The sequence below is a fragment of the Odontesthes bonariensis genome, chromosome 8 (assembly GCF_027942865.1).
Source record: "Odontesthes bonariensis isolate fOdoBon6 chromosome 8, fOdoBon6.hap1, whole genome shotgun sequence".
NCBI lineage: Eukaryota > Metazoa > Chordata > Actinopteri > Atheriniformes > Atherinopsidae > Odontesthes > Odontesthes bonariensis.
In genome coordinates this window covers 25229137-25300465 of record NC_134513.1, presented here as the reverse complement: position 1 = coordinate 25300465, position 71329 = coordinate 25229137, and the positions used below count along the sequence as shown (strand labels likewise).

Below are 71329 nucleotides of genomic sequence, written 5' to 3'. Positions count from 1 at the left end.
CATCCCCAAAAAGAAGTAGGAAGTCCAATCCCATAATGGATTACCTGATACAGGAGAGCCTGAAGGAGCAGAAGCGCCACGAGCAGAAAACGGAGCGCTTTTTAGCTCGGTTTGAGCGCATGATAGACAAACTTTACGGTGAGTTGATGCGCCATGCACCTATTGTACACACAGCCACCACTACTGCATTCTGAAACACCTTTTTAAATTTTTTACAATGGATGAAAGTGCATGCTATAATGTCATGTCGTGTCTTGTTCCCCCAGAACATCACTGAGCCCATGCAGCACCTCCGATGTGCCCTCCGCTGTTCCTGCTCCGGTCATCTCGTTCTCGATGATTGCACTGTTGCCCGTTTATGTTCATATTGTTTATATTCATACTGTTTATTGTCCATATTTTCACCACACACTTTAAGCTGTTATTTCTGAAAATGAGCTGCCTTACCAGTCTGTAATGTGAGCCTAATAAAAGAAATTAAGGACAAAAGGTTTGCAAAGGTTTGAGCATGATTATCACATCAACATCATATGAACGACTGGAACGGATATTGGTATGAAGAGATTTATTATACAAGGGATAACAAAAAAATTGGGGTACACGTTGTGGTCCAATAATTTGTAGGATGGCTCGTCTGCTAGAAAGAAAAACATGGAAAGATCAGGCTTTCATCCTCCCAAACCAACACATTGATAGCACACACAATGCAGTGCATTTATTTATGTCATCAAATCTGAACCTGGTACAAAGAAAACCGCTTCAAAAACGCATGAGCTGCATGTTTATTCCAAACGAAACGAGGCGAGTAACAAAGGCTAAACGTTAGCTTATGCTTTCAGCTAGGTTAGCCAGGTTAGGATACTACTCCAATCAGCAAATCCAACTAGACAAGCAAATTGTTTCTATATTACACGATATCACAAATGTACAGTTAGAAGCATTTTCAAACACAAACACACGTTATCATATTCACACGCCGGCTCTGGAAGCTACCAGCTGCTCACTCACAAGCGTTATTTGCATGAATTTCTTATTCTACATACCGTAACAAGATCCAGCAATGCTCCCAGATGTCGAAGACGCCTTCGCCTGATGGCACTCCGTCGATTCGACGCAGATATTTCTAAAGATATCCGAATAGCCCAGGACAGCGCGAACACCACAGCACCGGTCATGCTTGTTTACTTCTGGCTAAAGCTGTCGCTTTTGGTTACGTAACAACTGACGGCGCGGACTTATTACGTTCGTGAGTGTGAAGTGCTGTCCCAATTCGAAGGGGTGACATTCCTACCCCTTCGCCTACCCCTCCGTTTGAAGGGGCGAGGGGTAGGGGCGAGGGGTAGGCGAAGGGGTAGAAAATAGAATTGGGATTAGGCCTAAAGCTGCTGTCGGCAGCTTTTCAAAATTGCGAGTCTAAAGTCGGAAAATTCGAACTGATACAACTTTCAGGTCCGAGTCGCCCCCCAAACCCCTCCCCCTCTGCCTATTTAATATTCTACTTCCAGAATCCCATGACAGTTCAAGCTAATATGACTAAAAAAAAGTTGCCGACCGCAGCTTTAAGACAGTTCTTCAGGGTTGATATTTCTAAAGTTGATTGTGGAATCTCCCAGACACTCGTACAGTTTGGTGGTCCCAACCCAACTGCTCCAGTGACTACTGGCACGTCTGAGGCCTTGACTTTTACACAACTTCTCTATTTCCTCTTTGAGCCCTTTCTTTTTGGAATGTTGCAATTAAAAGTGTCCTGGTCTCACAATGCTTAAATGTCTCCTTAAACCATGAATAATTCAGAGTTGTATATTTTTGTAAACAGACCTCATAAACCATCAATGGCTCCGTAAACCACCATTCTGTTCTGAGCTCATAAACCTGTGAAATGTATGTATGTTCTGAATGTAAATTGGTATTTTTGAAGTGAGATTTGTCTTTTATAGGTAATATGAAAATTGTATAAAGGGAAAGGTGTGACCTCATAAACACCCCAAAAGTCAGATGATTTCATAAACAATAAATGACAGTGTGTGTGTGTGTGTGTGTGTTGAATTCAAGATATAGTTTGACGGTTGGAGTGGAGGAATGTTAACATGTCAACATGATCCGGCGTCAGACTTGCCCTTTTTTTGGTTACAATATGTCCAGCATCTGAAAAGAGACGTTCTGATGGAGTGGAGGTTGCAGGCACAGACAAGTAGGATTTGGCTAGAACTGCCAGGTTGGGGAACCTTCCTGCATTTTCCTTCCTCCATTGAAGTGGGCTAGTATCCCTTGGAATGCAATTCTCCCCAAAATACAAAAGAACCTCATTTCTCACAGATTCACCCTCACCACTGTCCTCCTGGCCAATATCCTCAGTGCTGCCCTCCCCCTCAGAGTCCGAGCCAAGCAGAATGTCCAGCAAAGAGGTGTTCTGTTGCTGGGGACTGGCCAAGTGCTCCTGCTCAATCGTTTCCAGTTGTTGCTTGGCTCTTTTGATATAAATTATCAGAGCCTGAATTTGTACTTGTACCTTCAAAGCATCCTCGGGTGACAGGAACTTCATCCTACGAAAGCGGGGGTCAAGGGCAGCAGCAATGATGGCCACATTTTGTCCATTCTCTTTGAAAGCAGACTCAGACTCCCACCTTGCCTTCATCTCTTGGTCTGCAGCAATCTGAAAAGAGTTCACAGAAGCAGACCCGTATGTGGTTTTCTTTGTAGACTTATGGAGACCCTTCAGCAGTGGAGGTAAAACAGATATTGTGACATAGGACTCTCCACTGAGAAAAACAGTGGCCTGTTCGAAAGGCTTGAGGACCTGCTCCAGTTCCTCTAGTAAGATCCACTGATCATTTCTCAAATCCATGTATTGCTTCCCACGCTATGTAACGTCTGGGTCAGAAAGTGTTTTGCGACCACCGGCCACCGTTGTTTCAAAAGGCGACTTACCATGTAGTATGAGCTGTTCCATCTTACAGACACATCCTGGAGCAGGGTATGCTCAGCTGTACCCCAGTGTTTTTGTTTCTGTTTCAGCTTGCTGCTAGCCGGCTCACTTTTCTTGAAATGCTTCACAGAGACCATGCAGCCCCGAGTGTCCTGTCGATCATGGGGTTGTTCTTCAAGGCATGATTTACCTAGCCTGACTACGTCATACTCACGATTCTAGTCAGAATGTGAGTCTGATACCGCTCAATAGAGATTTGGGTATGGGGCGTGTTTCAACCGAACCAGGAGAAAAAATGCCTCTTCGCTCAATTGGACAGACCTACAACCAATCAGAGCAACGTAGTATGTGACGTAGATTAAGCAACACACACTTGTTGTAGGAAGGACGGCAAAAACATCTTTTCTATCGATAAAAACCTTTATCACGTTCCTCTGTTCGTCTTTCAAAATGAATGCAATGTGGAGATCCTGTAGAACAGACTCGATGGCAGAATCTACACACCCTAGCTCTCCAGCGGCAGCCGTGTTCAGCTCTTTAGTGACGTAGTCGATAATGTCCCTGTTGATCATCTGTCCATCATCGTATAAAGCCCGCCCTGGCAATCTGATTGGTCCGACCAATTCTTGGTCGGGCATAATGATTTCCCAACTGAGCAGAGCCAGACCGAACTTCCCGACCAAAACTTTTATGGGCGGGGCTAAATTCGGCTGGCACCCAGGCTATGATTTACCACCAACTGAAGCGTATGGCCGGCACAACGATGTGATGCTACCGCATGTTTCTCCTCTAGGATGCGAAGAGCTGCAACAACATTTGCTGCGTTATCATGAACAATTGCCAGTACATCATCTCGAAGGGAGAAATCAAATTTATCTGCCACCATCTCAACCCAAGAGGCAATATTTTCAGCAGTGTGGCGCTCCTCAAGCGGCATTGTAGTTAAGCTAAACGAGGTCAGCTCCCAATTTTCATGAATGAAATGACAGGTGACACCTAAATGTGCCTCAGTGGCCAGACTGGTCCAAGCATCAGTTGTTAGGAATAGTTTGGAAATGCTTTTTTTTTTGTTCACTTTTCACTTTGTCCATGGTAACCATATACTTCTTCTCCATTAAGTCAGTGAAGTGGCGCCTGGATGGAAGGGTGTGTCCTGAGTGGAAAGTGTTTATCATTTCACCTTCAACAATCGCAAGGGGCCTCATGTCCTTCACAATCATAGAGACGATGCTGTTTGTGTACACACTAGCCCCCTGGGGTGTGCAAGGTGCCTGGTTCTTTTTATGAAAAAAGTCCGCCACACTGCTTTGCTTACTCCTGTAAAGGCAAAAAACATAAAGCACATGAATATTCACAGCAGCAAATCAAAAATATAGCATCGTCCACATCATTGTTGTTATTATGATACATTTTGCTAACAGTAGGCTATACTACAGCCATCTCAGAGGCTCAACTTAAAAAATGATTTTTGTAATTTAAATTGTCAACTTGTAATGCGTGTTTACTACTTGGATCTGGTTGCTACTAGATCGTGGAATTTCGACAGTCAACAGGTAGACTAGAACTACATAATGGCAGAGTATAAAATCCACCGTCCAGTGTTAGCAAATAGATAACACAGAAGAAACATGTCGGGACTGGTAGCGCTAACAGCTTTAAACTGGCAAACACGGGACCTGTTCTAGTCGTAATTAAAAGACGTAACTTTTACGCCGGGAATATAACTAGAAAACAACTCAACAGTCTAACGTAGCGTTTATTCAGAGAGGATCTTGAAATCAACAGAACTTACGGTGTTTTGCTGCCATCCTGACGAGCTCCAGGGTGCTTTCGTTTTAAGTGTTCGTGCATCGCTGATGTACTGCTGTGGTACGCCAAATTAAATTTGCATAGTCTGCAAACAACCACATTGTTAGGAGCATTAAGGGTGAAAAATTCCCAGACTTTGGAAGACCGTGTGCGTGTTTTTTTAAGCTATATGCTCTTCAGTGCTCCAACTACTGCTTGCCGCCGCCATCGTTATGAATTCTTCTTCTTCCGTTTTAAACTAAGGCATCTACACCGATTGGCGACTCTGGTGCATATTTACTGCCACCGCTGGACTGGAGTGAGAGTTCATCTAGTAGGTCGTTTGGAACGGGGACTTCAACCAAAAAAAAAAGATTTGCGATGCATAAAACGTGAATTAATCATGTCGACGAATTTATGACGTCGAATAAGTCGACTATTTGACCGAGTTCTAGTGCCAAAGCATGCTGAGCTGTTTGATGAGAGATATTACAATTCTATTGTAACTGGTAATCTTGCTGTATAGCACCTCCTACTTTTCGGTTCAAGTTTGACATAGTCAGCAGTCAGCAGTTCACTCAAGTCTCATCACGCAAAAATACAGAACGCTTGCATCTACCGCTATGAGGGGGCAGTCCAGCTCGAAGCCACGCCCACTGCATAAAAAAGCCAAGCAGAGTCTCTGTGGCGCAATCGGTTAGCGCATTCGGCTGTTAACCGAAAGGTTGGTGGTTCAAGCCCACCCAGGGACAGTCTGACTTATGCGTATTATGGGAGTTAAAGTAAACATTCTGCCGCCAAAACGGTCTCCTTACGCATTATACACGCTCCTTGGCAAAATATTTCTCCAAGGGTGACCTGTTAAATGCAGTGTAATGCATGACTCAACCTGGAGGCTCATCTATCTTTTGTCAAAATTGCACAAGCAAAGTGAAAAAACAACCTTTTTGTCATATTGCTATGAAAGTCATACACAAACAAGGAAAAATTCAAAAAGGCTGAGAGACCGAATGAGGGCACTTGAGAAAAAATTTGACATTAAATCTCTTTCTTTAACAAGTCAGACCAGGAAGTTATTGACTACTTGTAGTGTGCTACTTTACTTGTTACCTACACAGCAGATATCAACCTTATGACAAACATAAATAAATCGAACACACACTCTAATGAAGGGGTGATAGGTGGTAATGATCGAGGCCAATCCCACAGACAACTACAGCAAGTCTCTGTGGCGCAATTGGCCAGCGCGTTCGGCTGTTAACCGAAAGGTTGGTGGTTCGAGCCCACCCAGGGACGAGACTGTGTACCAACAAATCTACCAGTCAGCAACCAGTTGTAGGTTTGGTAGCAAATCGATAGCTGTACTGGGTAACTTGTCCCACTGAACCCACAAGTTATCCATTGAGTTAACAAGAGTTAAGGTGCCAAAGCATGCTGAGCTATTTGATGAGAGATATTACAGTTGTATTGTAACTGGTAATCTTGCTGTATAGCACCTCCTACTTTTCGGTTCAAGTTTGACATAGATCAGCAGCAATTCACTCAAGTCTCATCATGCAAAAATACAGAACGCTTGCATCTACCGCCATGAGGGGGCAGTCAAGCTCGAAGCCATGCCCACTGCCAAAAAACAGTCAGGCAGAGTCTCTGTGGCGCAATCGGTTAGCGCATTCGGCTGTTAACTGAAAGGTTGGTGGTTCAAGCCCACCTAGGGACTTTCTGACTTATGCGTATTACGTGAGTTAAAGCAAACATTCTGCCACCAAAACGCTCTCCTTACGCATTATACACGCTCCTTGGCAAAATATTTCTCCAAGGGTGACCTGTTAAGTGCAGTGTAATGCATGACTCAACCTGGAGGCTCCTCTGTCTTTTGTCAAAATTGCACAAGCAAAGTGAAAAAACAACCTTTTTGTCATATTGCTATGAAAGTCACACAAAAACAAGAAAAAATTCAAAAAGGCTGAGAGACCAAATGAGGGCACTTGAGACAAAATTTGACATTAAATCTCTTTCTTTAACAAGTCAGACCAGGAAGTTATTGACTACTTGTTTTGTGCTACTTTACTTGTTACCTACACAGCAGATATCAACCTTATGACAAACATAAAGAAATCGAACACACACTCTAATGAAGGGGTGAGAGGTGGTAATGATCGTGGCCACGCCCGCAGACAACTACAGCAAGTCTCTGTGGCGCAATTGGCCAGCGCGTTTGGCTGTTAACCGAAAGGTTGGTGGTTCGAGCCCACCCAGGGACGAGTGTGTGTACCAACAAATCTACCGGTAAGCAACCAGTTGTAGGTTTGGTAGCAAATCGATAGCTGTATTGGGTAACTTGTCACACTGAACCCACAAGTTGTCATTTGGTTGACAAGAGTTAAGGTGCCAAAGAATGCTGAGCTATTTGATGAGAGATATTACAATTGTATTGTAACTGGTAATCTTGCTGTATAGCACCTCCTACTTTTCGGTTCAAGTTTGACATAGATCAGCAGCATTTCACTCAAGTCTCATCACGCAAAAATTCAGAACGCTTGCATCTACAGCCATGAGGGGGCAGTCAAGCTCGAAGCCACGCCCACTGCCAAAAAAAGCCAGGCAGAGTCTCTGTGGCGCAATCGGTTAGCGCGTTCGGCTGTTAACCGAAAGGTTGGTGGTTCAAGCCCACCCAGGGACGGTCTGACTTATGCGTATTATGGGAGTTAACGCAAACATTCTGCCGCCAAAACGCTCTCCTTATGCATTATACACGCTCCTTGGCAAAATATTTCTCCAAGGGTGACCTGTTAAGTGCAGTGTAATGCATGACTCAACCTGGAGGCTCCTCTATCTTTTGTCAAAATTGCACAAGCAAAGTGAAAAAACAACCATTTTGTCATATTGCTATGAAAGTCATACACAAACAAGGAAAAATTCAAAAAGGCTGAGAGACCAAATGAGGGCACTTGAGAAAAAATTTGACATTAAATCTCTTTCTTTAACAAGTCAGACCAGGAAGTTATTGACTACTTGTAGTGTGCTACTTTACTTGTTACCTACACAGCAGATATCAACCTTATGACAAACATAAATAAATCGAACACACACTCTAATGAAGGGGTGATAGGTGGTAATGATCGAGGCCAATCCCACAGACAACTACAGCAAGTCTCTGTGGCGCAATTGGCCAACGCGTTCGGCTGTTAACCGAAAGGTTGGTGGTTCGAGCCCACCCAGGGACGAGACTGTGTACCAACAAATCTACCAGTCAGCAACCAGTCGTAGGTTTGGTAGCAAATCGGTAGCTGTACTGGGTAACTTGTCCCACTGAACCAACAAGTTATCCTTTAAGTCATTTAGTTAACAAGAGTTAAGGTGCCAAAGCATGCTGAGCTATTTGATGATAGATATTACAATTGTATTGTAACTGGTAATCTTGCTGTATAGCACCTCCTACTTTTCGGTTCAAGTTTGACATAGATCAGCAGCATTTCACTCAAGTCTCATCACGCAAAAATACAGAACGCTTGCATCTACCGCCATGAGGGGGCAGTCAAGCTCAAAGCCACGCCCACTGCCAAAAAACAGCCAGGCAGAGTCTCTGTGGCGCAATCGGTTAGCGCATTCGGCTGTTAACCGAAAGGTTGGTGGTTCAAGCCCACCCAGGGACTTTCTGACTTATGCGTATTACGTGAGTTAAAGCAAACATTCTGCCACCAAAACGCTCTCCTTACGCATTATACACGCTCCTTGGCAAAATATTTCTCCAAGGGTGACCTGTTAAGTGCAGTGTAATGCATGACTCAACCTGGAGGCTCCTCTGTCTTTTGTCAAAATTGCACAAGCAAAGTGAAAAAACAACCTTTTTGTCATATTGCTATGAAAGTCACACACAAACAAGGAAAAATTCAAAAAGGCTGAGAGACCAAATGACGGCACTTGGGAAAAATTTTGACATTAAATCTCTTTCTTTAACAAGTCAGACCAGGAAGTTATTGACTACTTGTAGTGTGCTACTTTACTTGTTACCTACACAGCAGATATCAACCTTATGACAAACATAAATAAATCGAACACACACTCTAATGAAGGGGTGAGAGGTGGTAATGATCGAGGCCAATCCCACAGACAACTACAGCAAGTCTCTGTGGCGCAATTGGCCAGCGCGTTCGGCTGTTAACTGAAAGGTTGGTGGTTCGAGCCCATCCAGGGATGAGTGTGTGTACCAACAAATCTACCGGTAAGCAACCAGTTGTAGGTTTGGTAGCAAATCGATAGCTGTACTGGGTAACTTGTCCCACTGAACCCACAAGTTGTCATTTAGTTAACAAGAGTTAAGGTGCCAAAGCATGCTGAGCTATTTGATGAGAGATATTACAATTGTATTGTAACTGGTAATCTTGCTGTATAGCACCTCCTACTTTTCGGTTCAAGTTTGACATAGATCAGCAGCATTTCACTCAAGTCTCATCACGCAAAATACAGAACGCTTGCATCTACCGCCATGAGGGGGCAGTCAAGCTCGAAACCAGACCCACTGCCAAAAAAACGCCAGGCAGAGTCTCTGTGGCGCAATCGGTTAGCACGTTCGGCTGTTAACCGAAAGGTTGGTGGTTCAAGCCCACCCAGGGACGTTCTGACTTATGCGTATTATGGGAGTTAACGCAAACATTCTGCCGCCAAAACGCTCTCCTTATGCATTATACACGCTCCTTGGCAAAATATTTCTCCAAGGGTGACCTGTTAAGTACAGTGTAATGCATGACTCAACCTGGAGGCTCCTCTGTCTTTTGTCAAAATTGCACAAGCAAAGTAAAAAAACAACCTTTTTGTCATATTACTATGAAAGTCACACACAAACAAGAAAAAATTCAAAAAGGCTGAGAGACCAAATGAGGGCACTTGGGAAAAAATTTGACATTAAATCTCTTTCTTTAACAAGTCAGACCAGGAAGTTATTGACCACTTGTTGTGTGCTACTTTACTTGTTACCTACACAGCAGATATCAACCTTATGACAAACATAAAGAAATCGAACACACACTGTAATTGAAGGGATGAGAGGTGGTAATAATCGAGGCCACGCCCACAGACAGCTACAGCAAGTCTCTGTGGCGCAATTGGCCAGCGCGTTCGGCTGTTAACCGAAAGGTTGGTGGTTCGAGCCCACCCAGGGATGAGTGTGTGTACCAACAAATCTAACTGTCAGCAACCAGGGGGGTATTCCTCGAAAGTAGCTAAAGAAAGCCAGGCTATAGCCGGAAAGTGTCGCTTGAACTAGCACCATCTCCCAATTAAGCCTCAAGTTGTTCCACGAAGACATTTTAGCTGCATCTCGTGAGGCTAATCCAAGCGAGGCTTACACAGCCTAGCTAAGTGCGAGTGCACGAGGAACGTAAGAAGCCCTGATGAGTGGATGGTGGAAAAAGGGAGATGGCAGAAAAGGAGAGCAAGACAAGAGCTGTTATTTTTTCGGCAGCAAAAGAAATAATGCTGATGGAGCTGTATGAGGATTTTAAAAGTGTCATCACCAGAAATGGTAATACAGCTGCGATCAATAAAGCGAAGAAACGCCATGGCTAACAAGTGCTGACAGACTAAATGTGTAAGTTATGAAAGTCCTCATGTATTTATGCTCTCCTCTTTGTGTTATAATTTGTTTACATAAAGCATGCTGAATTGTCTCTGTTTGAGATGTACAGCACACATATACTGGCCCTGCTCAGTTTATTAATAACCCAATAATCGACACGCATCATCATACTTTGTGACTATATTATCGTGAGTGTGTGACCCACATTTTTCACTGTTACATCTCAACAGGAGCAATCTTAACAGCCAAAAGCGTACATGGCAGCAGGTGAAGGTAAAGTACAGGAAAATATTTCTCTCTCTATTTAATTTTTTTTTTATTGGCGGTTGGCAAACAACTTAAAGCAGCATTACCGCCACCAACTGGTAAGGAGTGTGGATCTCATGACAATTATATATACCTATATTTATATATACCAATATATATATATATACACCCATACACTCATATATACACCCATATCCACATATACACCCTTATATCTACATATTCCTACACTTTTACATAGTCCCTACTCATATACACTTATTTATATACTTTATATATACTAAATTCTATTATATAACCTACACTGTTTTAAATAATAAAAAATGACCTGATATCCTCTGTTTCCTGATTCTTTTTGCAATAAATCTACTATATCCAATTTCATTTTCATCCTACTAAGATTTCTAATTAAATTATTTCTCTGAACCTGATAATTCCTAAAACATAATATAACATGTTCAATTGTCTCATCTTCCCCACACTCACATTTCCCTGACTGATATTTTCCTATCATATATAGGTTTTTATTCAATCCATTATGTCCTATTCGAAGTCTTGTTATAATTGTCTCTTCTCTCCTACTTCTTTCTGTTCTTCTCATTTCCCTATTTTCGGTTGTATTTTATACAACCAACGTCCTTTTCTTTCTTCCTCCCATAACTTTTGCCATCTCTCTTCCATTTTTTGTTTTATAATACCCTTTACCTCTTTTACACTCAGTCTTACATTAATATCAATCATTACTCGTTTTACACTCTGTTTAGCCATTCTATCTGCCATTTCATTTCCCTCAACTCCATAATGCGCTGGTACCCATATAAAAATTACTGTAAGCCCCATCATATTAATCCTATAAAGAGTTTGTTCTATTTCAATTAATATATCTGGTCTACTATCCGCCCCCCATCTCCATAATGTCTGTTCTGATCTGGTCGATTTCTGCCCGCATTGCTTTTGTAGTATTGGCGACTTCTGACCGCATTCCTTGCAGTTCCGATTTAAGTGTGTTGAAGTCATCCGCCAGCGCACTTTTGAGTTCATTCCTTATGATTTTAGAAAAGATAAGACCTCCTCTTTGATAGCTTCAGCGGTCATGTCTGAGTTTTTTGGCCGAGTGGGTGTGGGCTGGTTCGGTACACCTGGCGTTTGTCTCGTGGTAGGTCGTGACCTATTAGCATTAGCTTTGCCGCCGTATTTGTTTTTTTGGAGCTTTTCTGCCATTCAAATCGTCGCTCTGCGTGCTGTTAGACCGTTTGCCTCCCTGTGTTGTCTTTCGCAAACGTTTAGGCTGAGTTTCACATATATTTAGCTGTTTTCATAAAAAAATATTGTTGATTCTGCAGGAGCTCTGAAAAATGCTGCCTACTCCATGTCTGCTCACGAGCGCCCCTGTTTAATTTATTTTTAAACTAGAAATGCACTCAGAGAGTGCAGACCTCTGCCAAGTAAGCTTTGTTTTATAAGCGCATTTTTTTTTATCCAGCCATATATTGTAGTGAATGGTCTGAAGCGATGCGTCTGCATAAAGTTGTGCATAGATTCAGCTGGCTCGTGTTCCAATTGAAAAGGTTTACAAAGTTAAGATGCTATCTTTCAGATGCGACTTCTCAGAAACGGCAAAGACGGCTTCCATTTGTGTTTAGAGCTGTAACAAAATCCGGGTTATCCGGTTTTCAACCCGGATAAATACGTCACCCGGGCAGACCGGATGGTGGCATGCATTTGTTCTGGGGAACGCTGTGACGCTTTGACGCTTTGCGGTAAGACGTGTTGCATCACTTCCTGTTACCTTGCTTGTGCACTGTGAAATTTCTTGCTCCGCTTGGAGTACTGATAATCACTTTATTTCGATCTATAACTTACACAATTTTGCATAGTTAAACTCTATAGCTTACCGTTCTGTTCTAACACACTCCTACAGATCTTCAATCTTTATTCTCACTTTTTAACGGTGTGTCTGGTTCTCTAGCGTAGCATGGCTACCGGTTCTCTTCCTCCATCTCCTGCTTTCACCTGCTCCGTGTGTCAGATGTTTAGTTACTCCTCTGCCTCCTTTAGCGATAATGGTACATGTAACAAATGTAGTCTTTTTGTAGTTTTGGAGGCGAGGTTATCTGAATTGGAAGCTCGGCTCTGCACTGTTGAAAATCAACCGATAGCGAGCCAGGTCCCTTTAGCCAGTGTGGAGCCACCTAGCGTAGCTAGCTCAATTAGCCTCCCCCTTGCAGAACCTGAGCAGCCAGGATTACAACGTGGCTGGGTGACTGTCAGGAAGAGGCATAGCTCTAAAGTCAAGCCCGTTGTTCACCATCGACCTGTCCACGCTTCTAACAGATTTTCCCCACTCAGCGACACACCCGCTGAGGAAAAAACCCTGGTAATTGGCAGCTCCATAGTCAGAAACGTGGCATTAGAGGCACCAGCGGCCATAGTCAAATGCATTCCAGGGGCCAGAGCGGGCGACATAGAATCATATTTAAAACTGCTGGCTAAAGATAAACGTAAATATGGTAAAATAGTTAGTCACGTCGGCGTTAATGACACCCGGTTACGCCAATCGGAGGTCACTAAAATTAATGTTGCATCGGTGTGTAATTTTGCCAAAACAATGTCGGACTCCTTAGTTTTCTCTGGACCCCTGCCAAATCTGACCAGCGATGACATGTTTAGCCGCATGTCGTCCTACAATCGCTGGTTGTCCAGATGGTGTCCAGCAAATAACGTGGGCTACAGAGATAATTGGCAATCTTTCTGGAGAAAACCTGGTCTGATGAGGAGAGACGGCATCCATCCCACTTTGGAAGGAGCAGCTCTCATTTCTAGAAATATGGACGAATTTATTTGCCACCCTAAAACATGACAACCCAGGGCTCAGACCAGGATGCAGAGTTGTAGTCTTACACACTTCTCTGCAGCTTCCCACCTGCTGCTACCCCCCCAATCGATTAACACAAAAGGAGCAAATCCTCTTGTGCAAAAAGAAATTATTAAAACAAAAACTTAACTGAACAAAAACATCAAACTATTAAATGTGGTTTGCTGAATATCAGATCTCTCCTTTCGCAGTCTCTGTTAGTGAATGAGTTGATTTGTGATCATCATATTGATATATTTTGTCTTACAGAAACCTGGCTGCAGCAGGAGGATCATGTTAGCATTAATGAAGCAACTCCCTCTGACTGTTTAAATGTTCACGTTCCTGGAACCACAGGCAGAGGAGGAGGAGTGGCAGCTATTTTCAGATCAGGGTGACTAATCAGTCCCAGACCCAAGATTAGTTTGAGCTCTTTTGAATCTTTGATTCTCAGTTTTTCCCACGCAAAGTGGAAATCCCAGAAACCTCTTGTGTTTGTTGTTGTGTATCGTCCACCTGGCCCTTATTCTGAGTTTCTGTCTGAATTCTCAGAGTTTTTATCCCAGTTAGTGCTGAGTACAGATAAAGTCATTGTAGTGGGTGACTTTAATATTCATGTAGATGTTGAAAATGACAGCCTGAATATGAACTTTAATTCTATATTAGACTCTATTGGATTTTCTCAGAGTGTTCACAGAGCGACTCACTGCCTTAATCACACCCTTGATCTTGTGCTGACTTATGGCATTGAGAGTGAACAGTTAACAGTGTTCCCTCATAACCCTGTCTTATCTGACCATTTTCTGATAACCTTTGAGTTTACATTACTTGACTATACAGTTTCTGAGAAGAAATTTACATATAGAAGGTGTCTATCAGAGGATGCTGTAACCAGATTTAAAGAATTAATTCCATCATCCTTTTCTTCACTGCCATGTGCAGATATGACAGAGGACGACTACCTAAACTTTACTCCAGCAACACTTGACTCTCTTGTTGACAGCACTATAGTTTCAATGCGTACAGCACTGGACAATGTTGCCCCTCTGAAAAGGAAGGTAATCAGTCAGAAGAGGTTGGCTCCTTGGTATAATTCACAGCTGCGTGCTTTAAAGCAGACTGCAAGAAAGCTGGAGAGACAGTGGCGTTCCTCTAATTTAGAAGAGTCTCAATTAGTCTGGAAAGATAGTTTAATAACGTATAAGAAAGCCCTTCGTAAAGCTAGAACTGCTTATTATTCATCATTGATAGAAGAGAATAAGAATAATCCCAGGTTTCTTTTCAGCACTGTAGCCAGTCTGACAAAGAGTCCGAGCTCTGCTGAGCCAGTTATTCCTTTAACTCTCAGCAGTGATGATTTCATGAGCTTCTTTATCAATAAAATTGTTTCTATTAGAGAGAAGATTGATGGAGTCCTTCCCACTATTATCAGTGATGTATCATCATGTACAGCAGCTTTAGAAGTATCTTTAGAACCTGATTTATATTTAGACGGCTTCTGCCCAGTTGATCTCTCTGAACTAACAACAGCAATAGTCTCTTCTAAACCATCAACTTGTGTTTTAGACCCAATCCCAACCAGACTGTTCAAGGAGATACAGTATCTATAAAACCAGATGAACCCAATAGGTTGGTCAAATTACAAGCATGTCTTAAAGACATAAAGACCTGGATGACTCAGAACTGTCGAGAGGCGTCTGGCTGCAGACCTGCACTGTCAGGACCCATGACCTGCACTGTCAGGACCCTTAGTTGCAGACATGCACTGTGACGTCACCTGCACTGTGAGGACCCGAAGCGACAAGGAGGAGCACGTATTTTTCGTTCCCCATTTGAACTGTGGAGACGACGAGGTGAGTAAAAGTCGAGTGAAAACAACTTTCATACGAAGAAACAGAAACAGTCTTTATTCACTGGAACGTTACGTTGCACACTATATACTCTAAAGTTATATTAATTTGAAAGAATCAGGGTTTTTTTAAAACTTTTGGCTAGTCTTCAGCGTTGTTATCGTATCGATAGTGCTCACTTGTATAATTTTGTTTGACTTATTACGACATTATTTGTCTCTTACAGATGCATATTTCAATAACTATATACTGTAAAGTTATATTAATTTTAAAGAATCAGGTTTTTTTACTTTTGGCTAGTCTTTAGCGTTGTTATCGTATCGATAGTGCTCACTTATATATATATATATGTATATATATATATATATATATATATATATATATATATATATATAATTTAGTTTTACTTATTACGACATTATTTGTCTCTTACAGATGCATATTTCAATAACAACCGCCGGCACTACGCCCAAAATCGAACGCTGCACGTCATGTTGCAAACTGTTTCACTGCCCTCTGTGCCTACAATTTAAACCAGCAAAATTTTCCAAGCTGCAGAGCCACTTAGAGGCACATACAAAAGGTGGCATTTTATTTAAAGGTAAGCATAATGTATTTGTCTGTTTGTTTGTACTCATAAGTATTAGCCAACGCTACTAACTTCTGGCAGGTTGTGGTTTGGTTTGTAAAAGGGTAAAAGGAAAATGAAGGGAATGTAGGTTGCAGTGAAGAACATCTGACACCTCACTTTCTGTCTTTTAGAAACCTATCCCAGTCACTAAATCCTGGCAACTGGACAGAGAAAACTGGACTACAAATTCAGGTAAGAGTATAAAGTATGTATAATGCATGTATTCATATTAATAGTTGAGTACTCAGGAAGAAGAGCAGCAGGCAGAAGTCTCCAAGAGAGCCAGACTTGCTGATGTGGACACACCAGTGGAAGGCGTAAGCTTTTGCACAGTATCTATTGGTCAGATACTGTTGGTGTGGCAGCTATAGTACAGACATCTTTCTTTCTGTCTTTTCCATAGGACTCGGTTGAAGATCGCATTCTTCAAAATTACAGACATGCAGCAGAGTGGGCTGAGGCCAACAAACCACTGTTGTCTGCCAGAGTGGACCTGCCTGACGTTCTGGGCATGGGGGAAGAGGAACAGGCAGAGGCTGCTCTACAGTATGGGAGGTTGTGGAACGAAGAACTGGACGAGGATGAAAGAGAAGCGATCCTGGAGCCTTTCAAAATGATATTTCACAATATTAACGACATGTTGATATTTTGTGAACAGGTAGTCGGCAAAAACAAAGATTTTTTGTCATATTGTGAATGTTTGACTGAATAAACACTACAGAACATTTGATCATGTTGTGACTTGGTGTGTTTTTATGTTTTCTCATTGATCCCTTAATAATTTGACTAAGATTATACTGTAGATATCAAGAGTTAGGGTACTATTTAGTGTTACTAAGGTGTTCCAGCAGCACAAAAACATAATTGGCATAGACATAGAACCAAACATGAAATTTATGGTGGTTAAGGATAAAAATACAGAATAATACAACAGAAAAACTAATTGAAAGAAATATATATATAAAGAGCAGTGCGATAAAGTCAAAATGAAATGATAATGAAATACCAGTGACTTACTCTATAGTACACAATAAAATGTACAGTATAGGCCTATGGCATCTTGTGAGATGTTGGCTTATGAATATGAGCCTAAGAGAAAATGTGTGCACTGACCAAACAAAAGTTTACAATACAGATAAAAACAATAGACCGGGAATTGATAGACTTTATGTCGTACTGTTAACTAATTAATTCATTTGTGAGGACCTCTTGAAAAATATAGCGTTTAAAATCGTTTAAAAATACGTGCTTCCGATACACACGCTTTTATTTTGAAAGGCTTCGAATCAACTTCCGGTCCTCACAGTGCACTTCCGGTCCTCACAGTGCAGGTGACGGTCTGCAACAGGGTCCTGACAGTGCAGGTCTGCAGCCAGACTCTCTTGGAACTGTCTGCTGCTAAATTCAGACAAAAGTGAAGTCGTTATCTTTGGGCCTGAGCGCTTCAGGGAGAAATTGTCTAGCTATATAGTTACTCTAGATGGTATTTCCTTGGCTTCTAGTTCTACAGTGAGGAACCTTGGAGTTATTTTTGACCAGAATTTATCATTTGACTCGCATATAAAACAGGTTTCTAGGACTGCCTTCTTTCATCTTCGTAATATTGTTAAAATCAGGAACATCTTGTCTCAGAGTGATTTAGAAAAACTAGTCCATGCATTTGTTACTTCAAGATTGGACTACTGTAATTCTTTATTATTGGGCTGTCCCACATATTCTCTGAAAAGCCTTCAGTAGATCCAAAATGCTGCAGCCAGAGTTCTGATGAGAACTAACAGGAGAGATCATATTTCTCCAGTTTTAGCTTCTCTTCATTGGCTCCCTGTTAAATTCAGAATAGAATTTAAGATTCTTCTCCTAACATATAAAGCTCTTAATGACCGAGCTCCATCATATCTTAAAGATCTCATTGTAAGATATTTTCCTAACAGAGCACTTCGTTCCCAAACTGCAGATTTACTTGAGGTTCCCAGAGTTTCTAAAAGTAGAATGGGAGGCAGAGCCTTCAGTTATCAGGCCCCTCTCTTGTGGAATAAGCTGCCAGTAAATGTCCGGGAAGCAGACACCCTTTCCACTTTTAAGACCAGGCTTAAAACTTTCCTTTTTGATAAAGCTTATAGTTAGGGATGGCTCAGGTGATCCTGAAACATCCCATAGTTAAGCTGCTATAGGCCTAGACTGCTGGGGGGCCTCATCTGTCACACCTTTCCTCACTTTACTCTCTTTATGTATATGTGACATTATTGTGGTCATTAACTCGTGTTTCCCTGTTCCAACAGATATCCTTTGAATGGTGTTACAGTGCCCCCCCCCCCTTTCTGTCCTCTCAAACCCCAGCTGGTCGAGGCGGATGGCCACCCTTCCTGAGTCTGGTTCTGCCAGAGGTTTCTTCCTGTTAAAAGGGAGTCGTTTCTCTCCACAGTCCCCTCAGGCACGCTCAGGACGGGAGATTGGACCGAAAAAGAAAAAGTTTTCAGTGCAATCTGTTGGTTTCCTTAGCTAGGAAATTGTTTTTGAATTGGCTCTATATGAACAAATTGGATTATTTTATGAATAATTATGATTACAATTAATTGAATTCCAATTGGCTTGAATTGGACTTTATTATCTAAGTGCCTTGAGATGACATTTGTTGTATTTGGCGCGATATAAATAAAAATGAATTGAAAATGAAAATGAATTAAACCCAATGTACCGTCTTCTAAGTGTGCAGCACTGCTTCAACACAGAACTCTTAGAAATAAACTTCCTAATAATTCCAAGTCGGTCTGTGAATTCGTATGTGTAGTCCACTGATAGTGGATTTATGGCATAGCTTCAGGTATAAAACCCTGGATTATACTCAAGGGCAATACCAAAGTGGTCTATGTAAACAGTATATGACTATATAATGAGGTGTAAGCAGTCAGCTGTGGTGTAGCTCACAGTATGTATAGCTACAGTACAAAATAAAACCTAAACATAACTAGTAGTTACCTTAAAGTTTACTGCTCTCACACCAGAGGTACTCTTACAGTACATGATAACATGATTTATACTCTCGAAAGATCTATTTGTTGTACTAAATCACGGGACAGTATGACAAATGCGTACTTTTAATGCAAAACAGGAAATCACCAAAAATGAAAACTTCAGACAAAACTAGACATCGAGCAGAGCTGGAACACAAAACTGACAACAAACTCACAAGAAGGGAACAACAACAATGAGGCTCTGGCTATGAAAAAAGGAAACTGAGAGCATTCATATTGAGGAGGCTGATGATTAACACAGGACAGGTGGTGGTCTTTGACTAACTTAAGCCAGTTTTACAGGCTGAGCAGAAAACAAGAGTATAACTGAGTAAATGGAAGAAGACAAAAGGACACGAAACAGAGATCCAGCACGAGCCAAACGGAACTAACCCAGATTCCTGAAATCAAAATGACCAAGTATGACAAATGGAAGCAAAAACCCACAGGCTGTGACATACAGGGTATATTTTAGAAATACACTAAAACTTTTTTCCTGAGTACACTTTATAAAATTTAGAAATTAACGTTCTTTTATTTTGCCAAGGCTTTCCCAGCTTTCTTATCTTACCAATCAGCTGCAGGTTTGACTGAAAGATCTGCAGGAACACACACCAACACACGAGTTTGCCCGCGTGTGGTGGTTGTAGGCCGTTGTGTGTGTGTGTGTGTGTGTGTGCACGCGTGTGTAAGTGTTTGTGAATTTATGAGGGCACGATATTATAAGTGAACGTGTTTACGTGCACGAGCATGTGCTACAAATACTGAACCATTGATATTTAGCAGCTCCTCAACAGACAAAAGAGGAAATACAGAATGTTCCACGTGTTTCTAAATCTCAGCTCAGATATTAATCTGAGCTTTAAACATCTCAGAGTGCACAAAAGGCAATATGCTTGACTTTAGTAAGAATACACCCTCTGCTATGTTACAAACACATGCATGATTGTAGATCCTCTGGATGAGAGAGCTGCAGACATATTCCTGCCGAGGAGTTAAAATTATTTTAGAGTTATTTCCAAGACTCAGCAGGTTAACTTAATACTTAAACCCGATCTCAGTTTTTCCCCCTTTAAAACCTACTAGCAGGTCCCACTAGTGAAGTGGACAAGTGATGTGTTGGACCCGTGATGATTTGGTTTCGTTTCCTTGCCATGGAAAAGTGAGACCAGCTGTTGTGATGGAGGCTAATAATGCACGGCAGTGACAGCGGGCACTGCTGTAGCCTCAGATGATTGTGTTTGGAATTAACACAAAAGACGTACTCAGGGACCAGAAGGACATGAGAGGACCGAGACCAAGACGCAACCAATTCCGGGGGCTCCCGTCCACAACACAAGCCTGACTTGCGAGTGGCGGAGCAGACGCTTCCAGCCACAGCCTCATACTGTACGCATGGAAAGAGCCTGACTGCTGTCCTGGCAGCCGAGACTCAACGCCCATCTGCCATCAGCCTCTCAACCTGGTCCCTGAGGGAGGGGAGCCACAACCTCCCAACACAAAGCTGTTGATATCTCTGGGTCCTATTTATAAACTTTCGCCTCTGACGTTTAATGATGTGTTATGACGTATAAATCACGTGGCATGCACGTCGTGTTTTACATTGACGTGTGTCGTTGAGGCACTATCATCACATATGTTGTGAGCTCTTTGTGACGTATTAGAACCGAGGTTACCATGGAGACCTTCAGACCAAATCTCTGTCACACCCTTCACACTCCCAAGCGAGAGAGGAGGGGCCCACAGTGACACCCATCCCGAGTGCTTCACTGCGCAGCAAATGTGTCAGTGTTATTTTTTTTAGTGTTGGTGTAAATTAACAGGGGTTACTATTCATTTTACTCAGAATTGATCAAAATGAACTTCCCCTGCAGTTCTTTCCTGATAGTGAAAGAACTCCGTCGTTCTGAGAATCACTCTGGATTTACACTCAGAGTCAGCACTCAGACTGCAGTCACACTTGTCTTCCAAGTCTCTTCTTTCTACGGTAAGTTAAGTTTCGGTCGATAAAACTTTCTCTTTTTTAATGATTTTAGCGATTTTTTTTGTTTGTTTTATGTGGTTGACTTTGGCCTCTAGCTACCTAGCGAAGTTGTCTAGCTAGCTAACGTTAGCTTAGCTCGCTAGCCCTGGCCAACACTGCGCTGGACCAAGGTTTAGCTAACATTAGTTCCTCAAATTATTAAAAGTATCTTGAAAGGAAAGGCTTTTTGAAACAGCATTTCACCTTCCTTCATCACGTCAGTGTCATGTGCGTTCCCCCTCTCTCGGCCCCTGCTTCCTGTCTGTCTGAACTTTCCTATCCATTAAAGGCACAAAAGACCTCAAAAAGTTTCTTTAAAAAAAATAAAACGTGTTAATGCGCGACAAAATATTTAACGGCGTTAAATAATTAATACGGTAACGCGATAATAACAAGTTAACTTGCCCAGCCCTAGTTTTTATTTTGAGGAATTGACTAGTTTTTATTTGGTCTCAGTCTTCGCTTTTCAGGTTTTAGGAGAAGGCCTCTGTGAGACCTCTGAAGATGACATTTTTCCCCTTTTAGTTGCATCCCATAATGTTTCCATCAGTCCTCATCACGTTTCCATTCACTCTTATCTACCTGAGGGTCATTTGTACCATATTGAGCTGAGGCCTTTTCTTCCTGCAACTTTAACATCTCTAACTAAAACTAAGCTGATGTTATCTGACATTCACTTTAATTTTAGTTTTTGTATTATTATTGTAGTTTTTATTTAGCTCTCATTTTTGGTAATAATGTAATTTTTATTTTAAGTTTCTGTTTCTTAAATTATTTTTTTCCCTGCTAGTTTTAGTTAACTGTAATTACCCAAGTGCACATCAATAAAATTTGCTGTTTTTGGAGGAATGACCTTTCTCTTTTTTCAGGAGGGTCCCTCCGGTGAATGTGCGAATCCTCTACGCACTTGGGATTACAACACTGTTCCCTAAATTGAAGGACCCTGATTCCAAGAAAGGCTATGTGAGTATAAACAGTAATGCATCCCCACAGGGCCGCTGACAGGTTTGGCTGGGCCCGGGAGGCCCCCCCCCCCTATCCTACCACAATAAATAGGGCCACTATGATAGGGTGTATTTTTTAAACTGCTCACTGTGAGGTGTTGTGGTGATAATTTAAGTTTGGTTCTGTCTCTTCCCTGTTTGGCTGTAGTGCACTGATGAGAGGTGCAGACAAGGTAGAGATGACCAGTTGATTTGGGCTGGTGCAGGTAGGGCTGGATGTCCAATAAGGAATATGGTCACACACACACACACATACAAGGACATCAAGCAAGTAAAAGGCAAAAATTGTGAAATGAAACCACATTATGCAAAAGGAAAGAAGAAGAGTGATATAAAGAGATGAGGGGATGTCACCGATGATTTCAGCATCAAATAATCACAAAATGATGCAGTGAAATAACTTGAAAATCACCACAGAGGTAGCTGGGGACATGTAGAACAAGAATCAGATGGAGTTTGCAGAAAACAATTTGAATTTTTGTTTTTATGAATATTTTAATCTGGCCATATACATCTAACCTGACTCACGTCATCTGGCTGCGTTCACCAACTACACGCGGGGGCGTTCCCTTTCCTCACACAACCATCTGAGGAGCCTGGGAGTCATATGTGTTTCGTCCGATTAGAAAATAGTCAGAGCCAATCATTAATCGCTGGGTGGGACTTTGGATGAATGGGCGGCGTTATGGCCGCCCATTCATGCTCCAGAGGGCGGGAGTCAGGTAAGCTCTGAGCTACGTCACGGGTTGAGTCATTGGGAGTGGCTGCAGTGGCGTGTCAGTCAAGATGACGGACAGATTCTTCATCCAATCACATGCACGAGTTTTAGAAAAAATAGCCCCATTTGAAATCATGTCGGTTGTGGGCTCATCCCAGATGGTATGCGAATACCAGAGGGCGGGAGTCAGGTAAATATACATCGTGCATTGGGCTCAAACGCTTTACCGTACGACGCAATGTAGACGCGCACTCGATTTTCAAGTGTAGATCGCGCGACCGTGCCTCTCTGAAGCGCAGATGGCGTGACCGCAGTGATGTTTCCGACGGCCTAAACAAGACCGCGCAGATGGCTTTTAACTTTTAATATGGGGACAATATCGCGTCAATACGCATCATCTAATGCAATGCCTATTATTTATCATGAAACCTCAATTCGGAAGTAATGGGCCTAGCTTGTACCCAGCACTTTTCAAACCTTACTCAGGTTTATGGTAATTGTCCCCAGCACTTCTGAAATCAAACTGACGCCCATGCTTACCGGTACACAGCCTTTCCTGTTGGCCATACAAACTGTGTCCTGTCTGTCAGGTAGTCAGTAATCCAGGAGATGCATCAACTGAATCTTCTCACCTTATACTTTATCATTGTTTGTGTTGTGGTGTTTGTTTATCTTCTGGAATCTAGGATGGGTTGGGCAGGCTGGGACCTGCCGCTGGGTGGAGTCCTGGGTTCCCTCTCGCCGGCCTGCACTCAATCTCCACCAGATTATCTGCCATAGTAGAGCGGCACTTTCATGGCTCTCCTGCGTTTCTTGAAGCTCACACTTCTAACATCTCTGTTCCTATGCTTCTCAGTGTGCTCCATCCGGCCGAAGAGCAGCCTACTTGCCCAGATCACTTATCTGCTTCCCTCAAGATGCTCCGCTCCTGTGGAAAACCTCTCTTGATTAACGCCTGCCCACCCACCCTCGCACGATCTCTGCACCCGTTGGAACTGAAACCAGTGCCCCCCTTCCAAGTTTCCTCTTCCCAGTTCCTAAGTAAGCAAATTCTTCTGTAAAATTTAACACCCTGTGCATCTCTCTCTGGAAACTCTGTTTCAATCCATACCTGGACTAACTTCCCTCTCCTCTCTCCCAGAGCAATCTCCCCTTATGACTGGGCCTTTTCCCCTGAGAGCCAAGGCCGGGGCACATTGCTTCATACATAATAATAATAATAATAATAAATTTTATTTGTAGTGCCCTTTATATCAGAGATCTCAAAGGGCTTACAGGTTTAAAAATGATAAAAAGAAGGAGAAAAATAAATAAATAAAATAGAATAATAAGAGCAATGAAATAAACATCTAAGAGAGGGGACCATAACTCTTGCTAAAAAGAAATGTCTTTAGACCCCTTTTAAAACAATCGGTTGATTGTGGTGCTCTCAGGGTGTCGGGGAGGGCATTCCACAGGCGTGGGGCAGCAGCACAGAAGGCCCTATCTCCCATGGTCCTCAGTCTGGTTCTGGGTTGGTGGAGGAGGTTTAAGTGAGTGGAGCGGGAGGGACGTGAAGTTTTAAGAGGGTCCAGGAGTTCCTTCAGGTAGGGGGGGGCATGTCCATAAAGACATTGGTGTGTGAGGAGGGATATTTTGAATTCGATCCTGGTGGCGACGGGAAGCCAGTGGAGTGAGTGGAGGATGGGGGTAATGTGCTCATGTTTACGCACTCTCATCAGGATCCTAGCTGCAGAGTTCTGGATGTATTGGAGCCTCTGCAGGCTCTTGCTAGAGATCCCGATGAGAAGTGCGTTGCAGTAGTCCAGCCTTGATGACACAAAAGCATGTACCAGCTTTTCGGCATCTGACAGGGAAAGAATGGGGCGGAGTTTGGAAATGTTCCGGAGGTGGTAGAAGGAGGTTTTGCAGAGGAGGTTGATATGAGAATCAAAGTTGAGTTGGGGGTCCATTTTAACACCAAGGTTGGTCACAGTTAATGAGAGGGGGATGTTGGAGCCGGAAAAGGTGATGCTGGTTATGGGAGATGATTTGGTCTGGTGAGGAGTGCCGACTAGGATAGCTTCAGTTTTGGAGCTGTTTAATTGGAGGAAGTTGTGCTCCATCCATAGCTTTACCTCCAGACAGGCGGTGAGTTGTGACGGTGATGAAGAGGGGGGGGTTGCAGCAGTGGCATTTACATATAGTTGTGTGTCGTCGGCATAACAATGAAATGAACAGCCATGGCGGCTGATGACCTGACCAAGGGGAATGAGGTAGAGGATAAACAGGATGGGGCCAAGGACTGACCCCTGGGGGACACCGCAGGTGACTGTGTGTGGGTTCGATGTGGAGTGACCCATGGAAATGTACTCTGTCCGGTTTGTAAGGTATGACTGGAACCAAGTGAGGGCAGTGTTTGTGAGTCCAGTGGTGAGGTGGAGCCTGTTCAGGAGAATAGTGTGGTCAACTGTGTCAAAAGCAGCAGATAGGTCCAGGAGGATGAGGAGGGAGGGAGTGCCGGCATCGGATGACATAAGAAGGTCGTTTGTGACTCTTATTAGTGCAGTCTCTGTGCTGTGGGCGAGGCGGAAACCGGACTGAAATTTTTCATACAGATTATTTAGTTGTAGATGGTTCTGAAGGTGGGTGGCAACTGCTTTCTCAAGTACTTTTGAAATGAAGGGTAGATTGGAGATGGGCCTGTAGTTTGAGAGGACCTCTGGGTCAAGGTTGTGTTTTTTGAGAAGTGGTCTGATAATGGCTGTTTTTAGAACGAGGGGGACATGGCCGGTTTGGAGAGAGTGGTTTATGACAGAGGTGATCAGGGGATTTAGGACAGTAATATGGGATTTTACCAGGGAGGTTGGGAGGGGGTCAAGGGCACAAGTTGAGGGTTTCATCTTCCTGATGATGTTTCGCACCTCTTCTGGTGAGACCAAAGGAAAACAGGTCAGGGGTTGGGTGATGGGAGATGTTGGGGGATCAGCTTGAGTGGGGGGGTCAGAAAGGGCTGAGCGGATGTGAGCAATCTTTGAGGTGAAAAAATCCATAAAACGATTGCACTGCTCTGCTGTAGTGCCCATCAGTGGAGGGGATTGTGGTTTGAGGAGATAGCTGATGGTGGAGAAAAGTTTTTTGGAATTTCCTGGATTGTTTCTGATGGCATCGGAATAGAACTGTGACCTTGTCCCTTTAAGGGATTTTGAATATTGTTTTTGGTGCTCCCGGTAGATTTGTTTATGGACAGTGAGGCCAGAGGTTTTGTAGCGCCGCTCAAGGACCCGTCCCGCCGTCTTCATCCTCCGAAGCTCATCTGTGAACCAGGGCGCTGAGCGGGTGAAGGTGACTGCTCTGGTTTTGACAGGGGCATGAAGGTCCAGGAGGCTATTCAGATGGCTGTTGTAGTAGTCCACTGCTTCGTCGGCTGATGAGAAAAGAGTGGAAAGATGCTGGAAATCTGCTGCCAAGAGTTCTGGGTTTATGTTTTTGAGGTTTCTAAAAGAGATATTGCGTTTAGGCTTGGAGGGGTTGGATGAGGATAACAACTCCATAGAGACAACCTTGTGGTCAGAGACACCAAGGTCATACACCTGCAGGTTGGTGAGAGGGGCGGAGTTTGTGATGACCAGGTCCAAGGTGTGCCCCCTGATGTGTGTGGGGACATCAACAAGTTGCTTTTAATTAAAGCAGTCCAGTAATTGGAGGAAGTCATCAGCAAAGCGGCAGGAGGGGGTGTCGACATGGATGTTGATATCGCCAAGGATGATAACATCAGCAGAGGAGGTGCAGAAGGTTGTGAGGAGATTTGACAACTCAGGAATGAAGGATGAGTTTGGTGTTGGTGGTCTGTACAAGAGGAGGAACAGCACGGGGGAAGGGGACATACTCTTAAATGCAAGGCATTCAAAAGAAGAGAGTTCAGGAAGTGGCTGCAGAAATAGCTCCAGATCGCAGCGATGGATGACTGCCAGGCCGCCACCACGACCTGTACTGCGGGCTTTCTGGAGATAACTGTATCCTGGGGGACAGCTCTCATTCAAGGAGGAAAAGGTATCTGGTTGGTGCCAGGTCTCTGTGATGCACATTAAATCCAGACCTTTATCCCCAATGTGGTCTTGAATGAGGCAAGATTTGTTTGTTAATGATTGTGCATTTAACAGTTCAAAGTTGATGTTAAAAGAAGCAACAAATCTTTGTAGAGGCCGTAGCAGACTGAAATCCACTCCACGTTTTACCTCCAGCTCCTGGAAAGGGGTTGCCATGGAGACGCCCAAACTACTTGTGCAGTAGGAGACGTCGCTCTGATGACGTAGAAGGGGGGGGGGCAACTCGCGTGGCTGACCAGAGAGTTGGGATGCTGGAAGTAGTCTGTGAAAACAGGAACTTTTTTCGGCTACTTCTGTGGATGTAGCGTGGACGGTGGAGAAGTCCAAGTTCCTTAATCACCGGAATGCAGAGTGGAGTGAAGGAACAGTTGAGATTCATCAGCTGGTTGGCGGAGTAACTCAACATAGAGGCTGCCGGTGACGGGCTGTTTTTAGCAATGTAGCTGCTAGCCGGGATGCTACACGGAGCTCCAGCTACGTTGCAACGCTGGCATGAGGCTTTTCCCCGGGGCACTTGCAATGGCAGGGACGGGCAGGATCCAGGCAGGATCCGGGAAGGATCCGGGCTGTCCAGGACAGGACCCAGAAGGGGGCTTTCTGACCCCGATAGCTGTGCCGATAGCTGCGGTGACGATGTAGATCCAGGGAGCCTTCGTGTGGTGTTGTGCTAACCTAGTAGCAGCAAGTAAACAGCTGAGACTCGATAACATCAACCTTAGTATCTATTTCTAAATGTCTGATCCCTTTTTTTCTACCATGGGGTATCAGAAAAAAGTGAAACAGTTGACTGGAGAAGCGGCGAAACAGACAGCGCCAGCGTCCTCTCCGAATCACCCTTGTTACATATGTAACAAGGGTTACTATTGGTAACAAGGGTTGATATAAATGTGTTTTCAGGTAGACTTGATATAACATCCCATCACAGAGGTGATATGTGAAAAACATCACGTGGCATCATTATGTCCACATCCGTGAAAACAACCAATGCACAAACTTGGATGTCCAGCATTCCATGGTTGCTATGGTTTCTCCTCAGGTGCATCTTTTAGGTCGCATCATCATTTAAACACAAACACAATTCTTTCATTCAAGAACAGTGTTTCTCAGACATCCCTCAACGATTGCTGTTGATTTCAATCACTTCGACTGACAAGTTGCTGCATCTTCTAAAGAGCCAAAGACTTCCAGAAACTTCCTGTGACTCAACAAACTTCCAACATGGAAAATGTGAGAAATTAGATTTTTACAAATTTGATAGTCTGTAGGCTACTATTTCTCTTTGCTTTGTGAAGCAAATGGTGAAGCAATAATCCAAATTTTAGTTCAATTGGGAGATTTGACTATTTCTATACTATTTCAGTCATTTTTACCGTCATGATATTGACTGTTAGACCTCAACTGTACCAGAACTTTTAACACCTGTTTATGAAACTGAGCATTAGTTTATAGTTATCCTGAGTTAATTTATTTTTTCCTTTTGAAACACTTCCTTTAAGTACTTCAAATCATCTGTCCTCGTAATTACTTTCATAAAATCTTCAAAAGGTCAGGGATTACAGAAATAACATATAAAACACCCATTAACCAGGTCACATTGTACAGATCATACAGTGAAGTCAAAGTTAGGATAGAATAGAAAAATACTTTATTCATCCCCCAATGGGGGACATTCAGTAGAGAGTGCATATTTATGTGATTTTAAAGAACAAAAATGGGTTAAAGTTTAAGGGAACGTCATTTTGACTGGAGTGATACTGACTGTCAGACCTGAACTTGCTTTTGAACTTGTTTTAATTCTAAACGCTAAGTTTTGTTTGAGTAGCTCACATTGTCTGTCCTTATAATTACTTTTATAAAATCCAACAAAGGTCAGACTTTATACTTTTATTATTTGAAATGCAAATTGCAGGTTAACAACTTAAACAACTTAAACTTTACATATATATACATATATATATATATATATATTTATATATATATATATATTTATATATATATATATATATATATATATATTTACTATAACTTTTGAAGACATTTTAGTATCAGAGTTTTGCACATTTTTGAAAAAATACAGCTCAGCAGCAACAACGATGAATGTTGTTGTTCTTCGACTTGTTCTGGAACTCTCTTCAGCTGTGTCACTGCTGAGCTGTCATTTCTTTTTAAAAGTACTATACTTATATATCAAAACCTGTCTGAATGTTACTATAAAGCATATATATAGACAATTATTTTTCTAAAAACTGGCTCACATACCTGTTTTTCTAGAACTTAAATCACTGAGGTTGTTAACTTGTACGTTGCACTTAAAAAGCACGTGAGGCAGCTGTAGGTCACCTGGGCGAAGCACTGCCCTCTCTAATCCGCTGATAATGTTCATCAGTCATCATCAATAAGTGGAAACGCTCTGTTTAACTGTGTATACTCTGCTCTGTGTCACTGGTGAGGTTATGAATGGGACATATATGTGACCATCAGTCCAATGAAATGAAATGAAAAACTATCTAATTCAAAGGGAAACAACTCAGAAAAACTCAAACCTGATCTGAACGAGAAGTTTTCCTACATATTTATAGTTTGAAAAGAATATTTTTAAGAGAGTTTAGAGGACTGTGGCCCTATTAATATATTACTATTAATATTTACTAAATCTAAATAATATTTAATAATCTCTCTAAGATTTTAAATATAAGTTAGATGGTTAAATGTGATGATATCTGTACATAGTTATATTGGTTTAAGTTTTTTTTCATATTTGAATCAGTAAATACAGTTTTTGTCTCCATCAACCTGCAGGATAAACCTCCACATTCCACATCCTTCTGCAGCTTCTACCATCTGCCTGCAAAAACCTCCACCTTCCACATCATGCAGAGTCAACCATCCACCTTCAGAAAAACCTCTATCGCCACACGCAGAGTCCACCATCTGCCTGAAAAAAACCTCCACCTTCCATCTCCACAAGCAGTCTACCACCCATCTGCAAAAAAACTCCACTTTCCATCTCATGCAGAGTCTACCATCCACCTGGCACAACAACTCCACCTTCCAGCTCATGCAGTCTACATCCACCTGCCGAAAAACTCCACCTTCCAGCTTCACACACAGTCAACCATTCCCCTGCAAAAGACCTCCACCTTCAATCTCCACCTGCAGAGTCAACCATCTGCCTGCAAAAAACATCCACCTTCCTTCTCCACAAGCAGTCTACCACCCATCTGCAAAAAATTCGACCTCATATCTCCACCTGCAGAGTCTACCATCCACCTGCAGAAAAACCTCCACCTTCCACATCATGCAGATTCAACCATCTGCCTGCCAAAAAACTCCACCTTCCATCTCCACTTTCAGAGTCTACCATCCACCTGCAACAAAAACACCACCTTCCATCTCTACCTAAAACTACTACCTCAACAGTATTCTCCATTATAGCAGACAATATTCTCCAGCACTAACCTCCACCTGAAACCGAGGTAGCACCTCCACCCATCATATTTCCTCTTTATCTGTGGCTTCTAACATCCTCCATCCATCTCCCTTACTGTCCCTTCGTTGTTGGGAAATTCCAACTCGACTTGCAGCAAAGATGAAGTAGTGTTTTATTTTTAGCTTTTGACAGCCACCATTTTTATCCTCTTGCTGATTGCAAACAGATGCAGCTCCACCTGAAGTCTCTGACATCGCCATTCAGAAAAATGCCACCTTCAATCTCCACCCTCAAAGTCTATCGGAACTACCCCAACGAGCTCAGAGCCTGTCACACAGGTGCAGAGGTAAGAGGTATCCCAAAAAAAACAAAAAACGACAAAACAAGAAACCTCTGAAATGGTAGCGCTCGTTGTTTTCTCTGTGGTTTTCCTCACAAACATCCAGATCGAGCAGCAGAAGCTGAACAAGTCAACACCACCACCTCCTTTCGCGACTGGGAGTGCTCCTTCATGCTGGACTTTCAGAACATAAAAAACTCGCTGCTCACTGCTTTCAGAATAAAAATTGCTGGGACTTGTAAATGCTGTTAAAGCTGTTGTGCTCATTCCACAAGTTTCATGTTAAAGAGAAGCCTTAATAAGTGACATTTTGATTTTCCATTCTAGTGTGTGATATTTCCCTTTATGTTCTAACCTTTTGAATCATTATGCAGTATGAATACAGCTAAATGACATAATCATTGTCATACCGGCAGAGAGGAGATTCACTCACCTCTTTTTTATCTGATTATGTGTTTGCTAAATGCTCTCTAATGGTCTCTAAATGTTTTCGCACATAATGTAAAAGGAGAAAAATATTTTAAATCCGCAGCTAAGATGAATGGACTTCTATCTGAGAGTTATTGAGAGAAGATGCAATTCTGTGCAAAGCCTTAACATCCCGAAAGGGCTTCCTGGGCCAGCTGTCCACCTTACCTGCACCTTGTTAATCATTTATTGATAACTCTTCTTTCTAGAACAGAGTTTATTCATATTGGCTGCTATGTTCATATTGTCAGCCATCACCAGCATGTACGTTCAACATTTAGGACTGACTAAACTGACATCAACTGAACCCAATGTACCGTCTTCTAAGTGTGCAGCACTGCTTCAACACAGAACTCTTAGAAATAAACTTCCTAATAATTCCAAGTCGGTCTGTGAATTCGTATGTGTAGTCCACTGATAGTGGATTTATGGCATAGCTTCAGGTATAAAACCCTGGATTATACTCAAGGGCCATACCAAAGTGGTCTATGTATACAGTATATGACTATATGAGGTATAAGCAGTCAGCTGTGGTGTAGCTCACAGTATGTATAGCTACAGTACAAAATAAAACCTAAACATAACTAGTAGTTACCTTAAAGTTTACTGCTCTCACACCAGAGGTACTCTTACAGTACATAATAACATGATTTATACTCTCGAAAGATCTATTTGTTGTACTAAATCACGGGACAGTATGACAAATGCGTACTTTTAATGCAAAACAGGAAATCACCAAAAATGAAAACTTCAGACAAAACTAGACATCGAGCAGAGCTGGAACACAAAACTGACAACAAACTCACAACTGGCTATGAAAAAAGGAAACTGAGAGCATTCATATTGAGGAGGCTGATGATTAACACAGGACAGGTGGTGGTCTTTGGCTAACTTAAGCCAGTTTTACAGGCTGAGCAGAAAACAAGAGTATAACTGAGTAAATGGAAGAAGACAAAAGGACACGAAACAGAGATCCAGCACGAGCCAAACGGAACTAACCCAGATTCCTGAAATCAAAATGACCAAGTATGACAAATGGAAGCAAAAACCCACAGGCTGTGACATACACAGTATATTTTAGAAATACACTAAAACTTTTTTCCTGAGTACACTTTATAAAATTTAGAAATGAACGTTCTTTTATTTTGCCAAGGCTTTCCCAGCTTTCTTATCTTACCAATCAGCTGCAGGTTTGACTGAATGATCTGCAGGAACACACACCAACACACGAGTTTGCCCGCGTGTGGTGGTTGTAGGCCGTTGTGAGTGTGTGTGTGTGTGTGTGTCTGTGCACGCCTGTGTAAATGTTTGTGAATTTATGAGGGCACGATATTATAAGTGAACGTGTTTACGTGCATGCGCATGTGCTACAAATACTGAACCATTGATATTTAGCAACTCCTCAACAGACAAAAGAGGAAATACAGAATGTTCCACGTGTTTCTAAATCTCAGCTCTGATATTAATCTGAGCTTTAAACATCTCAGAGTGCACAAAAGGCAATATGCTTGACTTTAGTAAGAATACACCCTCTGCTATGTTACAAACACATGCATGATTGTAGATCCTCTGGATGAGAGAGCTGCAGACATATTCCTGCCGAGGAGTAAAATTATTTTAGAGTTATTTCCAAGACTCAGCAGGTTAACTTAATACTTAAACCCGATCTCAGTTTTTCCCCCTTTAAAACCTACTAGCAGGTCCCACTAGTGAAGTGGACAAGTGATGTGTTGGACCCGTGATGATTTGGTTTCGTTTCCTTGCCATGGAAAAGTGAGACCAGCTGTTGTGATGGAGGCTAATAATGCACGGCAGTGACAGCGGGCACTGCTGTAGCCTCAGATGATTGTGTTTGGAATTAACACAAAAGACGTAGCCTACTCAGGGACCAGAAGGACATGAGAGGACCGAGACCAAGACGCAACCAATTCCGGGGGCTCCTGTCCACAACACAAGCCTGACTTGCGAGTGCGGAGCAGACGCTTCCAGCCACAGCCTCATACTGTACGCATGGAAAGAGCCTGACTGCTGTCCCGGCAGCCGAGACTCAACGCCCATCTGCCATCAGCCTCTCAACCTGCTCCCTGAGGGAGGGGAGCCACAACCTCCCAACACAAAGCTGTTGATATCTCTGGGTCCTATTTATAAACTTTCGCCTCTGACTTTTAATGATGTGTTATGACGTATAAATCACGTGTCATGCACGTGTTTTACATTGACGTGTCGAGGCATTATCATCACATATGTTGTGAGCTCTTTGTGACGTATTAGAACCGAGGTTACCATGGAGACCTTCAGACCAAATCTCTGTCACACCCTTCACACTCCCAAGCGAGAGAGGAGGGGCCCACAGTGACACCCACCCCAAGTGCTTCACTGCGCAGCAAATGTGTCAGTGTTATTTTTTTTTTAGTGTTGGTGTAAATTAACAGGGGTTACTATTCATTTTACTCAGAATTGATCAAAATGAACTTCCCCTGCAGTTCTTTCCTGATAGTGAAAGAACTCCGTCGTTCTGAGAATCACTCTGGATTTACACTCAGAGTCAGCACTCAGACTGCAGTCACACTTGTCTTCCAAGTCTCTTCTTTCTACGGTAAGTTAAGTTTCGGTCGATAAAACCTTCTCTTTTTTAATGATTTTAGCGATTTTTTTTGTTTGTTTTATGTGGTTGACTTTGGCCTCTAGCTACCTAGCGAAGTTGTCTAGCTAGCTAACGTTAGCTTAGCTCGCTAGCCCTGGCCAACACTGCGCTGGACCAAGGTTTAGCTAACATTAGTTCCTCAAATTATTAAAAGTATCTTGAAAGGAAAGGCTTTTTGAAACAGCATTTCACCTTCCTTCATCACGACGACGCTGAAGTTGGCATCCGATTCGCCAGCCTCCGATTCGCGCATTAAAGGGGTGGGCATAAAGGGCCATTTCACTGCTTTTTTGCATTTTGATCGACCAAAACAAGGTCCTGTATGGAAACTACAAAAGTTACACTGCTCAAATCTGGATGGAATTATTCTAAAGAGGTTGTAGATTCATTAAAATCTTGTTTGGGATTTGTGAAACCTTTTTCTGATTTGTGAAAATACAGAACAGGGCCATTTCACTGCTTTTTTGGTATTCTGATCACCCTGAACTGAGTCCTGTATGGAAACTACATTACTTAGACGGCTCAAATCTGGATGGAATTATTCTAAAGAGGCTATAGATTCATTAAAACCTTGTTTGGGATTTGTGAAACCTTTTTCTGATTTGTGAAAATGCAGAATAGGGCCATTTCACTGCTTTTTTGGAATTCTGATCACCCTGAACTGGGTCCTGTATGGAAACTACATTACTTAGACAGCTCAAATCTGGATGGAATTATTCTAAAGAGGCTATAGATTCATTAACAAAACCCCAAAGAGTAACGGCCAAAAACAAACATGAGCCTTGGAAAAGATAGCTTGCCAGCCAGCTGCCAATGTCACAGTGGTAACATCCATTTTTTTTTGCATGTGCTGTTTCACTGTTTATTCTGTGACCCTGAAGGGACTCTTTAGTTGTGTGTGACATTAACGTATAAGCTTTATTAAGGACTCTCTGTAGTTCCACATATAAAAATTATTTCTGACCAAGGTCCCCTTTATCTCTGGCAGTAGAAGAAACTGAAGTTCTTCAAAATGTCAGTAACAAGTTAGACTGGGTAAAATGAGCTTTCTTTCTGTCGTCACACATTAAGACTGAAAGGGGCACCTAAAAAGATTTGGGATTTATGTTTGAACCTTATCAGAGGATGAAAGTGGAAGTGGACTTGACATATGGGTTACCTCCCCAAAGGACCAGCACATGTGTATGATTTCCTGTGAGTTCCATCTTCTTCATGGCGATGTTTTTTTTAAACTGATTTGTACTTTTGATTGTGAAACTGCCACCAAGAAAGCAGCCACATTGACAGTGGTAGGATTTGAACCCATACCTCCACAGAGACTGGAGCCTAAATCCAGCGCCTTAGACCACTCGGCCACACTACAAAAGATATCTTTGAGCCAACTACAAGGGAGTGTCACCTTTAAAAGATGGACTGAACTGAAGGATTGTAATCAACAGTTGTCAGTAGACCCTGTAAGATGAAACTTTTCTAACTCAGAATAACAACTGATGAGTACCAGTTGTAGTCTTGCCACTGTGCAACACCCATAGATATTTCTTGTGCTATTCATCTAATGCCATGAAATCTTTACAGAAGAGAGCATAGGAAGAGAATAGTATAAACTGGTGGAAGTCAACAAGATGATCGACTAGTAGAGGATGGTTTCGATCCATCGACCTCTGGGTTATGGGCCCAGCACGCTTCAGCTGCGCCACTCTGCTTTTGCATCTCAGTCTGTAGACGTCAGACAGGAAATTGTGTTGGGAGATACATTTGAGGATTTAAAGCACCTCGGAACAAGCGCTGTGCAACTCAGCTTCCATGTGTCTTGGTTAAGGTTTTGGAAATCTAGGAACCTCCAAGTTACCATCACAACATTAGCAGTCACCGCAGTACTTTCAATGGCGTCTTCAGGCCGTTTTCAGTTCAATCCCTTTACACCACTATGTTAACTGGCCACCCTCATTAGTAGATATACAGAAGTTTAAAATCTGCTACTTCAAATGACTTTGGTCTCTATGGCTAGTATCCCCAACATTACATCTCCACTGGGATGATTTTCTTAGGATTCATTGCATCAAGGCTTTAAACAGTGCAGAATTAATGGTTTGCCCTCGGAGTCATAGTGTACAAATGTTAGACCTACTGACTGACCACGCATAGCATCTCGCTGTCCTCAGCCATATCCATGACCTGCATTTACAAAACCCCAAAGAGTAACGGCCAAAAACAAACATGAGCCTTGGAAAAGATAGCTTGCCAGCCAGCTGCCAATGTCACAGTGGTAACATCCATTTTTTTTGCATGTGCTGTTTCACTGTTTATTCTGTGACCCTGAAGGGACTCTTTAGTTGTGTGTGACATTAACGTATAAGCTTTATTAAGGACTCTCTGTAGTTCCACATATAAAAATTATTTCTGACCAAGGTCCCCTTTATCTCTGGCAGTAGAAGAAACTGAAGTTCTTCAAAATGTCAGTAACAGGTTAGACTGGGTAAAATGAGCTTTCTTTCTGTCGTCACACATTAAGACTGAAAGGGGCACCTAAAAAGATTTGGGATTCATGTTTGAACCTTATCAGAGGATGAAAGCGGAAGTGGACTTGACATATGGGTTATCTCCCCAAAGGACCAGCAGATGTGTATGATTTCCTGTGAGTTCCATCTTCTTCATGGCAACTGGAGCCTAAATCCAGCACCTTAGACCACTCGGCCACAATACCAAAGATATATTTGATCCAACTACAAGGGAGCGTCACCTTTAAAAGACGGACTGAACTGAAAGGTGCCGTCAGCAAATTTTTTTTTAGTCATATTAGCTTGAACTGTCATGGGATTCTGGAAGTAGAATATTAAATAGTCTGTTTAGGAAAAATCCCAAATTCTGTAGCTCCCTCTAAAGCCTGTAATCGTGCTTTCAAAAATCGAGCGCTCCCGGCTGTTTTTAACCAATCACATTAGGAGGGAGGAATCGCTACCTGTCAATCACAGCTTGTGCACACGCCGCTATCGAGCCCGCCCCCCTCTCACGCGCAAGAAAGTTCTCCCGGTCAGATCTGAGCAGAACAGTCACCAACCATGTCTTCCATGCTGAGCGTGTGTCTGCCCCAGCTTGTGTGCACGCACACTGGTGTGAACATACGTGCACAACCTCGTCCACAGAGGGGGAGGGGTTTGGGGGGCGGTTTGGAGCTTGGTTGAGGTTGGGGGAGGGACCTGAAAGTTGTATCAGTTCGACTTTAGACTCGGAATTTTGAAAACCAGCCGACGGCAGCTTTAAGGATTGTAATCAACAGTTGTCAGTAGACCCTGTAAGATGAAACTTTTCTAACTCAGAATAACAACTGATGAGTACCAGTTGTAGTCTTGCCACTGTGCAACACCCATAGATATTTCTTGTGCTCTTCATCTAACGCCATGAAATCTTTACAGAAGAGAGCATAGGAAGAGAAGAGTATAAACTGGTGGAACTCAACAAGATGATCGACTAACAGAGGATGGCTTCGATCCATCAACCTCTGGGTTTTCCGCGTGACAGGCAGAGATACTGTCCATTATACTAACGACGAATGTCTATGTGGCGGATACAGTCGTCAGATGAAAAGACAACTATCGCCAAGGAGTAAAATAAGATTTCCGTGTCCCGTTTCAAGGTGCAGGAAAATTGCTATCACAGTCCCATCACTCAGAAGGAGAGTCTTCCATGAAGCTGCATGCCTCGTCAATGTTCCCCTTCAACACGAACACAACGCAGACCCACATATTCGCTGGAATGATTCCTGAGCCTGCTGACAGTATCGTCAAATATTCTTTTTAGTGGGCAGGATGGCCGAGTGGTCTAAGGTGCTGCATTAAGGATGCCGTCTCCCCCAGAGGCGTGGGTTCAAATCCCACTTCTGACATTGCAGACTTCTCCTAGAGAACTATTTTCACTGGCAAGGCAACTAAACTTTACTCCTTGCTTAGCAATACCATGTCGTATTGCTATTCTGGCACTGCATCATCTAGTTTAAAGATTATTGCGGCCGCTTTACCTCAGAAGAGTTCTTGCTTCCAAATGCTATGCCTACTATTTGTTTACCTCAAGAGCCCTCTTAAAAAACAGCCAAGACACTTGTTGCATGAGAATCTTCTGACCACAGCTCAACAAGCTGTGTTGTGACAACCTTCTACAGTGCTTTGGGCAGGACAGAATCATTAGCAAAAGGCATATTGTTGATTATAAGGTCTTGGTTTGCACTTAACACCATAGTAAACGGGAAAGGGCTTTTGACCGAAGCAACCTGGCCTCATGTTAGGCTATTTGAAGGGGGCTATTGACATTTAGGCCGAAGATGGGTGAGAGTATCAAAGCGATCATCACTTGATGGCAGGCATTTGATAAAAGACCTAGCCCTCACCGTCGGGGAATCGACCCCCGATCTTCCGTGTGACAGGCGGAGATACTGTCCATTTTACCAATGGACAAGGAATTTCTGTTTAGTGGATACAGTCGTCAGATGAAAAGAGAACTATCGCCAATGAGTGATTTTCGTGTCCCGTTTCAAGGTGCAGGAACATTGCTATCACAGTCCCATCACTCAGAAGGAGAGTCTTCCATGAAGCTGCATGCCTCGTCAATGTTCCCCTTCAACACCAACACAACGCAGACCCACATATTCGCTGAAATCATGCCTGGACCCGCTGACAGTATCGTCAAACATCCCTTTGAACAGTCAGGATGGCCGAGCGGTCTAAGGCGCTGCGTTAAGGTCGCAGTCTCCCCTGGAGGTGTGGGTTCAAATCCCACTTCTGACATTGCAGACTTCTCCTAGAGAACTATTTTCATTGGCAACTCAACTTTCCTCCTTGCTTAGCAATACCATGTCGTATTGCTATTCTGGCACTGCATCATCTGGTTTAAAGATTATTGCGGCCGCTTAACCTCAGAAGAGTTCTTGTTTCCACTTGCTTCTATTTGTTTTCCTCAAGAGCCCTCTTAAACAACAGCCAAAACACTTGTTGCATGAGAATCTTCTGACCAAAGCTCAACTAGCTGTGTTGTCACAACCTTCTACAGTGCTTTGGGCAGGACAGAATCATTAGCAAAAGGCACATTGTTGATTATAAGGTCTTGGTTTGCACTTAACACCATAGTAAACGGGAAAGGGCTTTTGACCGAAGCAACCTGTATGGGATCAAATAAGGGTCAGAAAGATTTTGTACTTGTACAATGATGTTCACATGTGTAATAAAGTTTTGAAGTTGTAAAAATATTTTGTGGCCATGTAAAAACATTTTGTGCATGTGTAACAAAGTTTTGAAGTTGTAAAAACATTTTGTGCATGTGTAACAAAGTTTTGAAGTTGTAAAAATAGTTTGTGTATGTGTAACAAAGTTTTGAAGTTGTAAAAACATTGTGTGCATTCGTAACAAAGTTTTGAAGTTGTAAAAATAGTTTGTGTATGTGTAACAAAGTTTTGAAGTTGTAAAAACATTTTGTGCATGTGTGAATTTTGACCCTGTTTTGACGCCTGAGTGAATAGCCAATCAGCATGTTGCTTACTGACTTGCCAATCAACCCGGTGCCCACCCACGCGCCAACCAACCATCCAATCAAGGAGCAGCAATTTCTGCCGGCCGGGATCTGAGCGCCAACGACACTCAGTGGGCACACGTTGGAAAATGTTTTTTCTTTCCCCCCATATTTTAGTGTTCTCTTTTTATCACTCAAATTCAGAAAATACTGTTCTAAGTTGTTTTTTTGTGTAACAGGTTCTCTGATGTAAGGTTTATAGCTGCAAATGGTGCACTATTAAATGAAACGTGTTACTTTGAATAAATAAAACCAAGGTGAAAGATCTCATTTTTTCTCACATACTTTTGTTCACTCTCAAATTCAGAAAATACTGAATTGAAAAAGACAATGTGGGTGAGAGCCACAACAAGTCTCCCTTTATTCCATTATTTTATTCCATCTTTCTGTGATATGTAGACACATACTATCCCAGGTTTTTTTTGGCGTTTGCATTATTTGGTTATAGATACATTAGCTTTTGTGGATAAAAAAAACAAAACACACAAGTATATTTTACAATAAGTTTATTGGTTTAATTAAGTTCATTATACAATTATTTATTCTTTCAGACAAGTTACTTTGAGTTTAATTTGTGGCCCAAGAACAAAAGAAGGAAGCACTCCATACTGTCTACTTTTATAACCTTGGTGACATCATCAGGAGAAACACTCTATGGTGATAGTGGTAATGTGAAGTTTGAATTAATTATTTATTGTTCGTATGATTTTTTTTGATTGTTAAAGCCAGATGTGCATTAGGATGTAAAGTGATTTGCTAGAATGTGCATTGAAGGGGAAGTAATGATAGCTTGTGTTACAGGTCCCAGGCTATGGGCACTGTACACAGATAAGATTCTCTACAAAACAGTGTCTCAACCTTTCCTTATGGTTCCTGTCGTAGTTCATGAATGCTCTCTACATAGTTTACTACTGCAGTATAAATGTCTGCCCCAAAACACGAGGAAGGTGCAGTTGGATTGAACAGTTCATCCAATCGTTCCAGTTCTTGCATACTCAAGGGACATGCCAGTTCAGGCACCTGCACTCCAGTTTGACCCATGTCTGTCATTGCCACGTCTGGAAGATGGGGCACCTAAAACAGTACAAAAATTGTTATAGCTGTTGTCCACAACATTGCTAAATAAAATATAAGTTTTCCCTTTACCTCAACATTGTCAGGAGGGCTGACAGGGTCCTGAATCGTCCCAATTTCCCACAGCTGGTTAGGACTGAGGTTCCCCTCTGTTCGGATTGAGTGGTTATTCCACCCATCTGTGAAGGTCTCCAGATCCTGCTGAATGCGGGGCAAAAAGACGTACTGGGCACAGAAAAGCTGCGCGCAGTTGGCTGGGTCAAGCAGGCCATCCTCCTCAAGAGTGTGGAGCAGATCATAATAAACGCTTGACACGCCGTTCCACACATCGCGCCACAAGTGCTCAATCCTGGCAGAAAATCAAAGATTAAAAATGTGCAGTCTATACCATAACACCTTTAGGATGCAGTTTATTAAAGGAGAACTCCGGTATTTTCAACATTAAGCCTCTTTTCTGAGTCGTCTGCAATGTTTTAGAACCCTCCTCACCGCTTTTTTGATGTTTACTACTGTCTCCGGTATTTGCCTAATTTTGATTCTTCTCAACCTGCTTCAGAACGGCAAATCATGCGCATGTCTACAAAGGTCCGTAAAAGCACAATAAACGTCCGTTTTCAAAATAATCAACTTACCGGAGTGGTTACTGGTGTGCACTGGTAATCCATATCAAATTTCGTGGCGAAAAGTTGCTTCTGTCGTGTTTGACATTTTGTACTGGATGTTCGTTGATATTACTCCGCCACCGCTAAGAAAATAGTGCGAGCATGAACGAGCTGCCAAATAAAACACGACAGAAGCAACTTTTCGCCACGAAATTTGATATGGATTACCAGTGCACACCAGTAACCACTTCGGTAAGTTGATTATTTTGAAAACGGACGTTTATGGTGCTTTTACGGACCTTTGTAGACATGCCTATGACTTGCCGTTCTGAAGCAGGTTGAGAAGAATCAAAATTAGGCAAATACCGGAGACAGCAGTAAACATCAAAAAAGCGGTGAGGGGGGGTTCTAAAACATTGCAGACGACTCAGAAAAGAGGCTTAATGTTGAAAATACCGGAGTTCTCCTTTAAATGATAAAAATAACATTTGGGTATTGGTTTCAGCAGGGACTTTTAAATCACAGTATTTTGATGCCAAATTGAAACTGCAATTCTGTAATTATTGTGCCATTTCAACATAAAGACTTTAATTCTACAATTATTGTAATTCATGTAAGGCAAGGCAATTTTATTTGTATAGCCTGTTTTATGAATAGTTTGTCTCAAAGGGCTTCACACAATATCGTGACAACATCCTCTGCCCTTAGACCCTCACATCGACTGAGGAAAAACTGCAAGGAGGCCACTGACAAGGAAAAACAAGAGAAACCTCGGGGTGAGAGACAGAGGAGGGATCCCTCACCCAGGACAGACAGATGTTGTTACATGTACAAATATAATAAGAGAAATAGACAGAACCTATAAGCACACACACTACATACATACATATTACCTTTTGTTATGCACACTTTTCCCAGAGATGAAGCTTCCCCTGTCACAGCCCCGAACTTCGTACATAAGTCTGGCAATGTCCACGTTTGACACCTTGGTCTCCTCTGACCCTGGCATGTAAAACCATAGAGAGACCATAATAATACAGAACAATTTGCCAATAAATGTACAATTTTACTCCTTGGTATGGGTACTCTTGCATTCAAAAAAGTCCCAAAAAAACAAAAATCAGAGTACAGTAGTCTTCTGAGGAGGAAGTCTACAACTCACTAAATAATAAGCACTTGCAGAGATGTTTCCAGGTTCAACAAAAGGTTTGAATTCATTTGCATAAACAGAAATATTCTCCGTGGTTGACTTCAAACAATGACGAAATAAAGACTTAATTTAGTGGTTGACAAAACTGTGTCACTCCTTCAACACAAAAGGCAGACAAAGGAAAATCAGCTGTCCTCTCTATCCTATCATGGAGGATGGCCTGACTAGAGGGGTGGGGGGGGGGGGTAACATAGCACGTTACCTGGCTGGAAAACCATGTGTCTCTACAGCCTGAAGGAAGAAATCTTGGGCTGTTGATGCCTTATTGTTATTGGCAGCATGTAGGTACATGATCTTTGTGAGGATTTGGAAAACATAAACACCACAGAAATACATTATTAAACATCAACTACAATAATATAAAAACAATAAATGAATGAAATGTTGGGAAGCTGGGAATGACGTCACAGCCGAGTTATCAGCGTTCCAGTTACCGCGTCCACCAAAGCTATTCTCGCGCTCGCCTTGTCCGAATATAAACAACTTGTGATCTACCAGGCTAATGTTAGCACGGCCTGCTTTGTAGTTTGCGTGTACCCGACTCCCGAGTACAACTTGAACGCACCATGAGCAGAGTGAGTGAAACGGGGAGGGACGTGGGGACGGATGACAGGCAGGAAGCTCGGCAAATCATTTTATTCGGTCCGAATAAAATGATTTCTGACTTCTATCAGAAATATATGAGAATTGAATATTGACGAGTTTCAACATATGGTGGATTGCTTTTACATTTTAGTTTGCCATAAGCTTATTAGGAGCATTTTAAGATTACAAAAGAAAAGTGTAAAAATGCCAGAAAGGTAAGTATAGCTTTAAGGAAATTACATTGAATATTATATCACACACTTTAATCTCCATGGGGACACTGACCTTTCTTGAAAAGCCATCTATTCCACCAAACATTACCATACCATATCTGTAAAATAAAAATGTATCAATTGTTTAATGCAGCTACTGTACATCGTGGTCCATTACACCAGTAGAATCCAGAAATCTGGAGAATGTATGCCATAGACCATTTTTGAAATCGATATGGAGATATATAATGTCCATGTGATGTCCTTTGCTGTCAACTTACCTGATCAACTTGTGGTTGGTATCTATATGTACAAGTGACAGAGGACCTGCGACATTGTAGGTCCTTCTCACAACACATCCGAGGCTTGTCATTCTCTGTAGTATTCCTAGACTATCAACCCGGTGCATGGAATCCCACACTCTGGTCCACTGAACTCTGTGGCCTAAAGCCCTCAGACGGCCTTTTACCATTCTGTGACCTATAGGAAGATAAGTGAAAGCAATTGTTATTTAAGATCTATTGATTGATAATTATGTGAACAAACAATTAAGGCATTTAACTTTTTCTCAGGTTAGGGTTTTCTCAGGTATACATGCTATGATGACCATTGTTATGATAATGTCCAGGACTTTCCACTAAGGCACAGACTAGCCAGCCATATTAAATAAGTAGCCAGCTGGGGCGCGGCTGTTGGTTGTTAGGTTACGTCATAGCCATGATCATGTACACTGATGAAATTAATAAAAATACACTCTCACGTGTCGCAGGTGGTGCTAATTGAACGCTTGAAGAAAAGACTGGATTACCGGTAGGACAACATTGGGCTAAACGATGCGATGCGGTTAGGCTTTCTTTTGGCATCAGTCTTTTACATACGCACTGATTACACTGAAATTTTGCAGTGGATAGCCTGAGTAACTGGCATGCCGGGGGCCGCGGATGAGTTTTTCTTACTTGTGAGCAATGAAGTCGGCGGTGATCAGAGTAATTTGTGGTTATTATCAGTATAAGCAGAGCAAATCACAACTTTAATGGAGTGCGGTTCAGTTTGGAATTATTGTCAGTCTGTTAGAAAAACATTTAATTTTATTAAAATCGAAAAATAATATTTATAGCCTATAGGCAATAAAAATAAGTCATTAAAGTAGCCGGCTAGACTTAATTGTGTAGCCTATATGGCCGCCAGCTGGCGCTTGTGGAAAACCCTGTCATTTCAAAAGTTACTATTATGGCACACATTTTTTTGTAATGCTATGGACAAGTGCATGATCATGATGATTCAAAGAAAATCTTTCTGTGAAAAGCACCAACCCAAATTCGGGGAGTCTTGCTTGATGGCAGAGACCAAGCTGTCAAGTTCATCATCTGTCATTTTACTGTAGCCTTCCCTTTTTGAGAGGCCCCACTGTCGCATTCTGCGTTTGAGTGTGCTCACTGATGCACCCAGCAGTTTGGAAATACAGGGCACAGAGAGGTCGATTTCAATCAAATGCTGGAGGTGGTCTTTGGAAATAATTAAACTTGGAACACCCTATTTCTCCAGCTGTCCTGTCCACTATAACTGCTTTTCTTCTCCCATCTAATTCAGTGCTGATGAGGGTGTGCCGCTGGAGAAGACCTTCAAATACCTAAAAGAAAGAAGGAAGAACATTTTCATTTGTCACTGCAGTCAGTGGACCTTATTTATCATTAGTGGTGTAACATTAAATCCAAGAATACAATAGTTTTTTATCTTTGGCATCTAACTTCTGTCTGTGGACTGATTGGAACATGTGAACAAGATACATAAATGTCTGAATTGGCTGTAAATATTAGACCAACCTGGGGGCTTTCCATGACTATTGCAGGTTTTATCAAAACCTAGGAACCCTGCAGAATAACCAAGCCACATCGCACAAACACCATTTAACTTACCTCCTGTGTGAAGTCTATGTGAGCAAAGAGTGACAAAATCAGAGTCAATTCACTCATGCATATGAACTCGAGATAGTCCAGGTCCAAGGGCAGTCGCTGCAATGCCTGCTCCAACCTGGACTGCAGTCGGTCCAGAATATGCCTGCCCACCATCACGTCCTGCCATAGAGGAATTGAAGAGGTTATCATTTATACCTCCCCCCATAAGCAAGTGTAATACATTCTGTGCAATTTATGAACTCCAAAAATATACAGATGTAGCCTATCTATCATAAAATCTAAACATTAGCAACACCAAATAGACTCCTGTGGGAGTATCCATCACAAAAGGTACGCTGTCTGTCAGGTAGGGATATAACGGTCAAATCTTGTAAATATAGGCTAACTCTGCAGAGTTATAAAAAGTCATTTTGAGACCAAAAAGAAACATCCAGTATCCAAATGTCTTTATAAGCCTTAATGTAAGCCAGATATAAATCACCATCTATCCAACAACGATAAACACATAAACACAGATGAAAAAAAATTACATAATTTGATGATTATAGTCAACACACGATCGTCATTTTCGTCTCACATATATGAGCCACATACCAGCGTTTCTTCATTCCGGTCCTCGGGACCCACTGCCCTGCATGTTTTATGTTCCCTGCTCCAACACACCTGATTCAAATGAATGGCTCCTTATCAGGCCACTGCTGAGCTTGATGGCGAGCTGATTATTTGAATCAGGTGTGGTGAGTGGAGGAGGGAAACATCGAAACACTGACCTATGCTTTTCAAATTGATCAGACTGTGCGCGCTCCCGCGTACCGGAAATCAATTTCTGGCAGCAATCAACTTTTGGCACGGCACCTGTCATTTCACATCGTTAGGCCTATATGACCGCTTATATGACGACATTGAGAAACTTTTGCTACATCGTGAAATTGCCGATATCTTTAATTAACTTACCTGAGCAGAAGTGTTTGACTCCATCCTGTTTTTCCTCCATCAGTACCAACGTGTGCCCACTGAGTGTCGTTGGCGTTCAGATCCTGGCCGACAGAAATTGCTGCTCCTTGATTGGATGGTTGGTTGGCACGTGGGTGGGCACCGGGTTGATTGGCAAGTCAGTAAGCAACGTGCTGATTGGCTATTCACTCAGGCGTCAAAACCGGGTCAAAATTCGTACTCGTAACTTGAGTTTTGTAAACTTGTAACTTCAGGGTCGTACTTGAAGGTGGGAAATTTGTGTCAGTAGGATTTAGTTTTACACATGCACAAAATGTTTTTACAACTTCAAAACTTTGTTACACATACACAAACTATTTTTAAAACTTCAAAACTTTGTTACACGTGCACAAAATGTTTTTACAACTTCAAAACTTTGTTACACATGCACAAAATGTTTTTACAACTTCAAAACTTTGTTACACATGCACAAAATGCTTTTACAACCTCAAAACTTTGTTACACATGCACAAAATGTTTTTACAACTTCAAAACTTTGTTACACATGCACAAAATGCTTTTACAACTTCAAAACTTCATTGTACTAGTACAAAATCTTTCTGACCCTTATTTGATCCCATAGAGACGAGCTTTCCTTACGGTGTGGGGTCAAACACATGTGTTGCAAGACGACACACTGTGAGGTATCTTTGGGGCGTAAGTGAGCTGGGATACCCAGGGAGTAGAAGGTTTAAAGCGATCCTGTTCTATAGCAGTGGGAGAAGTGAGAGACTAAAACCAGTGTGCCGAGCTAGCCAGGAGTTGAACCTAGAATCTTCTGATCCGTAGTCAGACGCGTTATCCATTGCGCCACTAGCCCTTAGCAAGTTAGATTGAGAGTGGAACAGTCCTTCGTAAAACAGCATATTCCAAAAGCTTTGAAAGGATTGACAGAGTTGGCCAAAAGAGCCTCTTTATACAAAAGCTTGACACATCCTTCGAGCCGGAATTGAACCAGCGACCTAAGGATAACTGTTGTTGGGCACCTACAGTCCTCCGCTCTACCAACTGAGCTATCGAAGGGAGCAAAGCCCACATCCTTTTCATGAATCCTGTATGAATGCATGTAACCAGGCTTAAGATGCGTATATGGAACACCTGCAGTTCTCTGCTGTACCAAATGAGTTATGGAAGGGAGCCAGGGGCTTGGGCCTGTTTATCAGTTAAATAAACACAAAAAGTGATGACAAACCATCAGTTTCAGATGCGTTTCAGAGCAAATCAGCCTCAGTTTCTATCATGCATTTAGTCGTTACAACAACATATCTGGCATCTATCTGGGAAAGTCTCCACATCGTCCAACACAGATGTTGATCCTCAATATACCCTCACATTGTCCAGAGCAAAAGTCCAGCCATTTTGTTTGGTTCTTTTTTTGTCAGGTCTATCCATCCATTCTTTTGGCACACGATTTTCATCTTCTGTTGTTAGGATGTTTATACTTTGGGTGTGACGGTGTGTGAAAACCCTCCTTTTAGAAGAGCTAAAAAACACAGAACATATGCGGCCTTGGCGACTCATTAAAAAGGCACTATTTCTCATTGGGGCCTGTTTGATACTTTGACCCCTTTTATGCTCTTTAAATGGGCAGACCTTCTGCATTTGTGCTGTTTGATTCTTTCAGACCTTTGATACGGGACAGAGGCCTGTAGACAAAATAATTTTTTTAAAAGTTTAAGAAATCTAAGTTGAAAGTGGGATCTTTTTTCAGCGATGCAAACAAATTCGGTCGGGGGGTTGCCGTGACCCGGCTTCGAACCGGGGTTGTTGCGACCACAACGCAGAGTACTAACCACTATACGATCACGGCCGGCTGTGGGTTGTTGTCGTGTGTGGCTTTGATGTGATCCCAAACAACTTCGTATCCCAAGGATAGCATATGTAGCTCTGCGGCATGTGGCCGGCAGGCATGTTTTTTTTGTGTTTGAAGCAAAATCATTGACAGCAGAGATAAAGAGGAAGACGAGCTTTCCTTACGGTGTGGGGTCAGCCACATGTGTTGCAAGATGACACACTGTGAGGTATCTTTGGGGCGTAAGTGAGCTGGGATACCCAGGGAGTAGAAGGTTTAAAGCGATCCTGTTCTATAGCAGTGGGAGAAGTGAGAGACTAAAACCAGCGTGAGAGCTAGGCAGGAGTTGAACCTAGAATCTTCTGATCCGTAGTCAGACGCGTTTTCCATTGCGCCACTAGCCCTTAGCAAGTTCGATAGAGAGTGGAACAGTCCTTCGTAAAACAGCATATTCCAAAAGCTTTGAAAGGATTGACAGAGTTGGCCAAAAGAGCCTCTGTATACAAAAGCTTGGCACATCCTTCGAGCCGGAATTGAACCAGCGACCTAAGGATAACTGTTGTTGGGCACCTACAGTCCTCCGCTCTACCAACTGAGCTATCGAAGGGAGCAAAGCCCACATCCTTTTCATGAATCCTGTATGAATGCATGTAACCAGGCTTAAAATGCGTATCATGGGACACCTGCAGTTCTCTGCTGTACCAAATGAGTTATGGAAGGGAGCCAGGGGCTTGGGCCTGTTTATCAGTTAAATAAACACAAAAAGTGATGACAAACCATCAGTTTCAGATGCGTTTCAGATCAAATCAGCCCCAGTTTCTATCATGCATTTAGTCCTTACAAAAACATATCTGGCATCTATCTTGGAAAGTCTCCACATCGTCCAACACAGATATTGATGCTCAATATACCATCACATTGTCCAGCGCAAAAGTCCAGCCTTTTTGTTTTGGTTCTTTTTTGTCAGGTCTATCCATCCATTCTTTTGGCACATGATTTTCATCTTCTGTTGTTAGGATGTTTATACTTTGGGTGTGACGGTGTGTGAAAACCCTCCCTGTAGAAGAGCTAAAAAACACAGAACATATGCGGCCTTGGCGACTCATTAAAAAGGCACTATTTCTCATTGGGGCCTGTTTGATACTTTGACCCCTTTTATGCTCTTTAAATGGGCAGACCTTCTGCATGTGTGCTGTTTGATTCTTTCAGACCTTTGATACGGGACAGAGGCCTGTAGACAAAATAATTTTTTTAAAAGTTTAAGAAATCTAAGTTGAAAGTGGGATCTTTTTTCAGCGATGCAAACATATTCGGTCGGGGGGTTGCCGTGACCCGGATTCAAACCGGGGTTGTTGCGACCACAACGCAGAGTACTAACCACTATACGATCACGGCCGGCTGTGGGTTGTTGTCGTGTGTGGCTTTGATGTGATCCCAAACAACTTCGTATCCCAAGGATAGCATATGTAGTTCTGCGGCATGTGGCTGGCAGCCATGTTTTTTTTTTGTGTTTGGAGCAAAATCATTGACAGCAGAGATATAGAGGAAGACGAGCTTTCCTTACGGTGTGGGGTCAGCCACATGTGTTGCAAGGCGACACACTGTGAGGTATCTTTGGGGCATAAGTGAGCTGGGATACCCAGGGAGTAGAAGGTTTAAAGCGATCCAGTTCTATAGCAGTGGGAGAAGTGAGAGACTAAAACCAGCGTGCCGAGCTAGCCAGGAGTTGAACCTAGAATCTTCTGATCCGTAGTCAGACGCGTTATCCATTGGGCCACTAGCCCTTAGCTAGTTCGATAGAGAGTGGAACAGTCTTTCGTAAAACAGCATATTCCAAAAGCTTTGAAAGGATTGACAGAGTTGGCCAAAAGAGCCTCTGTATACAAAAGCTTGGCACATCCTTCGAGCCGGAATTGAACCAGCGACCTAAGGATAACTGTTGTTGGGCACCTACAGTCCTCCGCTCTACCAACTGAGCTATCGAAGGGAGCAAAGCCCACATCCTTTTCATGAATCCTGTATGAATGCATGTAACCAGGCTTAAAATGCGTATCATGGGACACCTGCAGTTCTCTGCTGTACCAAATGAGTTATGGAAGGGAGCCAGGGGCTTCTAAACTATGGGGGGCGAGAACGGCAAAACCGAAGAAAAATGTGTCTGACATGACAAGTTTAAGTAGATAATACAGGAAGCAAAAACTGAAAGGTGACAAATATCTGATTGCAAGGCATCTCTAAAAGAGCGATGGTGTGAATCCCCATAACTTGTGTTTGATACCTTCCACACTTTGGAGTGACTGAGCTTCCGAGTGGGCTTTCTGCAGCTCCAACAGAGAATAATCGGAGGCACCTGTGCCCAGCAAGTTTCCAGCTGTAACTTAGGTGAAGTGCTATAAACACCACATCAAAACACCTGCCCCGTGTGAGGGTCGAACTCACGACCTTCAGATTATGAGACTGACGCGCTGCCTACTGCGCCAACGAGGCCTGTAAAACATAAATATGCATGCATTGTCAGCCTAGGCTCACTTTCACACACCCATTCATTGGTCCTGCAGACTTTGCTAAAGGTATGTGATGCCCACTTGCCCAGCTCACATGGATTGCATGGCAATCAAATAAGTGGATGGTAGGAAATAAGATCTTCTAAACTATGGGGGGCGAGAACGGCAAAACCGAAGAAAAATGTGTCTGACATGACAAGTTTAAGTAGATAATAAAGGAAGCAAAAACTGAAAGGCGACAAATATCTGATTGCAAGGCATCTCTAAAAGAGCGATGGTGTGAATCCCCATAACTTGTGTTTGATACCTTCCACACTTTGGAGTGACTGAGCTTCCGAGTGGGCTTTCTGCAGCTCCAACAGAGAATAATCGGAGGCACCTGTGCCCAGCAAGTTTCCAGCTGTAACTGAGGTGAAGTGCTATAAACACCACATCAAAACAACTGCCCCGTGTGAGGGTCAAACTCACGACCTTCAGATTATGAGACTGACGCACTGCCTACTGCGCCAACGAGGCCTGCAAACCATAAATATGCATGCATTGTCAGCCTAGGCTCACTTTCACACACCCATTCATTGGTCCTGCAGACTTTGCTAAAGGTATGTGATGCCCACTTGCCCAGCTCACATGGATTGCATGGCAATCAAATAAGTGGATGGTAGGAAATGAGATCTTCTAAACTATGGGGGGCGAGAACGGCAAAACCGAAGAAAAATGTGTCTGACATGACAAGTTTAAGTAGATAATAAAGGAAGGAGAAACTGAAAGGTGACAAATATCTGATTGCAAGGCATCTCTAAAAGAGCGATGGTTCGAATCCCCATAACTTGGGTTTGACAAAAGGCGACAAAGATCTGATTGCAATGCTTTTAAAAAAAAGAGATGGTTCGAAACCCCATAACTTGGGTTTGACACCAGGCGACAAAGGCGAACAAAGATCTGATTGCAATGCTTTTCAAAAAGAGAGATGGTTCGAAGCCCCATAACTTGTGTTTAACACCTTCCACACTTTGGAGTGACTGAGCTTCCGAGTGGGCTTTCTGCAGCTCCAACAGAGAGCAATCGGAGCCACCTGTGCCCAGCAAGTTTCCAGCTGTAACAGAGGTGAAGTGCTATAAACACCACATCAAAACACTTGCCCCGTGTGAGGGTCAAACTCACGACCTTCAGATTATGAGACTGACACGCTGCCTACTGCGCCAACGAGGCCTGCAAAACATAAACATGCATGTATTGTCAGCCTCGGCTCACTTTCCCACACCCATTCATTGGTCCTGCAGACTTTGCTAAAATATGTGATGACATGGCCTGTTGAGCACGTAGCTACTTGTTCAAAAGACCTGTTGTCTGGATTAGAGGTAAAACAATCAACTCACAAGTTTCTTTATCTGGCTTTCCTTCTCATTTTGAAAGTTTATGGAAAGTTACAAAAGAGGTAGTTTCACGTGGGATAAACTTGACTGAATTGTCCCATGTCAGTCTATGTCAAGAGAAGGAGAGTCTGCAAAGGTGCTTTTGTCACACAGCGTATTCTACACTTTGGAATGACTGAGCTTCCAAGTGGGCTTTCTGCAGCTCCAACAGAGAGCAATCGGAGCCACCTGTGCCCAGCAAGTTTCAAGCTGTAACTGAGGTGAAGTGCTATAAACACATCAAAACACCTGCCCTGTGTGAGGGTTGAACTCAGGACCTTCTGATTATGAGACTGATGTTCTGCAAACTGCGCCAACGAGGCCTGCAAAATGTAAATATGATGGAGAGCTACTGCTGCCACGAATGGGAACTCATCATGCCACAGATGCAATACCTTTCAATTGATGAAGAGGCCAGTGTACCAGCTTCTGTCTGCATCACAAATCATAAAGACTTCCCCGCAATCCTGAATGCTGGTGTCTTGCAGACCTTTTTCCACGTTCCCAAAATTAACTGGAAGAAGCGACCCAGGCCAGCTCTCCACCTCCGTTGGCATTATTGGGCGCTTCGAACAAGTGCACCACCATTTGTCGGCGGTCACCCTGTGTCTCACAGCTGCAGCTCCAACTTCAGCTGGGACCACTTCTCTGTCCCTCCTCTCTCTCTGCACGTTCTAACTCCATCTGGGGAAGTTCGGCATCTGTATATTCTGGTTCATAAAGATATCTCTTTAGCTCTGTGGTAAAAGGGATGTCTTCATCATCGGTGTCGTAGTCAGACATGATGATGTTAACTTTCCGAGCAGTAAACACCGTGAAACAGGCGCAGCTGTCGCCAGGCGGCAGCGCGCATTGATACTGCAACCTAGTGCCAAGCGATTGTGAGGTGTAACTTTTTCGCAAGATACGATTTTGTGATAGAAATGTATTACTCTTTTGAATGCATATTCTTTAGAGAAGAAAAACGCTTTATATGTGAAGCCCCAGCCAACTAGCCGGACTACTTACTTCACCCTCAAAACGAGGCTGTAACAAAAACCCACAACAGGCTGTGATTGTATAGTGGTTAGTACTCTGCGTTGTGGTCGCAGCAATCCTGGTTCGAATCAGCGTCACGGAAACCCCCCAACAGAAAAAGTTTGCATTGCTCAAAAAATATCCCACTTTCAACTTAGATCGCTTAAACTTTAAAAAAAAAAATTTGTCCACAGGCCTCTGTCCGGTATCAAAGGTCCAAAAGCATCAAACAGCACAAATGCAGAAGGTCTGCCCATTTAAAGAGCATAAAAGGGGTCAAAGTATCAAACAGGCCCCAATGAGAAATAGTGCCTTTTTAATGAGTCGCAAGGCTGCATATGCTATGTGTTTTTTAGCTCTTCTAAAGGGAGGGTTTTCACACACCGCCACACCCAAAGTATAAACATCCTAACAACAGAAGATGAAAATCGTGTGCCAAATTAATGGATGGATAGCAGAGTGGCGCAGCAGAAGCGTGCTGGGCCCCTAATCCAGAGGTCGATGGACCGAAACCATCCTCTGCTATGTATCAATTTTCAAATCAAACTCAACATCTCTCACTAAAAAAACCTGGAAAAGATGATGTAACATTCAGCAACATCACAATTGACACTTGACCAACTCTGAAACCCTTTCTTCACACTCTTAATTCCAACTAGTTTGGTGTGCACATGAGTGTCCTCCAAAGTCCACTTTTCTGATATAAGTGAGAAAAAAGAATTATTGTGTCAAAAGACTGAAATCTTTCACTTTTGTTAAATGGATCAGAGGATCGTTTACCCGATTTCTTTTTGTTGAGCTTATTATTTTGAATAGTCACATGGATAAGGCACCTGCTTCCTAAGCCAGGGATTGTGGGTTCGAGTCCCATCTGAGGTGTGTAGCAGAGTGACGCAGCAGAAGGGTGCTGGGCCCATAACTCAGAGGTCGATGGACCGAAACCATCCTCTGCAATGTATACATTTTCAAATCAAACTCAACATCTCTCACTAAAAACAAATAGTGGGTATGAGCCCCATCAGAGGTGTGTAGCAGAGTGGCGCAGCAGAAGCGCCTCAGTGGCCTAATGGATAAGGCACTGGCCTCCTAAGCCAGGGATTGTGGGTTCGAGTCCCATCTGAGGTGTGTAGCAGAGTGGCGCAGCAGAAGCGTGCTGGGCCCTTAACCCAGAGCTCGATGGACAAAAACCGTTCTCTGCTATGTATAACTTTTCAAATCAAACTCAACATCTCTCATTAAAAAAACCTAGTGGGCATTCCTCGAAGCTGGCTTAGCAGAAAGCCTGGCTTATCTCGCTACTTCTGGCTAAATTTAGCGAGAGTTCCGTTTCATAAACGTGGCTAACATGCACATCAGTGTTAATTTTGTCAACTAGGACGATGACGAAAATATTTCGTTAACGCCCCTTTTACCCGTGACGATGACGAGACAATGACGCACAAAAATGCTTCCAGAAAATAAAAATATGACGAGAATAAAAAATTATTTTCGTTAACGAGACTAAGACAAGACGAAATTTACAAGCCATGGACGAATGGACATTAACAAATTTAATTGTTTATAATTAGTTTGTAATTTGTAATTGTTAATATAAGTGTTTCTTGATGTAGAAAAGGCTCCAAAGTTGTGTTGGTCAGTTCAGAGCGGAGCGGCCCCCTGCTGGTCATGTAGCGTAACTGTCGGTGCTCGGTTAGAACAGGTGTGTGCCCTGAGTCGACAGAGTGAAGATCGAGCTGTTGATTAATGTCCCGGCAAGTGGTGTGTGCGTAAATGAAACGTGAGTATGGCTGTATATATTGTTCATGTAATGTATTCAGGTTGCTGCAGCCGTAGCTTCTGTTGCTTTGATGTGTAACTCGCCATGTGCATGCTAGTTGTAGCATTTAGCTCACCTGCCGGTATATGGTTTGTTGGAGCTGGAGCCATTTCGTTTACAACAAGGACAACAAAACAACCTGCATGATAATGATTGATCATGCCGCCGTGTGTAGAGAAGTTCTATTATGTACAGTCAGTGTTGACTAAAATGACTAAAATGACTAAAATTTGACTAAGACTAAAATTGATTTTCGTCATTATGACTAAGACTAAGACTAAATTGGAAAGGCAATGACTAAATATGACTAAGACTAAAATTGATTTTCGACATTGTGACTAAGACTAAGACTAAATTAAAAAAAGCTGACGAAATTAACACTGATGCACATGCACATGCACATGCACATGCACATGCACATGCACATGCTAAAACAAGGGCACGGATAGAAATTACCTTTGGCCAAATTAAATACAGGTTCATTGCTTAAAGTTCTCAGGCACCATGGCTGACTTCTGACAGAGCCATCTTAAATTAATAGTATACTTCATATTTTATACATTTTGTCTTGTGGACAACTTTTCAGGCTCAAGTCTTTTCTTCATTGAGTTCCAGTGCCTGAAAGGACTCAGTTTCTCCTGACACAGTGAGGGACCTATACAGGGACACATATTTCCTTTGATCCTTATTGTTGTGACCTTTGACTTAGAACTTCTTTTCATAAGTTAGCATTGACACAGTAGCAGTTTAAGTCAGAGCAAGTGTAAGAAGGCTAAATGGACAGAGATGATTTATAACCTTCTACACGTTAGGTGATGGCACCCCACTGTGAATATAAATGTAAAAAACACATTTCTAACACGTTGCATGAACCGTACAATAATGACAAGTTTGAGTTCAAGTTGTGTTGAACTGTTTAATTATTACATGTTTCTCAAGCTGTGGAGAGAAAACAGAATTAAATACAGTTCACAACACGAAATTCTCCTTTATCTGAATTTATACTAACATCCCTCTCCAGTTTCATAATCTCTAGCTTGATCTTTTTTATTTTCAGTTTCTTCCATATCTAGTTTGGTGCTCTCTTTATTGGACAAACACATTTCTTCAAAGGCTACTTACCACTCTGAAATATTTTCCTGTACTTTACCTTCACCTGCTGCCAGGTACGCTTTTGGCTGTTAAGATAGCTCCTGTTGAGATGTGACAGTGAAAAAATAATATGTGGGTCACACACTCACGATAATATAGTCACAAAGTATGATGATGCGTGTCGATTATTGGGTTATTAATAAAGTGAGCAGGGCCAGTATATTTGTACTGTACATCTCATACAGAGACAATTCAGCAAGCTTTATGTAAACACATTATAACACCAAGAAGAGAGCATAAATACATGAGGACAGTAAAATGAATGTCAATGGTATGAAACTTTCATAACTTACGCATTTAGTCTGTCAGCAGTTAGCCTGGCCATGCCGTTTCTTCGCTTTATTGATCGCAGCTGTATTACCATTTCTGGTGATGAAACTTTTAAAATCCTCATACAGCTCCATCAGCATTATTTGTTCAGCTGCCGAAAAAATAACAGCGCTTGTCTTGCTCTCGTTTTCACACAGATCTCCGTTTTTCCACCATCCACTCGTCAGGGCTTCTTACGTTCCTCGTGCACTCGCGCTTAGCCAGGCTATGTAAGCCTCGCTTGGATTATCCTCACCGAGATGCAGCTAAAATGTCTTTGAGGAACGACTTGAGGCTTAATTGGGAGATGGCGCTAGTTCAAGCAATGATTTCTGGCTATAGCCTGGCTTTCTTTAGCTACTTTCAAGGAATACCCCCCTGACCTGCCTGCCTTGCTTCCCGTTGTTCCTCATGTTCCCCGTCATCTTCTAGTTAAGTATTTATTTATTTATTGCCATGCCAAGTTCCTTGTTTATTTTTTCCACAGTAGTTTTTTTAATCCGGCTCAGACATGCTTTTTGTTTGTACTTTGTTTTTGTTAATAAACCCAGTTTTCTATTTTGAAGTCTGCATCCGTGTCCTACCTTCACCTCCCCTACACCCCCCTGACAGGTGCAGGTGGGCTGGATGTCCAATAAGGAATATGGTCACACACACACACACACACACACACACACACACACACACACACACACACACACACACACACACACACACACAAGGACATCAAGCAAGTAAAAGGCAAAAATGGTGAAATGAAACCACATTATGCAAAAGGAAAGAAGAAGACTGATATATAGAAATGGGAGGATGTCACCGACGATTTCAGCATCAGATTATTAAACAATGATGCAGTGAAATAACTTGAAAATCACCACAGAGGTAGCTGGGGACATTCAATTCAATTCAATTCATTTTTATTTATATAGCGCCAAATACAACAAATGTCATCTCAAGGCACTTAGATAGTAAGTCCAATTCAAGCCAATTGGAATTCAATTAATTAATAATAATCATAATTCATAAAATAATCCAATTCGTTCATATAGAGCCAATTCAAAAACAATTTCCTAGCTAAGAAAACCAACAGATTGCACTGAAAACTTTTTGTTTTTCGGTCCAATCTCCCGGCCTGAGCGACGTGCCTGAGGCGACTGTGGAGAGAAACGACTCCCTATGACATGTAGAACAAGAATCTGGTGGAGTCGGCAGAGAACATTTTGGTTTGGTTCTATCATTTTGTTTTAATCATTAAAAAGAGTGTAAAACCACCAAGTAATGACAGGTGTATGTATTCCAACAAATGAAAAATCAACTTCGATATAGATTTCTGAGTTTACGGGGTGCACTTGAATGCACCATAAATCTGCGCACACGCTTTACCGTACGCGCGACCGTGCCTCTCCGAAGCGCAGATGGCGTGACCGCAGTCTTTTCATGGGACAATCCTTAAGAAATGACACTTTGCTACAATGTAAAGTAGTGACTGTGCAGCTTGTATAACAGTGTAAGAATGTAAATTTGCTGTTCAGTACACAGCCATTAATACCTAAGCCACTGGCAACATAAGTAAGTACACAGGCTAAATGACGACATTACAGAGCTGGTGGATGGTAGAGACTTTGCGCTGCGCGTTCTCGTACTAGTTTCTATTGGGTCAGTCTCTCGCTTCCCGACTAGGCTTCCGTACTGCGGAGGTGGGCGTGGTTTTGTCTAAACTGGGTTGGAAAAAGGATACACGCGTCCTGCTCCGCACGTTCGCGTTTCATGCTTGCCGTTGCTAGGCAACGTCACGCGCTTTGAAGAACTCTGCTTGCTCTGACGTAACAAAGGCACTCATCTGTGACGTAGGTTTCTTTCTAAAGACGTCTGTCCCCAAATATCTTTGGGTCAGATATTGCAGAACTTTAACATCAATTATCACAGTTATGCAGACGATACACAACTTTATGTGTCTCTGTCACCGGACGACTGCAGCCCAGCAGACATACTGTGTCAGTGTCTGGAGGAAGTAAACACCTGGATGAGAGAGAATTTTCTACAATTAAATGAAGACAAAACTGAGATCATTCTGTTTGGTAGCAAAGAGAAGAGGGTCAGCGTTGGTAAATATCTTGAGACTCGGGACCTTACAATCACTGACCAAGTTCATAACCTCGGAGTGTTGATAGACTCAGATCTGACTTTCAGCAGCCACATCAAAGCTGTCACCAAGGCAGCTTTTTACCACCTCAGAAACATCAACAGAATTAAAGGTTTCCTCTCCCAAAAAGACCAGGAGAAACTCATCCATGCATTCATCTCCAGTAGACTCGATTACTGTAACGCTCTTTTAACTGGACTTCCCAAAAAGAGCATTAAAAATCTGCAGCTCATCCAGAACGCTGCTGCTGGAGTTTTAACCCGGACTAAGAGATCTGAACACATCACACCAGTTTTAAAATCTTTACACTGGCTTCCAGTCAGTCACAGAGTAGATTTTAAAAGCCTGCTGATGGTTTACAAATCCCAGAACGGTTTAGGCCCAAAATACATCTGTGATGTGTTCAGAGAATATAAAGCCAGCAGAGCTCTTAGATCCAAGGACTCAGGTCAGCTGGTCCAGTCCAGAGTCCAGACTAAACATGGAGAAGCAGCATTTAGCTGTTACGCTCCAAACAAGTGGAACAAACTGCCAGTGGAGATTAAACTTTCACCAAATGGAGACATTTTTAAATCCAGGTTAAAGACATTTCTTTTCTCATGTGTCTATGCATGAAATATCTTTTAACTTATCTAGACTGTTGCCTGTTTTTAAATTCATTTAAATGATTTTATTTGTTTCTCTTTATATTCTTTTATGTATTTTTAATGCTTCTTGCACTCCCTGCTGCAATGCTTTTATTTTATATAAAGCACTTTGAACTGTTTGTACATGAAATGTGCTATACAAATAAATTTGATTTGATTTGATTTGATAAAGTCTCATTTCAGCTGTTGGTCTGTCCACCGAACACAGAAGTATTGATCAGTTTGCAAACTTTGACTACTGAACAGGAACATAATTATTATCACTTTAACTGAATCTGGAAACATGTTAGGATTGTTTGCTTGTGCTTCTCACCGGATTGCAAGAGGTCTCGGACTTTTCAATCCCCATCCACCCGTACCGATCCTCAACCCTGAAGTTGCACGACTCATAAAGCGGTATCAGGACAATGCTTCTTCCACAGGAACAGAAGGTCTGTTTAAGGATGTTGAGGATGACTCTCCTTCAACCAGTGGCCACAAATCTCCTACCAAACAAACAGTTCCAGAAGTCCAGCATCAAGAAGACAGGAACCAGCCTGCAGCTCCAACACATTTTAAAGAAGGAGCCTTCAGAGGATTAAGAAAGCTGCATCAGAAATCTGCCATTTCAAGAGGACCGGACTGCTTATCTCATGAGACACCTGATGATCCTTATGTGATGCACAGGTGGCATTTAGATAATGAGAATCTGAGACGTTCTGCAGATGTCAGAGATTCTCAACCTGTAGTTCAGAAAGAAGAAAAAAGTAATGAATCAGAGGACACAGAGACACCAAAGCCCCCTAAAGGAGGAGCTGTTTCACCTACAGTTCAAACTAAAGTTCCAGCTGCTGAGGATGACTCTCCTTCAACCAGTGGCCACAATTTAACCGCCAAACAAACAGTTCCAGAAGTCCAGCATGGAGAACGTTGGGATGTTCTTGCAGGTGTTGATACGATGAGAGACCCAGCAGCCGATGCAAGCAATGAGGATGGTTTGTCCAGAAGCAGCTTGGCTCTGCATGAAGATCAGAATGGTTGGATCATCAGAAAGTCCCACCTGTTCTGCAGCAATATCAAAGCTGCGATTGACAGCACCAGAAGAAGAGTGAAGCTTTGGACGAACCGAGCCTGCACAAGAACTGCATCTGGTGTGGAGAGGATAGGACAAACACTTTTTTTCCTCTTCGGGAGAATCCATAATGTGTCTCCAGATGTAATTATGGTTTTACTTCTAGGTTGGCTGATGTTACTCAGTCTTCTTTTCAGAGGCCTTTCTGCTGCTTTTCATAAGATTCAAAGAATGATTTGCAAGATTTTTTACTGAACCCAGAGATGATCTTGCAGCTCCAAGAACCTGATATCAACCTGCTTATATTTCTTAGTCACCATAGTTTCATCGACCTTCTTTAGACACACATTTGACAGAACTCTTAGAAACATTTTCAGCTGCTTTCATCCAGTCCAGCTCTGACTTTGACGCAGCTGTGACTGAGAACTGCAGCTTTCCACAAGACGACTAAAAGAGACTTTATTCACTAAATTCACGAGACAAAACATTTTCCCTCCCACGGCTGCTCCTGTGGGGGTGAAATTTCTGCTTCCATCCCCACAGAATAATGCTTTGAATCTAACTCAGGAAAAGTCATGAAAACAAGAGAGAGGTATAGGATACTTTGTGTCAAAAAAAGATTTATGGGGGGTAATAAAAGTGTGATTTATGAGGGGGGTAATAAAACTGTCATTTATGAGAGGCAATAAATGACGTGTGACCTTTGATGTACGTATTCCCGGGCACATCAAAGGGTTAGCTAGGGGTAATAAAAGTGTTATTTATGAGGACGGTAATAAAAACGTCATTTATGAGAGGCAATAAATGACGTGTGACCTTTGACGTGTGACCTTTGATGTACTTTGATGTACGTATTTCCGGGTACGTCAAAGGGTTAGCTATATCATGTGGCAGAGGGGGTGGTTTAGGGGGGTTTGTATTCACAGTATTTGATTCTCACAGCGGGTGTCAGCGAATGGTCAGACATTTGGTTTTTCTACATTTGGCTTCAAAGGGGTCGTTATTAGTACAATGAGATAGAATGAAAAAACATAGTTATATGTAAATTGTCCCCATGACTTTAAGAACCAATGAGATGACAGGAGGGTGGGGTTTTGGTAATGGATAAAAACCCAGACGGGGTCTACGTGTAGAGAGCGACAACGTTGTGAAAGATAGCTGATTCACAATGAGTAGGACAAGGAGCCGTGCGGTTAAAGAAGAAGAAGAGAAATCTTCCCAAGCGGCGGAGCGTTTATTTACTCGGCGCTCTCTCATTTGTGAGACACCGGTAACGATATATCAAGATCCTCCACTGATACCAAATGCACCGAAAAGGAGTATGGTGTTCTTGTGCAGGACCCAGCAACCCCCGCCTGAATCTCTACATCAAGAATGGTCGTTGGAGTCCTATGGAATGCAAGGAAAATGGGGGTATGTGTTCAAGTATGAAACAGGCGACCTCTGTCTGTATCAGCTCGATGCGGATGATGAGAAGCTGGGACCCCTGACCAGTGTGGGCACGCTAACCTCCAACGACTGGGGAGTGTTGAAGCTAGCAACCCCCCGTTCTCCTGGAGGTTTGGATCCATCTGAGAATGCGACAACCGTGAAGGAAGACCCTGGAGAAATCAAGGGGGCATCTGCAGCTAAACGCCCGAGATTGATGACACCTCTAAATGACATCGAGCTAGCCCAAAGAAGGATGGCTTTCAATGCGGTGTGGCAATCGAGAACAGCCGTCACTGGTCGCTGGTTCTTTCGTGCAAGCTACCGGAAACCTAATGAGAAGGATGACGCTGATCTTTTTGTTCTTGAGTGTTTTAACTCAGACTGTGGTGTGTTTAGGAGGGTGCTAGCAATACCTCGAGCTGCATGGGTGGACAAGATGAAAGAAATAGCGGATCGAATTTCCTTGCTCTTCCGGAGCTGTCAGAATTGGGTTGAAATTCTGGCAGTCAAGAAGACTCTGGCTCTATAGACACGCCTCCAATGAGGTGTTACCTCATCATCCTCCACCCCCCAAACATTAACCACACCCATTCCTCCAGGTTTATAAAAGAGACACTCCATCACACACTCTTACCCAGCGATCGAGACAAGGAACAGGATGAGAACTAATGCGCAGAAGACAATGTCAGGGGAGATCCCTGAATGCAGTTCACTGGAGACTTCTCCGACGATCTTGGTGCAGCCTGGGAGCCCGACAGCATCACCGCAGTCTGGATCACCAGACACTGGTAGATACAGCATGGAACCGTATCACCCTCCTTCACCGTCGCCTTCACCCGAAAACTTCTCCTCCTCCTCCTCTTCTCTCGAGATTGAGTTCTCCCCCACGGCACCTGATGACTGCGTCTTAACGCTCTACCGGGTAGGATCAAGCATCAACACCATGGCCATAACACCAGAGGAAGTTGAGTTTGACGAGCAGGAGGACTCCCAACTTCCATCAGGCCAGGGTGCATCGGCAGGCACTCAGGATGACCGTGGAGCGGAGGACGTGGATGGAAGAGGAGAGGGCGAGGATGAATTTGATGGGTGGGTGCACGCAGGCTTCATCAAAGTTGTAAAAATTGCCGTGTTGCATCTCTTGAATGAGACCATCAAAAAATTCATGGTGGAATGTTGCTACGGGTGCAGCGTGGACCATCCCAGTTTACGGCAACATCAGTGTAAGGATGTGGTGGAGGATGATTTCTTCCATACCAACTACTATAGACTGATGCGTGAACTTTATAATCAACGATTCGTTGCTTCTATTCAGCATCTTCTGACTGCGCGCAGGATTCGTGAAGACGATGGGAGAGTCAGGGCTGTGGCAGAAGCTTACTTGTATGAACTGACGCTGATGAAACAAATCTATACTCCTATTCAGGATATGTACGAGCAGTTGATTGGAGAGGATGCAGAGAAAATGCAGCAGCTTCAAACCATGACAAAGTTTTGGGAGGGTTGAAGGAGAGGGTTATAACTTCTTTTATTTTTTTCACTGACTCATTTTATAAATGTTTAGACTAGTGATGTAATCATGTGTGATGTTGTTATACCATCTAACTTTTTTTTTTTTTATGCTTTTTCATGAATATGTATATGTGTGTGTGTGTGTGTGTGTGTGTGTGTAATAAAAAGATAACGTTGAAATATAGTTGCGTTTTATGTTTTTCATCAGTACATCTGTGAACCTGCATAAGACAAGATGACTGAAGAGAGATTAATGAAAAAGGTTTACTACGATCCCGGCTGCCCAGGTAGTTTTGGAGGAGTAGAGAGCTTACGTAAAACTGTACAGTATGAAAATGGTGAGAAAGTTACACGTGAAAAAGTTCAAGAGTTTTTATCAAAGCAAGACACGTATACTCTCCATAAACCCGCGAGAATACATTTTCCGAGAAATAGAGTTTTTGTCACTAGCCCTTTAAAGCAATTCCAGGCAGATCTCTGCGACATGCAGGCCCTGGCGGAACACAACGATGGTTATAATTACCTATTAACAGTTATTGATGTATTTTCAAAAAAGGCATACGTTCGTACTCTCAAGAGAAAAACCGCTGCAGAGGTGGTGAAGGGTTTTGAATCTGTTTTTAGAGAAAGTGAGACACCTAAAAAACTTCAAACAGATGCTGGTAAAGAATTTTTTAACAAGAAATTTAAGGCTTTATTAGAGCACCATAACATTAAACATTTCGCCACGCCTAGTGAAGTAAAAGCATCAGTGATTGAGAGGTTTAACCGGACTTTAAAATCGAGGATGTGGAGATTTTTTACTGCTAACAACACCCGTCGATACCTGGATGTCCTGCAGGATCTTGTGAAAAGTTACAACCATAGTTACCATTCAAGCATCGGAATGTTACCAATGCAGGTGACTTTAGAAAATACCCTTCAAGTGTTTAAAAACCTGTACGGAAGTACTTCAGGTCAGCGACGTCCAGACACCAAGATGAGATTTAAAATAGGGGATAGTGTAAGAATATCTAAACTGCGAGGTGTGTTTGACAAAAAATATGAACAAAGTTATACAGATGAGGTGTTTACAGTGAGTGACCAGATTGCCCGATCTCCTCGTGTATACAAACTCAAAGATTTCGATGGAGAACCTATCGAGGGCTCCTTTTATGCGGAGGAGCTCCAGAAAGTCCAACTGAGTAAAGATAAGATGTACCAAGTGGAGGAGGTGTTAAAACGACGCACCGTCAGAGGTGTAAAACAGGTCTTTGTCCGCTGGAAAAACTGGCCCGAGAAATTCAACAGCTGGGTTAGAGCCGGCGACCTTTGCGGTATATAAGAGATGACTTCACCACCGCCCTCACCATTGACTTTACACCATGAACCGAACGGTAGAGGACGAAGGGTTTTATATCACCCTGCCGTCTAATGCCAGTCTCAACGTTTTTAAGAATAATTCTAGCTCAAGCTTCCGTGTCGACTTGGCCCAACACATCGACTTACAGGGTTCGTGGCAGGTTGCCTTAACAGAAATTTCTTATCCACACACATGGCACAATGTTCCGAGGGGTCAGGCTTATTTTGAGTGGAAAAAGACGGGTGCGGAAAAGGTCCACCGTCAGAATATAGGATGTGGGTACTTTAAAGATTTGTATCAACTCAGGGCAGAGATTGAGGGTCACCTTAGAAAAATAGATTCTGATATCTATCTCCAGCTAAATACGGTTGAAAATAGACTAATGTATCAGGCCGGTGGCCAGTATAATCTGCGTTTTTATCCACCAATGTGCTACATGTTAGGTGTAGAGCAGGGTAATTGGATCATGTTTGATACAAGGGTGGCACCTCACCCGATGGATTTAAAATCAGGTTTCTACCAGCTTTATTGTTACAGCGATGTGGTTGCCCCACAAATTGTTGGTGATGCGTACGCACCTCTCTTACGAACAGTTAGAGTAGAGGGGAAGTTTGGTGATATAATCACGCATACTTTTAACCCAGTCAACTATCTACCTGTAGCAAAGAGACACATTGAAAACATTCAGATCGAGATCAAAACAGATCAAAATGTTCCGGTAAATTTTACTTACGGGAAAACCATTGTGAGATTACATTTTCGACCGGTGAAAACGCAGCACGTTATGAAATGACGATCATTCAGTCGGATATCACAGTGAGAGTAAGACATCAAGCAAACGTTAAGCCAGAGGTGATACCTGTATCAGAAAAAACAAAACAAAAACAAAACGATAACGAGACACAGCAGCAGCATGGTTAAAATGAACATGCGGGATGACCCGCACCGTTTTGTGAACTATTACCAAAACCAGGTCGGAGGAACTCTGCCAGGCTTTTACGGAGCACCTGTAATGTACGGTCGGGGGATAGGGTCTATTTTTTCAAAATTATTTCGCTTTGTTGCGCCCTTAGTTAAAAGAGGTTTCGCTATAGCTAAGCCGCATCTGAAAACAGCGGCTACAAATATTGCGTCAGATGTCGTGGGTAAAGCCATGAGGAAAATATCGGGTTCTACAGACACGGGTGGTCAGGAGGGGTCGGGGGTAATGGTTATGTCACGAAGACCTAGGAAGCGACCACCGGGTGAACGTGTGAGGAGAGTACAAATACAGAAGGCGGCTAAAAAGAAGAAGTCAGTTGGAAAAAACAGACCTAGGGGTAGGAAGTCAGCACGGAGGAGAGATATATTTCACTGAATCATAAAAAGAAAGAGCAGAGGGTGAGAATAAAACATGGCTCTTTTACATCACAAATCCCCTGAATGCACCCTGGCAGAACTGGACTTGTTTTCAGTACCCATGACCCAGCTATCTATCGAGGATAAGGTCTACACAGAAATTATGCCAATTTCCGCCATTGCTGAGAACGGACCGATTGAGTTTTTTATACCTGGAGATGGTGAAAAATATCTTGATCTGAATGACACCTTGCTACATCTCCGTGTTAAGATTACCAATGCAGATGGAACTGACCTGGCGAACGATGCACCAGTGGGCCTCATCAATTATCCTCTCAATACACTTTTCAGTCAATGTGATGTTACTCTGGGGGATAGATTAATTTCACAATCCAGTGCCACACATCCTTATAGAGCCATGATTGAGACTTTACTCAACTTTTCTGAAGATACATTAAAGAGTCAGTTCAGCGCAGGTCTTTACTATAAAGATACAGCCGGTTCTGTTGACTCTGTAGTAACCAATAATGGTCCAAACAGAGGATTAAACCAGAGAGCGGCCTCTACAGCTAATTCCAGAGAAGTACATCTAATGGGGCCTCTCCACGGGGATGTCTTTTTCTGTGAGAGACTTCTGCTTAACTCTGTGGATATGAGAATTAAACTAACCAGGGCTAGTGAAGCCTTTTACCTCATGGGTGCTAGAGATTCAACTTTCCGATTGTTGATATTAGGTGCCTCTCTTTTTATCAAAAAAGTTGCAGTCTCCCCAGCGGTTCGTCTAGGTCATACATCAGCCTTAATGAGAGGAAATGCACTCTACCCTTTGTCACGAGTGAATGTGAAAACATACTCCATTCCTGAAAACTCGAGGATATGTAATCAGGAGAATCTCTTTTTGGGCACGATGCCTAAATATATAGTTTTAAGCATGGTGCATCACGAGGCATTCACGGGGAGACGTGACCTCTCACCTTTTAATTTTAAGCATATGGATATAGAATATCTAGCCCTCTGTCAAGATGGTAAACAAGTTCCCGCCAAGGCATTCCAGCCACAGTTCAACCAAGGCATTTCAGTCAGAGAATTTTACAACATGTTCACTGCTACCGGCCGTCATTTAAAAGACCTCCCTCTGAGTATCAGTCGTGACGAGTTTAACGATGGCTACACACTGTTTGTGTTCAATCTCAACCCTGCCGAAGATACAGAGGCGCTGTCACCTGTTTCCAACGGGAATTTAAGATTGGAAATGAGGTTTAGAATCCCTCTTCCTCATACCACTACTCTGATTGTTTACGCGTGTTACGATTCCATTTTGGAGATTAACTCAAGAAGACAGGTGCTGGTGGACTATTATTAAAAAAGAGTGAGCATGAATAACTATGAGATCGACACCCTGCTGCATCACCTACTGGGTGACCTGTTCTGCGGCGTGTGGGCGTGTGACCAGCTCCCCTTACTCACACAAACGTTTACAAAACCAGCCTACTTTATCGTGAACACGCATCCTTCTCACATGCCCGGAGAACACTGGTTAGCTCTGACTTTGGAGGAAAATGGTCAAGCCACCTTTTTTGATTCTTATGGGTTACCGCCAGATTTTGCTCACTACCCGTCAGACACTGTGTCATTTCTGAACGATCGGTCCCGGAAAATATTGTACCATAATCGTCAACTTCAGAACACCCTGTCCATAGTATGCGGTCAGCACTGTATTTACTACCTATGCCGACGAGCCTGTGGGTTATCTATGCAGGAAGTGTTAACTTCCTACGATGAGGATGTTCTTAAAAATGATGCGATGGTATCTAACTTTGTGAAAAAATATCAGAGATGTATCAGAAACCAAAGTGGTGCATCTTTTCACCACAGAGCCTGCTCTCTACAGATGTTCAAAGACTGTTACAAATTGTGAATGCATGAAAGTGATCATTCCATCCTATTTTTTTTTTCAAAAAAAGAAGACTGTACACTGAAAAAAACTGATCAATAAAACTTTTTTATTGAAAACTAATAATTGTGTGTTTCTATTCATTTCTTACAGAGGTTTAAGGTTAAAAGGTAGTCCACGGGGGAGGTTTTGTCCTTTTACGTAAACTTTGTCCATTTGCAGCCTCATCCCGCTCACCCTGTACTGGTCTTGAAAATTGCGGGGAGAGGGTTATTGTCTTTTTAGGTTTTACAGAAGGGTTTTTCTCCAAACCACTCGGTCCCATTTTGAGGCGTTGGTACTGATCACGGGCTTGTGGGTTGTTCACAGAGGATATGGGTATGTTCAGTTCATTCAGGGTATTAAGAAAACTCACCCACCCCGTCGGCTGCAGGGTTTGGTTTTTCCTCTTAAAAGGGAGCATAAGATTTTTAAGTAAATCAATCAAATGAGATCCTCTGACAACGTGCCCTTGATAAACAAATTCTCCTCTGGAGGTCCAGCCGTTTCTCTCTGATAATTTTCTCAGAATGTATTCCCCATTTCGACGATCACGCTTAGGAAGGATTTTTAGCACATCATTCGCAGTTGCATCCAATTCTATCTGATCGGACTCGTGAACACGATCCGTCTCAGTGGAATCTGATTCAGGTATTGGATCATTAAGGCTTTTACGCTGTAGACTCACAGTCACTCGAGGTTCCTCTATCTCACCTTGTTTGATTAGGGTGAGATATCTTTGTAACAGAGCGTCATATTTCTTAATTTTTTCATAAGAGCTCATTCCTGACTCATCAAGTATAGCTCTCATTTTACCATCCAATTCCTCCTCAGCCGTCTGTCTGATGGAAGTCTCTGGTTGAGTCAAATGTCTGAACTGATGGGGTGAAACGAGAAACATTTTTTGTGCAGTTCTGAGAGACATGATTTTTTTTTTTTTTTTTTTATTTATCTTCTGATGATTCCACCGACTAGATCTCCAATTAAGGGTGCGAGAGCTGCTAGAATCGGTAGAATAAAACCTCCTCTTTGGTTTTTGAGAGCCAGCTGTTTACGTTTTAAACCGCTTCTCTTATCAGCCAGCAGTCTGATAACTCTCTTTTGCTTTTTCAATTTCCGATATTGAGCAGGTGACAGTTTAATGTTACCCTTTAAAATATTTAGAGCAATTTCACACAAAGCACGAAGAAAATCCGGTGAACAATGAGTAAGAATGTCTTTACGTTTCTGAGGTGTGGCGTGGTACAGAGCTCTGAGTAAAGGAGCATTCCTTCTTATAAGCGCGGACATCGTGAATTACTCTGCTTTGGGATGTAGACAACTGGCCACTGACCTGGAAGCACACCTGTTCTCAGTCTGTATTGTTCTGGACATGAGTGAGTGAGATCAACAATTAAGTACCCGTGCGGTTCTCTGGTAGCGTCTTCAAAACTTTCCAGGAAGAGAGCCTTCTGCGAAGGGAAGATTTGACGGGCTAGTATATTCACCTGCAATCTATCTCTGGGGTTCTTAAACAACACAAGATAATTACTGTTTAGACTGATGGTGCGACTGTACTTTCCTTGATGAAACACATTCTGAGTCAACATCATAACACTCATGTTTCTATGATGTCTGTACTGTGTGAAAATTTTCACCACTTCAGGATGGTCCGACGCCTGAAAAATAACATCATCCAGAATAACCAAGTGCTTTAGATCAGGAGGAAACAGATTTTCATCTTCAAAGGAGTGAGGCAATCCATCCACAAATTTGATCTTTTTATTCATCCGCTGCAGTTCAGCATACAAAGGTTGGAAAGACGTGTAAATCCACACAATATTGTCAGGTACAACATCCATTACAAGGTTACAATTCATTAAAACATTTTTTACAAAGTAAGACTTCCCACACCCGCTCGGTCCCACAACCAGACATGAAAAGGGTGTCTTTAGTCTGGGATCAAAATCAACCTCTTTAACCGAGAACTGTGACATTTTTAGTTTGTTTTTTTATTTACAATTTCCTGTTTCACCTCTGAACCATTCTTAATAACCGAAAGGGAGAGTTGTTCCGTCCGGAAAGAGACGCCTTTTGTCATACACCACCCTGAACTTTTTGAGGAATGTCGCATTTTTTAACTGAAACACCTTTTTATCCCTCCTGATGGTGCGTTGAGGAGTCTCAATCACTTCATCTCTGGAACCAGCCAGGTAACCCTCCACCAACTCTTTGACGCTGTCAAAGTTGACCTTCTCGCAGCATTCATGCGTCTGAGTGATGCCTTTAACGCGCATCGAAACCTTTTTCTTGTTTTTGGTCTGGTAGGCGTAACTCTTGGGTCCAGCTGCAACAAACTCTTGGATTGTATCACCCGCCAACTCATCAGTCAAGTCACCCAGATAGTTCCCCAACTTTAGAGGAGTCTCACCATCCTTCACCACATAGATCAGACTGTCTGTGTCTATGTAGAGAATTTTGTCCTGCATGATTTCTAGACAGGTGTACAGTTTTAACCGTGCATAAGCGGTGGTGAACGCAGCAATGAATACATTGTTCGTTTTACTCGGAGGGGTAATTGACCGCTTTTTGTAGACCCATTGCAACATGCACATATCCAGATTCAGGAAGTGGAAGTATGTTACCTTGTATTTACCCGAGAACATGAAGTTAAAAAATTCATTCGGGTCACTGATGATGGTTGTCTGGGGCAGGTCACTCCTCTGGGCGAATTTCCCCCAGAAACTGTTCAAACACAATTTAGCAACCTGTCTTTTAGCAGGGTTTACCTCTATTTTGTCGGGATCCAGCTGGATGCCCTGATGGAGTTTGTAATCTCTGATGTATTTCAACTTACTCTCCTCATCAACTGCATCAGTAGGGTAACCGGAAGCCTCCTGCTTACCCTTGAGAAACGTGTGTATGTAATCAACGAAGATCGTGCTACTGGATCTGTCAAAATGCCACACCTCTGTGATTTTAGCAAGACGGTAACCCAGCTTTAACGCCTTGCTAAACTCCACACTCACCCACACACCTGTTAGAGCCCTCTCCTCATCACTGTGACTGCATGCATCTGTCTGGTTATTCATTTCTGCGCATGAACGACAGAGAGTGAACACAAGTTTACCGTGAGATGTCCTGTAAGGTAAAACAGGGAAAAACAGACCACGCGGGGGGTAAACGACGGCTCTAATGAAACCAAAGTAGCTGTCAGGGTCACCAAAATCTTTACAGATAATCGTGGGATGACCAAGGGGGTAGGGAAAGTTGCAGTTTACATAGGGGTACAGAGATGTAAAGTCAGCATAGTGCACAGTTTCACCTACCCCTGCAGTGTATCTCAGCCTGAGTGCACAGGTTCGACCACCGTACAGAGCCTGTCGGGGGGAGAGTGGTTCGGGGGCATTATATTTCTTGAGAAATTCAATCACCCCCGGGTTGGTTTTCTTCATATCGGTCCATTCATGCCCCCACATGACATGTACACGATGACCGTGCACTAACCGAAGCATCGCTTCCCTATCACGGGTTGCTGTATAGAACTGCTCAAATGGTATCCTCCTCATCTGACAAGTATCCTTAGGCAGATAGCACTTGGGACAGCCATGAAAGAAACAACCGTGAAACTCAAAAATCTCACCCACACCGCTGTTGTTTTCTGCATAACCGTCCACACGATAGGGTCCTATCGTCCTCTCCCCACTGTTTAACGCGTGTCCGATGTGTATGCCCCTGGTGTATGCTTCCCACTCGATCCACTGGATCGCCGCGTGTGAGAAAGTTTTACACTGAGTTCTGTAATCAAAGGGTGATGGTATAGCCAGGGTTTGAGGCTTGAGAAAGTTACTGACGAACACCCGCATGCATGCCGATGCTATTGTGATACACTTGAGGGGATCCACGTGCGTGTCATTAAAAAACTGCTCCCTGAATATAACACACCCTTTGGAAAGAATTTCAACATCATTCTTACAATAGTGAAGAACTTCTTTTTCAAAGTTGAATGTACCCTTACTCACTTCACCGTACCACCTGTAAAAATCCTCCTGCTCACAGGGACTCATGAGTTCTACAGAGTAGTAGTGAGGTGAAGGGTAAGGCCCCACATAATTCAAATTCAGCACTGAAGAGAATCTGTGGGGAAAGAAACCTTTGCAGTGATCAGTGAAACCTAACGCTTTAG

The 71329-nt window shown here is 42.7% G+C and overlaps 19 non-coding genes across 19 annotated transcripts; 11 read left to right on the top strand and 8 right to left on the bottom strand.

Moving 5' to 3' along the window:
* The first annotated feature begins 5392 nt into the window (after positions 1–5392).
* trnan-guu (transfer RNA asparagine (anticodon GUU)) lies at positions 5393–5466 on the top strand. Its single transcript has one exon. It is a non-coding gene; the product is annotated as a tRNA-Asn (tRNA).
* A 470-nt stretch (positions 5467–5936) lies between these two features.
* Positions 5937–6010, top strand: trnan-guu (transfer RNA asparagine (anticodon GUU)). Its single transcript has one exon. It is a non-coding gene; the product is annotated as a tRNA-Asn (tRNA).
* Positions 6011–6357: 347 nt separating this feature from the next.
* trnan-guu (transfer RNA asparagine (anticodon GUU)) lies at positions 6358–6431 on the top strand. Its single transcript has one exon. It is a non-coding gene; the product is annotated as a tRNA-Asn (tRNA).
* A 470-nt stretch (positions 6432–6901) lies between these two features.
* trnan-guu (transfer RNA asparagine (anticodon GUU)) lies at positions 6902–6975 on the top strand. Its single transcript has one exon. It is a non-coding gene; the product is annotated as a tRNA-Asn (tRNA).
* A 345-nt stretch (positions 6976–7320) lies between these two features.
* Positions 7321–7394, top strand: trnan-guu (transfer RNA asparagine (anticodon GUU)). The gene has a single exon. It is a non-coding gene; the product is annotated as a tRNA-Asn (tRNA).
* A 470-nt stretch (positions 7395–7864) lies between these two features.
* On the top strand, positions 7865–7938 carry trnan-guu (transfer RNA asparagine (anticodon GUU)). The gene has a single exon. It is a non-coding gene; the product is annotated as a tRNA-Asn (tRNA).
* Positions 7939–8293: 355 nt separating this feature from the next.
* On the top strand, positions 8294–8367 carry trnan-guu (transfer RNA asparagine (anticodon GUU)). The gene has a single exon. It is a non-coding gene; the product is annotated as a tRNA-Asn (tRNA).
* Positions 8368–9256: 889 nt separating this feature from the next.
* Positions 9257–9330, top strand: trnan-guu (transfer RNA asparagine (anticodon GUU)). Its single transcript has one exon. It is a non-coding gene; the product is annotated as a tRNA-Asn (tRNA).
* Positions 9331–9801: 471 nt separating this feature from the next.
* Positions 9802–9875, top strand: trnan-guu (transfer RNA asparagine (anticodon GUU)). Its single transcript has one exon. It is a non-coding gene; the product is annotated as a tRNA-Asn (tRNA).
* Positions 9876–38312: 28437 nt separating this feature from the next.
* On the top strand, positions 38313–38395 carry trnal-aag (transfer RNA leucine (anticodon AAG)). Its single transcript has one exon. It is a non-coding gene; the product is annotated as a tRNA-Leu (tRNA).
* Positions 38396–46512: 8117 nt separating this feature from the next.
* trnar-acg (transfer RNA arginine (anticodon ACG)) lies at positions 46513–46585 on the bottom strand. Its single transcript has one exon. It is a non-coding gene; the product is annotated as a tRNA-Arg (tRNA).
* Positions 46586–46699: 114 nt separating this feature from the next.
* Positions 46700–46788, bottom strand: trnay-gua (transfer RNA tyrosine (anticodon GUA)). The gene is given in 2 exon segments: positions 46700–46735; positions 46752–46788. It is a non-coding gene; the product is annotated as a tRNA-Tyr (tRNA).
* Positions 46789–47888: 1100 nt separating this feature from the next.
* trnar-acg (transfer RNA arginine (anticodon ACG)) lies at positions 47889–47961 on the bottom strand. Its single transcript has one exon. It is a non-coding gene; the product is annotated as a tRNA-Arg (tRNA).
* Positions 47962–48075: 114 nt separating this feature from the next.
* trnay-gua (transfer RNA tyrosine (anticodon GUA)) lies at positions 48076–48164 on the bottom strand. Its single transcript is given in 2 exon segments — positions 48076–48111; positions 48128–48164. It is a non-coding gene; the product is annotated as a tRNA-Tyr (tRNA).
* Positions 48165–49455: 1291 nt separating this feature from the next.
* Positions 49456–49544, bottom strand: trnay-gua (transfer RNA tyrosine (anticodon GUA)). The gene is given in 2 exon segments: positions 49456–49491; positions 49508–49544. It is a non-coding gene; the product is annotated as a tRNA-Tyr (tRNA).
* A 427-nt stretch (positions 49545–49971) lies between these two features.
* Positions 49972–50044, bottom strand: trnam-cau (transfer RNA methionine (anticodon CAU)). The gene has a single exon. It is a non-coding gene; the product is annotated as a tRNA-Met (tRNA).
* Positions 50045–50504: 460 nt separating this feature from the next.
* On the bottom strand, positions 50505–50577 carry trnam-cau (transfer RNA methionine (anticodon CAU)). Its single transcript has one exon. It is a non-coding gene; the product is annotated as a tRNA-Met (tRNA).
* Positions 50578–51197: 620 nt separating this feature from the next.
* On the bottom strand, positions 51198–51270 carry trnam-cau (transfer RNA methionine (anticodon CAU)). Its single transcript has one exon. It is a non-coding gene; the product is annotated as a tRNA-Met (tRNA).
* Positions 51271–53542: 2272 nt separating this feature from the next.
* Positions 53543–53615, top strand: trnar-ccu (transfer RNA arginine (anticodon CCU)). Its single transcript has one exon. It is a non-coding gene; the product is annotated as a tRNA-Arg (tRNA).
* Positions 53616–71329: the final 17714 nt, after the last annotated feature.